The 72089-nt window shown below is 38.9% G+C and overlaps 1 protein-coding gene across 1 annotated transcript; it reads left to right on the plus strand.

Annotated features, from left to right (window-relative positions):
• The first annotated feature begins 6183 nt into the window (after positions 1 to 6183).
• LOC129766912 (uncharacterized) lies at positions 6184 to 29354 on the plus strand. The gene is made up of 6 exons (XM_055767512.1): positions 6184 to 6316; positions 24292 to 24547; positions 24617 to 24957; positions 25063 to 26289; positions 26608 to 27219; positions 28993 to 29354. Exons 1-6 carry the CDS (start codon positions 6184 to 6186, stop codon positions 29352 to 29354), a joined length of 2931 nt encoding a protein of 976 aa, XP_055623487.1.
• Positions 29355 to 72089: the final 42735 nt, after the last annotated feature.

Consider the following 72089-nt stretch of genomic DNA (forward strand, 5'->3'; position numbering starts at 1 on the left):
CGACCGATTGCTGTCAAATTTTGACACGTTAGTCGCTATGTGATGCAATTTCATATGAGTGGCTCAAAATGAAAGGGGCGTAAGTGCCATCATCGATTTCTCTACATCGACTCTCTCTTTTAGTCATATCTTAGCTGCAAACACATTCCCAGCTATATTTGACAATGTGGAAGATAGGTCAGAACCTCATCTATCAGATTCTATAGCAAACTCAAATTGAAACTATTTTACAGTTGAGTTAATAACTAAAGAAAAAGTTGATGAAGAGAAATCGATCAAGTCACTTACACCCTATTCCATCTGAGCCCCTCATATATTTCAACCATGAGCATTATTCGTTGAACACACAATTTAAATTCTCAGTTACCATAAACCGGTTCAGTATATGGTTATGCCAATTATGTCCAATCCAATCCGAACGGAAAATATTAGGCTGTCAAAAAAGTCCTGCGGTATTTCCGCGAGGTGTCGTTGTAAGCGCGTAGTTCTAGTTGTATTTATTGTATCGAGTCATACTATAGCTTGTTGGAAAGGTATTTTTGCTATAATATAGTCCTTGACAGTGTTTTGTTTGGTTAAGTCGTTCGTGAGTTATAGTGTTGCAAATATGGAGCAAAATAAAGAGAAAATCCGACATATTTTACAGTATTACTATGACAAAGGCAAAAATGCATCTCAAGCTGCCAATAAAATTTGTGCAGTTTATGGACCCGATACAGTTTCCATTTCCACCGCACAACGATGGTTTCAACGTTTTCGTTCTGGTGTGGAGGTCGTCGAAGATTCGCCACGCTCCGGAAGGCCTGTCGTCGAAAATTGCGACAAAATCGCTGAATTAGCCGAGAAAGACCGGCATAGTAGCAGGCGTAGCATCGGCCAAGAGCTGGGGATAAGTCATCAAACCGTTATTAACCATTTGAAGAAGCTTGGATTCACAAAGAAGCTCGATGTATGGGTGCCACACACGTTGACGCAAAAAAACATCTTTGACCGTATCGACGCATGTGAATCGCTGCTGAATCGCAACAAAATCGACCCGTTTCTGAAGCGGATGGTGACTGGCTATGAAAAGTGGGTCACTTACGACAACGTGAAGGGCAAACGGTCGTGGTCGAAGCCCGCTGAAGCGGCTCAGACGGTGGCCAAGCCCTCATTAACGGCCAGGAAGGTTCTGCTGTGTGTTTGGTGGGATTGTCGAGGAATAATCTATTATGAGCTGCTTCCCTATGGCCAAACGCTCAATTCGGACCTGTACTGCCAACAACTGGACCGCTTGAAGGTAGCACTCATGAAGAAGAGGCCATCTTTGATAAACAGAGGCCGCATTGTTTTCCATCAGGACAACGCCAGGCCACACACTTCTTTGGTGACGCGCCAGAAGCTCCGGGAGCTCGGATGGGAGGTTCTTTTGCATCCGCCGTATAGTCCGGACCTTGCACCAAGTGACTCCCACCTGTTTTTGTCCATGGCGAACGAGCTAGGTAGTCAGAAGTTAGCCACAAAAGAGGCCTGTGAAAATTGGCTATCCGAGTTTTTTGCCAATAAGGAAGCGAGCTTCTATAACAGGGGTATTATGAAGTTCGCATCTCGTTGGGAACAAGTCATCGAACAAAACGGCGCATATTTGACTTAAAACAGATGATTGTAACTAATTTTATGAACAAATGAAAATTCAAAAAAAATACCGCAGGACTTTTTTGACAGCCTAATATGTATACCTTTATCTGTAATAAGGGAACAAATAGCGGCTCCATAGAACAGCACGAGAGATTTATCTCTACCCTCGAATGAAACTCCATATTTCCCAATCGGATATCGTTGCCTAGAGGTGACAACATCGATGACATATCCTTTTTCTGGATTTGAGCTACCGCAGCAAAGACTGTGACTCACCAAACAACCGGTAGCACTATCATCGTGATGAATGTTTGTCATTTTTCTCCCGTTCTGGGAACCCGGAAGTATCCAGCTATGGGCTACGAAGTCCTGACTTACTGATGGGGTGACAAAGAAAGCCATTGGCAATAAAACGCGGGGTGCCGGCAGCAGCGGCACATACTTTCGCCATATCTGTATTCAAATTTCCAGCAGAGGGTGAGTTGTACTTTCGCAAATATTTTCTTCGTGACACATTTGTTCATAAATTCATAATGAATTACGCGGCTGTTGCTCCGTGCGCGACGGCTGCTGGCGTGTGTGTGTGCGTGTTCGTGTGTGCGTCGACCCTTGGTTATGTCCCCAGATAGGAACGATTCACGTCGCTGTTAGCGCTGATGAATTGTTTGCCACATACATAAGCGAGCAGACCTTATTTGCTCCGACCGAATGCTCTCGCAGCCAACCCGTCTCGTTTCGCATGATTTGTCCCCATAAGGAAGCGAGTTTCGCCTTACTGCGGGACGGGGAATAGCCAATATGACACCAAGGTGAACGATAATGCATTTTCCCATGTGATGTCATGGGGGAGGAATTCCGCCTCCAACAAGCAAACGCATGCACGGAATCGGAAAGGAAACGAATATTGTTTTGCCTGTACAAGAGTTGGATGTGTATATTCATTCGTCTTCTCTAGGTGGTGGAAAGTGATTAGATGGGGAATTCATGGCTGATGAGTCGAGGGCCCCGTGACATGCGAACTCAATGTTAACATCAGCCAGTATGGAATGTTATCTGGGGGTGTTGAAATGAGATTTTGACATCGGAATTCGGACTGTGTTTGGCTTGGCTTTCGTTGAGCTTAAAAATGAAATATGAATTAAGGTTTACAATACCGACGGTATGAATAATTCATGAGAATCACCGACTCTCCATTCGGGGACACGATTGCAATTGTTTGATGAGTCTGATATTATGCTTGACACTAAGTGCTCATCAACCCGATTCTAAGCATCATTATCGTTGACTATTACAAATTTACAGAACCATCCCTCCGCCCTCACTTACACATAAAAGTTTGTTTTATCGGGTAAATGCGCCCTCCCACAGCTAGCTGCCAATCCAATTCCACCCCTGCATTGAAATGGCCAATTTCGCCGCAATCTAGTTCGAGTAAACAGTCCAAATGGCTGACGATGGAAAACTTTTAGTTCGATTGGTTTTGGTGAAATATTTATTGATTAGAGAGGCAAGCAAATGTGCGAAGGAAACCCCTTTTTTTCTTCTTCCCTACTCGGGTGTGTTTTCTTTTCTCACACCCCATACTGATGGACGCTGCTCCTTCGCTGGGGGACACCATTTTCCGGTGACACAACATTCGCGCCGGCTGGTCGGAATGTGGAGCATCCCCTTTCTGAATTGAGTTATCAGAGAAGGTAAACTGACAATTGTTTGGCCAATTTGTGCTGTAGTAAATTATATTGACAGCCGGTCCACTTGGGTCAGCATTATTTTCCACGGAAATCGGTTGAATTTGTTCACTGATTCGCCATTCGCCATGAAGTACAGGGTTTACGAGGTCTGCCGGGAGGGTACGGGTGGTTACATAACCGTTTCGGTGTTTGAACCCAATCGATATGTAGGCCTTTGACCGGAGTGTATATTATTGATTCGGTGGAAATCATTTCGGGCAATGGTTCAGTGGAATGTATAGGTGGGGAATTCATACAAATTCCCCTTTTCGTCAATATTCAACAGAATGTTGAATATCTCTAAGCTGTTATTGAACTTAATGAATGTGTAGAGTGCGTAGAGATAAAAACTTTAAGTTGGTACGCTTTTTGGTGCTCGAGATGATGCCATCGAAAACATGATTGCCTATGAGAGGGTTGTGTGACGCCCACGCCATGATTAGTATACAGTAAAATCTGTTTTTGTGCGAATTTTTCTTTATGCGATTTTTTTTCGATCGCACAAAAAAATGCATCAATGCAAAAGCAAATTTTTTTTTGTGCGGTATTTGAAAAAACTGAAGCAAACTGAAGTGGGCTGGTAAACGACTGGACTAAGCGTACCATCGGTACTCCGCGTACCTGCAGGCATAAAATAGACCCCATTTGTGGTCCTTAGCTTCTTGTCCAGTAACTCCTATTCCTACCTCCCCGCGGTGCCGGCTGGGGTACGAGTAACCATAGTGAAGATCGGGTAACCAACCCCGGTGGGATCTTGGTCGTATGCTGACAGGGAAGGGGGCCTATCCGAGCGTCTGTTTACCATGAAGGTGCGGCTCAAAACAGCGTCTGTTCTCATGTCAGGGGCGGCTGATCACTGCCAACGGGGACTCTAAAAAGAGCTGTGCACGTCGGTCCTCCGGCGAGACAGGGGATTGGGGGCAGGCCTAACAAGCCGCCCTATAAAAACAAAAAGTTACAAATAACACAGAAGTAAATACGGATCGGAACAATCGGCGACGAAATAAGGACTACGATTGGAAGCTTGGAACATGGAACTGTAAATCGCTATGCTTTGCAGGTTGTGATAGGATAATATACGACGAACTCCAACCCCGCAAATTCGGAGTCGTAATGCAAGCAGTTAGTTGAGGAGAAGAATGCAGCCAGAGCGAAAATGCTGCAGCACCGTACGAGAGCTAACGTGGAACGATACAGACAGGCGAGGAACAGGCAAAACTCGATCTTCCGCACGAAAAAGCGCCAGCAGGAAGACAGGGATCGCGAAGCGATGGAACACCTGTGCCACGCAAACGATGCACGGAAGTTTTACGAGAAGCTTAACCTCTCGCGCGAAGGCTATGTGCCACAAGCCGATATGTGTCGAGATTTGGAGGGTAATCTTCTCACTAACGAGTGTGAGGTGGTTGAAAGGTGGAAACAACATTATGACGAACATCTTAACGGCGATGCAGTAGTGGATGGAAGCGGTACGACGACAGATTTAGGAGCACGTGCAGTCGATGACCGTTTTCCGGGTCCTGATCTCCAAGAAGTAGAGAAAGAGATTAGACGGCAGAAAAACAATAAAGCCGCTGGTATCGACAATTTACCGAGCGAGCTACTAAAATCCGGTGGTGATGCACTAGTTAGAGCACTGCACTGGGTAATCGTCAAAATTTGGGAGGATGAGCGCTTACCGAAGGAGTGGATGGAAGGGATCGTGTGTCCAACCTACAAAAAGGGCGATAAGCTGGATTGCGGTAATTACCGTGCGATCACGCTGCTAAGCGCCGCCTACAAGATACTCTCTCAGATACTTTACCGCCGCCTACCACTGTTTGCAAAGGAGTTCGTGGGACAATGTCAAGCGGGATTTATGGGTGCCCGAGCCACCACGGACCATATTTTCGCGATACGACAGGTTCTGCAGAAAGGTCACGAGTTAAACGTAGCCACACATCACCTTTTCATCGACTTCAAATCAGCCTATGATACAATCTATCGGGACAAGCTATGGCAAATTATGCACGAACACGGTTTTCCGGATAAACTGACACGAATGATCAAGGTGACGATGGACCGAGTAATGTGTGTGGTTCGAGTATCGGGGATCCTCTCGAGTCCCTTCGAATCTCGGAGAGGGCTACGGCATGGTGATGGGCTTTCCTGCTTGCTATTTAATATCGCTTTAGAAGGTGTGATCAGAAGAGCGGGGAAAGACACGAGTGGCACGATTTTCCGAAAGTGACATTGTGACACGAAACTTTGAGACGATGAAGGAGACCTACATCAGACTGAAGACTGAGGCCAGTAGAATTGGACTTGTCATCAATACGTCGAAGACAAAATACATGCGAGGAAGAGGCTCCAAGGAGACAAATGTTAGCCTCCCACCAAGAATTCAGATTGGCGGTGACGAAATCGAAGTGGAAGATGAATTCGTGTACTTGGGCTCACTGGTGACCGCCGATAATGACACCAGCAGAGAAATACAAAGACGCATTATGGCAGGAAATCATGCTTACTTTGGACTCCGGAAGACGCTACGGTCGAGTAAAATTCGCCGCATCACGAAGTTAACCGTCTATAAAACACTGATTAGACCGGTAGTCCTCTACGGCCACGAGACGTGGGTTATGCTCGCGGAGGACCAGCGCGCCTTAGTGGATTCGAAAGGAAGGTGTTGTGCACCATCTACGGTGGAGTGCAGATGGATGACGGAATGTGGAGAAGGCGAACAAACCATGAGCTGCACCAATTGCTGGGAGAACCATCCATCATTCATACCGCGAAAATCGGCCGGCTGCGTTGGGCTGGGCACGTCGTTAGAATGTCGGACGATAGCCCAGTGAAAATGGTCCTCGACAACGACCCGATAGGAACGAGTAGAAGAGGTGCGCAGCTGGCAAGATGGCTCGACCAAGTAGAAGCCGACTTGCGGATCCTACACAGACTGCATGGCTGGCGACAAACAGCTATGGGCCGAGGTGAATGGAGACGACTTTTGTGTACTGCACAGGCCACTGGGGCCTTTTGCTGATTAAGTAAGTAAGAAGTAATCGGTCATTTTTTTTTCTATCTTTGATATTTCATCGCTCTACATAGGGACTGTGTCAGCTAATTTCCATTCTCTTGTTTTGTTTTGTTTGTTTTAAGGTGTCAGTAGGAGCTTATTGAAAGGAGCAAAGAGTTGATTTTATTGTCTGCGCAAGTGGGTAGGCCGCTTATTAAATTGAAAAAAGGGAATCGAATGTTGATCACGAATGGAATCATTAGAATTCTAGTTATTTAGCCATGCGGTCCTTATCCACCGCATAAAAATAGTTGTTTTTTTTTTCAAATTGTGTTGCGAACACTATTTTTTAAAGCTACTGATGATTTTTAGTACGATTGTTTTTGTGAAAATGTTGAATGTCTTTAGCGTCAGCGATTGGTGGTTTTGTTCGGTGACAAACTTCACTATGAAAAATCTCATGAGAAATAATCTTTCTTTCCTTTTTTCGTTTTGAATGGGAATTTCAAACGCTCCAAACAAGACCAAGACAAACGGAGAAGTTCAGATTTTGTAGAGAAAAGAAAAAAGCCTTATTCATATGTAGACCACTCTTTTAATTTATGAAGACAACATGCATTTTGTTTTTTTTGTTTGAAGATCCACAGTAAGGGACATTTTTTAGAACTGTTGAATCCGTTTTCTTGTTTTTCGCTGTTTCGAGTCATCGCTGAGATATGCTTCTGAGACACGCAGATATGACCAGGAAAAGTTGTCCTAAACCCGATGATGTGCTCATTATAATGTGATATACTGACTGTTTTCGTATTGAAACTAATATGAACTGTTTCATAACTCAATTTCGTTTGTTCAAATATGATTATACAAAAGTCATTTGCCATGGTGGCATTCGTTTGTTATTACATGCTACGAATCATCCCATAAACTAGAACGAGAGAAATCTTCTTCGGTCAGCACTCCATTATACACAAACATTCGAGCTAGAGAGTAACTGTCGCTTTCGGTGCGGAATCAATTATACCTCGATGATGCCGAAAAGATGTTTAAATTAAATAATAAACAAATAAAATAAAATTGACAACAGCTAGACTGAAACTCGTGCGAACCTAGGTTACGCCAAAATACTTGAACATGAATTTGAATGGAAAGGGTGACACTCAAGACCCCCAAATGTCAAGACCCGGTCACGCTGCGCCACCACATCCAAACAACACCTGCAAATTATGAAGATTTTAAAGTAAACCTTGGTTCAGTGCGAGAAAATCAACGCGCTCTTCAGCCGTCTTAAGGTCAGTGTTGCCACAACTATAAAGATATCTGAAAAGGTGATTTTTTTAAATTTTTTTCGATACGTATTCTGTACGGTACAGATTAGCAATTATTGTCCAAAAGTACAGGTAGGTTCGTTATCTACTTAAGGGATTTAAGATTTCTAGGCATCTACTAAGAATCTCGCGCGAGTATTCATCGAAAGAAGACGCGCTCTTCGTTTGATCCGTGATTAAATGTAGTTATTCCTCGTTTCTTTGTAGGTGGTGACAAAACTCCAGTTGTGATTGAAAAGCGCTGTTCCCGAAGTTCTCCCTGAAGCTATTTGGCGAACCTTTATATTGACGCCGGTTACAAATTTGGTTTCATTTGCTAAATGAGTATAAATTGTGTAGAAAATGCTAACGCCAACGGTGAATTTTTTTCCGCTTTGTTTGCGCAGCGTCAATGTGTTAGTTTTCCCTCGTTTTTTTGCATTCTTTTTTACCCTATATGTTATAAGTGTATGAGCTAGGAAGATCTGTGACAAAACCGATTAAAATAAAAATCGATTCTTCGAACAGTTACGGAAATGTCTATAATATGATATTTGCATATAGGTTTGGGGAAAAAGAAATGTCGTATTTCTGATCGAAATTTGACGCTTTATTTAACATACTTAAAATTATCCAATTTAAGTCAAATATGCGCCGTTTTGTTCGCAAACTTGTTGCCATTTAGAAGGCAACTTCATTATTCCCCTCTCCCCTTCTTATTTGCAAAAAACTCAGACAGCCAGTTTTCGCAGGCCTCGTTTGAGGCCAACTTAGTATCAAGAGCGTTTTGCACGGACCGGAAGAGATGATAATCACTTCCGGAGTCAGGTCCGGACTATACGGTGGGTGCAATAGGACATCCCATCCGAGCTCCCGTAGCTTCTGGCGGGTCATAAAAGATGTGTGAGGCCGAGCGTTGTCCTGGTGGAAAACAACACCATTCCTATTGATCATTTCTGGCCGCTTCTGGTCAATCGCCTGCTTCAAACGGTCAAGCTGCTCACAGTAGAGAACCGAGTTGAGGGTCTGGCCATAATTGAGCAGCTCAGAGTGGATGATTCCCTTCCAATCCCACCAAACACACAGCAAAATCTTCCTGGCCGTCAATCCGGACTTGGCGATGGTTTGGGCCGGCTCACCGCGCTTCGACCACGACTTTTTTCGCTTTAGGTTGTCGTACGTGATCCACTTTTCATCACCAGTCACCATCTTCTTCAAAAATGGGTCGAGTTCGTTCCGTTTCAGTAGTGCATCGCATGCGTTGATTCGGTCTAAAATATTTTTTGCGTCAACTCGTGTGGCACCCATACATCCAGCTTTTTCTGGAACCCAATCTTCTGCAAATGGTTTCAAACGGTTTTATGGTCTGTATCCAGTTCCTGGTCAATCGAGCGAGTGCTCACATGCCGGTCTACTTGGATGATTTCAACGATTTTATCGGTTTCCACGACCATTGGCCTACCAGTACAGGGTGTATCTTCGACAGCCACTACACCAGAACGAAATCGATCGAACCAACGCTGTGCTGTTTAAGTGTTGCCATATATTGACAATATACGACATTTCTTTTTCCCCAACCCAATATTTGCAATAGAGTGAAGTGATATTTTTATTTATCGATCCGTGCATTTTCATGTTCGAGTTTGTTTATATGTCTCTCTTCGATGGGGCAAGTTATGTGTAATAGTATGCGAACTGAACAGGCTTGTTGGTTGCCAGAATTTCTGTCGGATTGACATTTGATTCCTGCAGTAATATTATCACCGTGATTGAATTCAGCTATGCTATGCAGAGCGCCCAATTTTCCAAAGCTTAGTTTGATATTTTTTATCGTTTATTGTCTATCTGGTATTCTAATCATTTATCATAACATAGCATATCAGTAGGAATTTGAATAAAGAGCGTTTGGATGGAAGCTTTCTTTTGTTTAGCGAATTGTTTGCTATTTCAATGTTATTTTACTTATAACTATAATCTAGAGTGGATGAAATGTGTAATGTGTTTATTGAGATTAGGTAGAGGTTTTTCACGGTTATCTTCTCAGGTTTCTTATGGATCCTTTGTCTTTAGAATAAGAATATTTCAAAACATAGAAAGCATAGGAATATTTGAAGTTTGATTAATGGTAGAAGTGTACCTCGGTGACCTTCCTAGGTTTCTCAAGGACAACCTCCGTCGTCGGGAAGAATTGGAAAATTCGACACACAATGAACTCAAAAATATTGTCAGTCCGGTCGTTTCATCGAGAGGTTGAAAGTTGCGTTTACCGAATCTCATCACTTACCGCGGTGAATCCTGATTCTTAACCCTAGCCACTAACAAATATACCTTCCATGATAAACACTAGGGAACCACGCTATAGAGGCGACCCTTCTAGCCTTCGGGCGGCGAATATCATACTAACATTCCTTCCCTTCCCCTGGTGACTGTAAGGACGTGGCCGGCGTCGTTATTGACCATTTGCTCGAATCACCGAAAATTGCGCAACGAGAATGATTTGCTAGTCCCAAGCGTCATTCTGTGTGTTCTTTGTGCAATTTGGTTGGTTCAGGTCAATCACGGAGAGCAACCACGAATTGTACAGTCTACCCAAGCTAAAGCTCAAACTTAAGGTTTCTAGGCATCTACTAAAAGGATTTGCAAGAGCTAGAAAACAAATACCGAGAAATTTCTCCATTCGGAAATCACTGCTACATGTGCAAGACTGGTGGATGAGAATCGGAATCGCTTGCATTTTCTGCGTTCGATGACTAATTTTGAAAATTCTCACTCCTCGGCCGCTATCGATCGATTTTTTTTCTGATGATAACAACAACAAAGCTAAATCAGATCACAGGGGTTAAGGTCTTGAGGGGTTAATTTTTATTAAACAGCGTGGGGCAGATCGAATCATTTAACATATGATAATATGGAATCTAAGGCCCTGATTCTCGAATACACTTCACGGTGGAAACGAAATGAACGGCACGCCATTGAACTACGTTTTACGAGTTAGTGAAGTGTCGAAGATAATGATGAGTTTTCAGGCAGAATGAGCACTTTTCAAATAAAAAATCATTCATGAAAATTATCTTCTTCGTATCAAACTGGTATTCAATATGAGTGGAAAACTTTGTTTTCTTCATGTGGTATAATAATCCCATACAAAAATCTCATCTGAAGATAATTTGATATTATAATGATAAATTTAGTGGGAAACTAATCTCGCATCCAGATGTCGACACCGTACCGTTGTCATCGCGAATGTGTTTCTACCGTTTCCACCGTGAAGTGTATTCGTAGTGTATTCGAGAATCAGGCCCTAAGTTTAACGAGAGTATGTATAATCATCATCAAATAATAGTGTAATTTGAGAATTGAATAATATTTTTATACTGATAAAACGAATTTTTCAAGGCAATGAACATTTTAATGGTACAAGTTTCGATACAGAAGTTTGAAAGAAAATAATAATTAAAGATAATTTTTTAACTCTTCCAGTACAGATGAATATGTGGCAACACTGTCAAGGATCCAAGGTACCAAGTCTTCGTATGGTGGATGGAATCGGTGGAATCATCGGTCCGCCAGAACGTAACAAATAATGGTGATCACCGACGTTTAACGTAAAACTAACGTATGAATTAAAAAAATGAACTTATTTCGGATGGTGATGAAAAAAAACTGCAGAATGTTATCAACTTTTTATGACTTTATGACTTCTACAAAAATACTAATGGCTCATTTTTTAATGCATATGATAAGTCTCACTTATGCCATATGAATTTTTAGAACGTTAACATTTTTTAACATTTTTAAAAAACAATATCCTCAACTTTTTTTTGCACCAGACATATACAATGAATTGAACAATGTGACGAATGAAATAGGTTGATTTTTCCGATTTTAAGCGCCATTTGCAATCTCCCACAATCTCCAACGAGTAACATTCTTGCATGCAATTCGGGCGTAAGCTTACATGGCATAGGTATAAAACGATTTGCCCTATGATTTCGATTTCAGTTTTCCACTAGATAGTGCTCAGCCAAGACCATGTTTTATAATAATTTGGAATTAAATATTTTGTGTTTTGAAAACATTATCATTATGTATATTCAATATTATACCAAAACCATACCACCGTTATCATGTTGAATTAGTGTAACTGATTTTTTTCTAGTATGTAGGGTAACACGGGGTGAGTTGGACATACAGGGTGATTTGGACTACCCCTTTATCTCAAACAGTACGGGTCAACTTGGATTTTTTATAATGTTATATCCTTTTATTGTTGAACCGTATGTACCTAACGTAAAAATTTTTTGGTAAAATTCGACAAGTGAAAGGAAACGGTAGCATGGAGACAGCAAGCACATTGATTGCCAAAAAATGTGAGTTTTCCGATCGTGGTTTTAAGGATTTTTCCGCTGATTAAACAAACTGTTCGTGTATTGTGCAGTAAAGCTCTGTTCGCCTACATAAGAGGAACAATTTGATGCAGCGAAACTGTAAGTTTGATAACAATAAATGAAATTTATTGCATTTCAATTTTTGCATGTTGTGTGGGGTGACATGGTGCTAAGGCACCCAAATTCTAAATATAATCCGTAGCACTTTTGTTATTCAGTATCTAAAATACAGAACGAGTACAGATGACTGAGGGTTAACTAATTTACGCACTGACGTAGTTGTTGCCTTAAATTTTGAGAGCACGGTGAAGATAAATCCATTCTCGCTTAGGGGTGCGTATTACACACCTCCTATATTTGGTAATTTGAAGCTTGATATAATGATTAAACATTATGGATTGAGAGAAAACAAGTGTAGCTCAGTATACAATGAATTTTGTTTTATTTAGACCGTTTTGGTTTGGAAATATCAGGTGATTTGCTTAGGGGGTCCAAATTCCCCCCATTTCCCCTACATTTAATTAGGCACTTTTGGTGTTAGCTTGACGGGGCTAAGATTTCAATGTTGCAACAATTACAACAATTAACTTATCGACTATGTTAATTGGTCGTAACTGTTAACTCGCGGTTGACTCGAGGTTAGTACAGGTCGGACTCGATTATCCGAGATTCGATTATCCGGAATTTTAGGCTCGATTATCCGGAGTATTTTATTTCTGGTTTTCGGAAATTTTGAATAATTTGTACAATAATTCCATATTAAATAGCCAATATGGGTATCAAATGAAAGGGATTGACTAGTAGAACACAGTCATTTATGAAAAATACAAATCCAAAATGACCGCCACCACAAGATGGTGCCATATATATTTATTCCACCACCCCATCAATATGGGTATCAAATGAAAGGGCTTGACTAGTAGAATACAGTAACTGATGAAACATATAAATCCAAGATAGCGGCCACTGCAAAATGGCGGATTACATATTTTCTCAAAACCCCATCAATATGGGTATTAAACGAAAGAGATTGACTAGTCGAACACGGTTATTTATGAAAAATGCAAATCCAATATTAAAAAAAAATTGTTGAATGGTTTTATTGTAGAGAAATATACTAATGATACAGATAATGTACTAAAAACTCCCGTGGCCAAATGGTTAGTGTCACTAACATGCCGGGGGTTCGGGTTCGATTTCAGTTGTGGTCGGGGGAATTTTTCGTCATAGAAATTTCCTCCATCTTGCACTGTGGTCACGAGTATTCTAGAGCTTGCCACTCAGAATGCACTCAAGGCGTGTTATTTGGCATAGAAATCTCAACTAAGTACTTACAAAATTGACAAAATTGATACTACGTTGAGACGGAGAAGTTCCTCTAGGAACGTTAGTGCCATTCAAGAAGAATGGACTAAAAACTAAAAAAATAAATATGTAAAAATCACTTTTAAGTTCAACGGTTTCATTATGATTAAACATAATAATAATACAGATGATGTACTAAAAGCTAGAAAATAATTAGGCAAGTAGCAGTAAGTAGTTATCACACCCATTTCTTCATTAATCTAGGACATTGATGAGACTAAAATAAAATCGTGGGGCATGTAATGAAACAACTAACTGTAGATACTGGATATCTGACGTGGGCCATTTTGGATTTACATTTTTCATAAATAACTGTGTTCTAATAGTCAATCCCTTTCATTTGATACACATATTGATGCAGTTTTGAAAAAAATATACGGAACCATTTTGTGGTGGCGGCCATTTTGGATTTACGTTTTTCATTAACAACTGTGTTCTACTAGTCAATCCCTTTCATTTAATATCTTTATTGATGAAGTTCGGAGAGAATATGTCATCCACCATTATGTAGCGGCCGCCATCTTGGATTCATTTTTTTTATCAATAATTGTATTCTACTAGTCAAGCCATTTCGTTTGATACCCTTATTGATGGTGTTTAGAGAAAATATGAATTCCGCCATTTTATAGCGGACGCCATTTTTGATTTTTAAGATCATGAAATACGCTGTTTTACAATGAATGCAGAGATAATAGTGTGTTCCAAATTTCAGATCAATCGATCAACAGCAAGGGGGTTAAATGTCTATTAATGTGGGACAGCGCTACAGACAAAGTTACAAAGTTACCCATGTACATACAAACGGGTCATATTAGGCTGTCAAAAAAATCCTGCGGTATTTTTTTTGAATTTTCATTTGTTCATAAAATTAGTTACAATCATCTGTTTTAAGTCAAATATGCGCCGTTTTGTTCGATGACTTGTTCCCAACGAGATGCCAACTTCATAATACCCCTGTTATAGAAGCTCGCTTCCTTATTGGCAAAAAACTCGGATAGCCAATTTTCACAGGCCTCTTTTGTGGCTAACTTCTGACTACCTAGCTCGTTCGCCATGGACAAAAACAGGTTGTAGTCACTTGGTGCAAGGTCCGGACTATACGGCGGATGCAAAAGAACCTCCCATCCGAGCTCCCGGAGCTTCTGGCGCGTCACCAAGAAGTGTGTGGCTTGGCGTTGTCCTGATGGAAGACAATGCGGCCTCTGTTTATCAAAGATGGCCTCTTCTTCATGAGTGCTACCTTCAAGCGGTCCAGTTGTTGGCAGTACAGGTCCGAATTGAGCGTTTGGCCATAGGGAAGCAGCTCATAATAGATTATTCCTCGACAATCCCACCAAACACACAGCAGAACCTTCCTGGCCGTTAATGAGGGCTTGGCCACCGTCTGAGCCGCTTCAGCGGGCTTCGACCACGACCGTTTGCGCTTCACGTTGTCGTAAGTGACCCACTTTTCATCGCCAGTCACCATCCGCTTCAGAAACGGGTCGATTTTGTTGCGATTCAGCAGCGATTCACATGCGTCGATACAGTCAAAGATGTTTTTTTGCGTCAACGTGTGTGGCACCCATACATCGAGCTTCTTTGCAAATCCAAGCTTCTTCAAATGGTTAATAACGGTTTGATGACTTATCCCCAGCTCTTGGCCGATGCTACGCCTGCTACTATGCCGGTCTTTCTCGGCTAATTCAGCGATTTTGTCGCAATTTTCGACGACAGGCCTTCCGGAGCGTGGCGAATCTTCGACGACCTCCACACCAGAACGAAAACGTTGAAACCATCGTTGTGCGGTGGAAATGGAAACTGTATCGGGTCCATAAACTGCACAAATTTTATTGGCAGCTTGAGATGCATTTTTGCCTTTGTCATAGTAGTACTGTAAAATATGTCGGATTTTCTCTTTATTTTGCTCCATATTTGCGACACTATAACTCACGAACAACTTAACCAAACAAAACACTGTCAAGGACTATATTATAGCGTGCAAAAATACCTTTCCAACAAGCTATAGTATGACTCGATACAATGAATACAACTAAAACTACGCGCTTACAACGACACCTCGCGGAAATACCGCAGGACTTTTTTGACAGCCCAATATAATCGACCCCGTCCTGTATACCGGAGAGTTTTGCGGTTTCCCGGATCGAAAATCTTTGCTCCATACTCCATACTCCATACTAAAGCTTCTAACATACCCTTATCAACTCCTTCAATGAGAAATTTAATCGTAAACTTTTGACCGTCCGTATTTAAAATCATTTTCTGAATGTGCTTTTTATTCCGGACATGGGTTTGCGGTTTTGATTTTTGACATTTTTTTGTTAACAGCTAGGTTAGGGTTGCAGCGGATATGGTCATGTCAATTTTCAAAAACCGACCATGTACATTTTGTTTATTGGCCCAACAAAATGACCTGTGCAAAGTTTCAGCTCGATCGGATATGATTTAGGGGTGCCTCAAAGTACTCAAAGTCTTGATTTTTTGATCCTCGATCCTCTTCTAAGGAAATTTGGAAAATCGAAATTTTATTTTCGATGCCAAATGACATGAAAATGCATGAAACGTCGAGATTTGGTGTCATCTCGAAAAAAATTTTTTAGCCGAAAATCGACCTTTTGGGACTTGGCCTGAGTGGTCAAAAAATCAAAACTTTGAGTGCTTTGAGGTACCTCTAAATCATGTCCGATTGAGCTGAAACTTCACACTGGTAATTTTTTTGGACCAATAAACAAAATGTATATGGCCGGTTCTTCAAATTCGATAATTATTTTGTTTTCATACTTTCATTAGCTAAGTCCCAAAAGATCGATTTTCGGCCAAAAATTTTTTCTCGAGATGACACTAAATCTCGACGCGACTACACGAAAGTTGAGGAGGGAGCTTGAACAGTATTTATTAAAATGATCCAATGCCAATACTTACTCTCGTTCTTTCAATTTTGTTGAAAAATATAAAAATCTATAACAGAGCACAAATTCAAACCAAGCAAAATGCTTGAAACATCCAACCTGTGACACTAACCCTGGCATTGCGGATAGAAGGCGCAAAGTGCACCAACCAAGAGTGCAGCAATTGCACTCTCTTACCGAGCTGTACTGTACCTTATCCGCTACATCTAAAGCTTCGTGACATGACCGTCAAATGATAGTCTTTGTCACTAATGAGCAGGTACGGGGAGGATTCGGTCAGATATCGCTCAATTTATCGTAATTTGTAAATGATTGCATCTTTGGTGTATCCCACTTAATATAAATGAATGGACTGCGAATGCTGGGACGGTAGTCAGAATGAAATACCGTATAATCAGATTCGACTTTGTTTCTGCGTCATTAAAGAGTGATTCGTTGCTATATAATCTATCAATTTGCGCTTAAGTGGCCATAGAATGTCCTGCGCACATTTGATAACACATAAATGAATAAAAAAGCTGAAGCCCTGTGTAAACGTTTATTCTACGAGGAATGAACATAATGAAACATCTGCACACCTCAGTGATTAACTGTTGTTGTTGAAAGGTCCTGAAATTACTCCAAATAACAAAACATTCGACGGGTTTGTAAAACAAGAACATCGCAACATGGAGCGTGGGATGTTCCGCACTATCACGGAACAAAGCAAATAGTCAAAACAGCGCCTTGTGCTCCCTGGGCAGTCTGGTGACCTGACGGCACAATCAATCCAAACTCTGAGGGGGACCAATAGGAGCAGTATAATTGTAGAACACGAACCGTCGTAATGACGGAACACGGATTCGTGATTGCAGCAGCCAAGTTGTTGTTTTACAGTTCTGCACGTTTGGAGCGTATCGAATTGTATCTGCCGGAGCTTGATTTTGTTTTGATTCCCCCAGCTACAATGTAATTATTTCTTTCCGTACATATCCGAACCACGGACACGTTGCTTACCTGAAGGGAGTGTACACAGTTGAAGTTTGTCAACATCCGACTGGGAGAACTCGTTGTGACGGATCGAATTGTTATCGGAAATGATACCGAGAATTTCTCCCTAATTTAAACCGTGATTATTAAAAATATTCTACAGTTCATTCTTTTTGTTAACCGCTGTGCGAACAAATTCGCTAGTAGCAGTATCAAATTGCTGCTCGCGATTCTAGTGAATTGCTCACTTCACTCATTCGAGCGCCCCAAACAAACGTCACTGCAATCGATTGACACAAAAGCGTAACACAAATTGTCAATTACTGGCTATCCTCGGGGTGTGTCCCTCCGGGGAGTGTCGAATGAACGAAACCGTACTTTCGGATTTCGGATATTGCATTGCTGCTGCTGTTGCTGTTGTTGCTCGAGTGCTTCAGGGGATGTCCGGTTATTGAGAAGCTTGAAAAAGGCATCCGGAGCGGCGCCCGTAATGAGGTCAAGGGGATCACGAGAAATCGTCGATAAATTGCGAATAAATTGGATCAATTATTGCCTCCCCACAGAACTCCGCTGAAGCTCCGAGGCCTCCGGGGGGAGTCCAGCGCATGGTCGTGATTCCGACAATGGAGAGTCGGGAGTTCCTTTCGTATAAATTATTGTTGATTGATGGACAGATTCGTGTCATGGTGCCATCAAATGAGTTAACTTCGACGATTCGTTTGAGCGAACACAACTCACATAACATAATTTTATGTGATCAGTGTTCACCATCATTTTTTCTGTTAGTATCACCTCATATCATTTGGTGAAATCGACGAACCTGATAGTTACTGTGACTGGCAAACGAGCGATGAAATCGGAATCCATAAGTCTTCGGCCGCTCATCTTCGCGGGAATACAGTGAACCCCATTGCGGATGATCATAAATTTTCCAACATACACCATTAAGCTTAATCGCTGAAGCTTTACTTTCATTACCTCGATTAGATTATGTGTGTAGCGATTTCGGGATGGAGCTCGTCGGAAAAACCACACTACCAGCCGCCGTCGATGTTTGCCTCCCCCCCACCGACGAATCACTTATTCGGGGCCAGGATTTATAGCCCACGCCACCAGTTTCGTGTGGGCATTTGTACACAGCAGCACAGTTTGATTTTTTTTCAGTCAGCTACCCATTCCCGTGGCTTCACGCGTACCTTCCGGAAACTAAGATTGATAAATTAACCGTTTCTGTAAAACCTTTCCTATTGAGAGCGTTTTGCTGTATGGTTCCCCGAAAGGGTGGCGAGCCAGTGCTCGGGAAGACGGGAAATGAGTGCAATATTTATTTTTTCCCTTTCGATTCTCAGGTCTCGATTTGGCTTTCCCCATGCTTTTAATTTATTCACGCAGATCTTTCAATTTGGGAAAATAAATTAGGGAAATGACGATCATTTGTTATCCGGTAGATTGTCCCTCCGCCCGTTAGGTCTCGGAATCGAATTGGCATCTTTGGCAAACAAATTTATCTACAGTTCAGTGTTTTCAATTTGTAGAATTGCTTCCATTCCGCTTGAGTAAGGGAACGCTTGATGTTTGGATTTTTTGGGATGTTTACGACTAAAAGGAAGAATGAATGTTAATTCCAAAAAGTATGTAAAATAAGAGATGTGTAAATAGTGCCTAATTTTATTCTACATACTAGCTGACTCGGCAAACTTCGTCCCGCCCAAAATTTGTTTTTTTTTGTTATCAATACTTTCAAACATTCACGTTTTCATACTATGAGCAAGTTCGTGGGTCCAATCGCAGAACTGTTCATTGATTGATCTTCTAATCGACTCCGTTTAATTTTGTATGGCAGCTCCCCCTTAGAGAGGGGGGTGGAGTGTCTAACCACCATAGAAACATTTATTGCACTATAAAACCTCTGTAGGCTAAGCTTGATTCCGTTTGCTTGATTAATTCTCGAGTAATGCAGAAATTGCAGTTTTCGTGTCGATCGGTTCAATAATTTCAGAGTCCAAAAGAATCAGACAGACAGACAGACAGAAATAAATTTTTATAGATATAGATTTTAGTTAGGAAAGTTTTTAACTTAAAATTATAAAATTTATTCTTCGTACCAAAATCACCTAAATTTGAAAGAAAAGTTCAAATACGATAATTTGAACGAAGCATTGGAATAGGACCCTATACAGAAGATTTAGACGTAGTCCTATGTCAAAATGACGAAACGTTTCTTCATCTAGAACAGCGGTACTCAACCTTTTTGACGTAGGACCTGGGTGTAAGTTCGAAGTTTCGAAACGGGAGAGTGACGCAGGAGTGCAAGGCTTTGAACGTTAATACCTTGCTGGGGGAACGGAGTTGTGTGATAATTATTTCATTCGAAAGACAAAATATCAAAAGTTGTATGCTTACTACTTACTGACAAAATGGTTTTAATAACATAGAAATTGCTTTAAAAACAGGCTATTGAAATAATATAAAAACTATAGACTATAGATTTTACAGTGAAGAATACATAATATATGATATGGTTTAATGAATATTTCATTGTATAATCATATTGACGAAAGCAGTGTTATAGAATATTTTGTATGCTAGTGCCGCAATCGATCGTCGTTTCCAATTGCTGGGAAAGGGCATTATTTTTGCTGAGTAATTCCGAGGAGAAATCTATTCCTTCCTTAAGCGTTCATAATTCTGCTCCGGATCAAGGAAATGGTATTATAATCATTTCACACAAAAGATAAAATGTCCGAGAGGAATATGATTGCTACTTATTGACTCGAAAACTTATTTTAATAGCTTAAAAATAGCTTTGACACAAATCCGTATGTAACCGCTGCTCGGAAATCCATTCAATAGTATTTTACGGTGTGAGATGCGGAAGCATAATCATTTTATTCGAAAGATGAAATGTCTAAGAGTTATATGCTTGTTACTTATTGATTGCTAAGCCAACGTTAGTCCTACGTCCACCTTGCGGTTGTATTACAGATATAATCCACTTCTAGTTTTTACAGATGGGCCACAAACACGTTTCAGTCATGGTATCGCAGGCCGCAAAAAAAAAAGATAAAAATAAAGAAGAGTGCTATCCAAGACATGACCGCATTGTTAACGTAGCTCTACAAATTATAACCGGCGAGAAATAAACATTATAGAAACGAATGAGAATGAGACTCTTTAGTACAAACGTTTGGTTGCACAGGCAAGGGAGTTGAATGAATGCTCTCACACGTTCGGGGACACGAACGTTTCACGAAGCAATAAAATGTCAATTTGAGCAGATTTTCAAATGACCCTTCAAAATTAACATGTACTGTTTATTGCTCGCCGTCTGAGCGACACTAAGATACGAGTAGTTTCTCAGTATCTCTTAGCAGTCTTCGAAGAACACTCGGAACACTGATGTGGTGTGGAGTGGCGGCATCGATAGCGTCAGCTTTTACCGCTGAAAAATATCTTATTTACATCCGGCTTGAAATGCACTGCAATTTGACACCACTTTGTCCCGGATCGATCGGAAAAAGTCATCAACAAGTCATTCACAATTTATCAGGCATCCTGCTAGTGATCAGATCGCAGTAAAGCTTTCCAAATGGCATTTCTCAAGGCCGAGTGTTTAGATTCGTTTTCTAAATTGGTCTTTTTCAAGGCTAGAGGCGAATGAACTGTGAAAGTCTGAATGTAAGCCTCCGTTCAGTCGCAAGCGCACTGAAGAGAGGATTGATCGCAAGTTAAAGCAACGTCCCGAAGTGCAATTCACCGTCCTCCTGTTCGAACAGGAACGAACAGCAATGAGAATATGAAGATAGTTTGCTGTACAAGAACAGCCCACACAGTTCGACTTGAGACAGCGAAGCGAAAGCAACAGCAGTATATTGAAGCTGAAATCCTCAACCTCAGAAAACAATTCAAGTGTGTAAGTTGTATTATTTAATGTATATTTTGTATTATCAAATTAAGTCAAATACAATGTACATAGTTATAGATTAAGTGTGTGTAATGTTTTGTCTCCGAAGCAATGAGTCCCTCAATCCGCCACAGAGAAATAGAGTGAAGTTTCCACTAGCGAATGGAAAATCCCCGCTGCATACTGCAATGAAAGCATCAGCATCGCGCCCAAGGGAGGAATTGGTTTCTGTCGCTAGGCAAGCTGCATTAAGGCATTTTTGGAATCACGCAGCAGTTTTACAGTCCACTGTAGTTAAGCCGCTACAGCCTTTATAATTCAAAACATTATCATCATTACTCTTTCATTAAAATATTATAAATTCCCGTTTGATTCTTTCGAATATTAATATATTTTAAACTGCATCGAAATTTTTAAAATATCTCTTTAGTCGATAATTTTGGTGGTCCTGGATAGGACCGATGAGTTTGCGTGGTATTGGGAGCAGTTGAAGTTGGGTGATTTATGATTAATTCTTGTTACCAATACATTCTTTGTTCCCTGTTGTCTATTTGATAATCAACTATTCGTACGTGTGATTGAGCATACACACTAATCTCCAATCACCAATCACATAACGACATGAAACCGCCGCGACATGTCCTATTTAATATTTCTCTTCTGCTTTACACTATGCTTAATGCGCGCATATTCTGAGGATGCATTCTTAGGCGGAACGTGTTCCACGTCCGTTCAACACGTTAGTAAAATAGTAACTAAGGTTGGCGACAGCAAGCACAATAATTCTAGTGCTTTGACGACCATCCGACGAAATACATAAACCGCTGACCAATCTGGATTTTGATTGGCTTTCAAGCATATTTGTAGATTTTTGTAATTTCAAAAGAAAGTTTATAGGTCAATAAATAACTAAAATCACCCATACACCTTTTGACTTCCAAAGTGATTGTCATACCACATCGTTCAGCCGATAAAGAGGGATTAACGCTCAAATACTTGCAAATAACGCAACACACTGGTTTTCGAAATTTTAAACTTACACCCCAGTACAGATGCAGAAATGATGTGGTGCAAAAACACAAAAACCCTCTCCACCAGACGGCATGAAAATCCGCCGAACAAAATTGCACCACTGTGTGCGATATCTTTGTTCCATTCTTCCTTTGTACCATACTAACAGCTGTGTCTGACATCAGCATTCAGAAACACTATTGCTAGATGGAACGAGAATGTGACTCGAATAATGATAAACATGGCTTGAGTTTTAGAGATTTTCAAATTTCTTGGTTCATTCTCCTATAGCCTTGAAAAGACCACTTTGGGAAACCGAGCTCAACTCTCGGCTTTAACCTCGTGGTTGTCTGGATGACTGTTGCGAGATTTACCGCAGATGACTGATGCATCGTGAATGTTGTGAAATCGCGAATAGCTTGTTTATACTCAATAAATTGAAAACAGACGGAACTTAAATTGCAATATTTTCATATTACGAACGCTGCATTTTCTATTTCTATTTCATAAATAATGGTAATAGGTAATGCAGCGATTTCTGAGGTTTTCGTTATTATTACACATACAAAATTGTTTAAAATAAACTATAGTTGAATATAGCTGATCTGGAACAGCGACTTTTTCGGAATTCTTCTATGAAAGATTCGCCTTACACGTCTATATATATAAATGGATTTCTGTCTGTCTGTCTGTCTGTCTGATTCTTATGGACACGGAAACTACTGATCATCATGAAAATTGATATGTGGGTTTTTTTTGGGCCGGGGAAGGTTTTCGTGATAGTTTGAGACCCCTCCCCCCTCTCTGAGGGGGGCTTCCATACAAATTAAACAAAAATTTCTACATTACTCGGAAATTAATCAAGCAAATGAAACGAAAACTGGCATTTGGAGGTTTTAGGGTGCAATAAATGTTTCTATAGTAGTTATACTCTCCACCCCCTCTCCAAGGGGGGTTGCCATATAAATGAAACACAAATTTCTGCATTACTCGAGAATTATTCAAGCAAATGAAAGTTTTAGGGTGCAGTAAATGTTTTACGGTGATTAGACACTCCACCCCCCTCTCTAAGGGGAGGCTGCCATTCAAATGAAACACAAATTTCTGCATTACTCGAGAATTAATCAAGCAAATGGAACCAAATTTGGCATATGAAAGTTTTAGGGTGTTGTTTGATATTGCATTTTTTATACGATAATGTATTCAGAAATACTTTTCCGTGCATGCTATAAGTATGGAACACCTTCAATCCAATGTACTGCAATTACACAAGCTTGAATATTATGAATTATTTTGAATTCTACTGTTTCCTCTGTCTATTGGTATCGCATTATATAAAAGCCCGAAGTGGATAAATAAATCTCTCTCTTATCATACAACTCTACATCTGTGTACATCATTTATTGGAAGAAGTCAGTGATTTCGACAAGTTCGCCTCGCTCGCTCTCGGAGGATAGAGAAAATAAGTATATCTAAGTCTTCAACAGTGGTGCCGAAACCCGGGAATCGTCTCGCCGGATAACTATCGGGTCAAAAGTGTGTCGCAGCAGTACAATTCGAATGTATCTGAGCCCCCTTTGGCTGACTCGAAGCAATTGATCGACGAATTCTACATCAAGAACACGTGACCAGCCGTCGTCACCTCCGAAAGCGTGAAGTTGCCTCAACTTCTCTTATTCATCTCGTTCATCGAAAAACCGACTCAGTTACCAGGTACGTCACATTTATCTCGTTGATTGTCCGAGATCATGCCAACACCTGCAATGAGAAAAACTCGCACTAGTGTAGTGAATCGGTTAAAAATTTTACACAGACGTAGGTCGAACATTCTCGGCTCCGCGCAGCTTATAAAAACTTTTAATGATGAATACCATGAAGGCATGGTTCATCAAATACAGGTTAGAATAGATCTACTCGATGATCTATGGAAAAGATTTTGTGAAATACAGGATGAAATCGAAATATATGAGGAATCCGAAGATTCTGAGGACCTTTCAGAACAACGTGTGTCATTCCAGAACATTTATGTTGATCTCAAATCCTCTCTAATCACAAAATTGCCTCGTGATAATCTCGTATAACTTCTCGAGTACCGACAGGTCAGGTACAGCCACAAATCACACAAGCAATTCGTCTTCCGGAGATTAGAGTCCCAGAATTCGATGGGAATCCGGAAAAGTGGATTGAGTTCCGAGATCTTTTCAAGTCGCTTGTTCACGCCAATGGGCATCTAACTTCCGTTCAAAAAATGCATTATTTGAAGGCTGCATTGAAAGGTGAAGCACATCAAATAATTTCGTCAATTCTCGTATCCACCGAAAATTATCAAATTGCGTTGAAAGCTATCGAAGAAAGGTATGATAATCCTAACCTATTGATTAAGCGTCATATCTCTGCATTGTTCTCTATTCCTACATTGAATAGCGAATCTGCTTCAGGGCTATCCGAATTGCTCGATCAATTTGATCGCCATGTTAGTGTGCTGAACCAATTGGACGGTCCAGATCGTCACTGGAATTCGGTCCTCGTGGAGAGTCTAAGTCGTCGTTTAGACTCAGTGACATTAAGGGAATGGGAAAAACAGTGCAAAGATAATGAGCGACCAACGTATGAACAATTAGTGAACTTCGTCAGAAAACAAGCTCGTATGTTACTATCGGTGAAACTATCCCAAAATGCAAGTGTATTTAGCAATGATGAGAAGCGACCAACCAAAACGGGTTCGACATTGGTCGCCACCGAACCTTCGATTAGATGCCCTCAGTGTAAGCAGAGTCATTTTTTGTATAACTGTGTACAATATAAGAGTTTACCGCCAAAGCAGCGTTTTAATCTTGCCAAACGATATAAATTGTGTATAAATTGTCTAGGTGGTTATCACATGGCTAAAAATTGTAACTCGGCTAATTGTGGAGTGTGTGGAAATCGGCATCACACACTATTACATCTGCCGACAGCAGATAGTTTGGATCGTTCTCAAACTAACTCGAGAGTATCGCACTCATTTATCGCTAATGAACAATCGGTAGAAAGTGAAGAACAATTATATCCTAATCAGTACAATACGCAATCGTATAATACATCACCGTCGGGTTCGAAATCTACGCATATGCCAGTGGTTCATACCCTCGCGACTCTCTCGTCGACTACATCTACCACAGTGAGTTCATTATCTGCACACTCTGAAGGAAATAAGCCAGAGTCAACCTTAACACAGATGTATCCGTCGCGTAATATCGGGTGTGAAGTGTTTCTAGCAACAGCCTTGATCAAGGTGAAAGATTTGTTCGATCGTAATCACTTCGTGCGTATCGTGTTGGACAGTTGTTCACAGTGTAATTTCGTTTCGGAGTCCCTAGTTATGAAACTTGGACTCAAGCGTAGTAAAACAAACGTGGATGTGATCGGTGTCGGCACGGGAAAAGTACATATCACGGAAACAGTTATGCTTAATATAAAGTCTCGAGTAAGCAAATTTGAAGCTGCAGTGTCATGTCTGGTTATCCCGAAAATACCGGCGATTTTGCCCAGTAAAAACATCAACATTTCGAAATGGAATATACCGTCGAATGTAGTGCTCGCTGATCCTCGTTTTAACATTAGTGCGGGAGTTGATGTTCTCGTCGGCGCGGAATTATTCTTTTCGTTGCTAGAATCTAGCCGAATTTCGTTTGCTCAAGGTTATCCTCTATTACAGAGTACCGTATTCGGATTCGTGGTGTCGGGAATGTATTCATCTGCTGCAAATCAATCGCCGATTTGCATTATTAGTACCGCCAATAGTCTAGAAACAATGCTCCAAAGGTTTTGGGAAATTGAAAATTTCGACGTCGGTAGAGCGTTAACTTTAGACGAGCAACGGTGTGAAGATCATTTTAGAAGAACTGTGTCGCGGGAACCTGATGGAAGATACGTGGTTCGACTACCGCTACGCGAAGACCGGTTACCCTATCTTGGAGACGCGTATCAGCTGGCTCAGCGCCGGTTCCTATCAACTGAACGGCGTTTCAGGACGGACTCGAACCTCCGTGACAGCTATCATCGATTCATGGATGAGTACGCAAGATTGGGGCACATGCAGCGCACTACGCATACAGGTAAACCATTTACTTTTCTACCTCACCATCCTGTAATCCGCCCTGATAGTACCACTACAAAAATACGTGTAGTTTTTGATGATTCGTGTAATGAAGGTAATCAATTATCGTTAAATGACGTTTTATATGCCGGACCAACGGTTCAACCAACTTTAGTATCGATTGTTTTAAATTTTCGAATCCCAAGGTATGTGTTCATCGCTGACATTGAAAAAATGTTCAGACAAATTTGGGTTCATCCGGAGGATCGACGTTGGCTTCAAATTTTTTGGAGAATAAATTCGACTGATCCACTTTCAATATTTCAATTGACAACAGTTACATATGGCACAACGTGTGCTCCTTTCCAAGCTACGCGAGTTTTGATGCAATTGGCAGATGATGAAGAGTCGCGGTTTCCGTTAGGTGCAAAAATAATTAGGAAAAACACTTATGTTGACGATACATTGGCTGGTGGTGACAATTTGAACGACGTTGTCAATGCTGCAGCGCAGTTAAGGCTGCTATTAGCCGCCGGCGGTTTCAGTCTTCGGAAATGGTGTGCTAATGACGCGAAGGTTTTACGGGAAATACCCCCTGACCTAATTGAGATGCCGAGTGAGATTAAAATAGATAGGTCGTCGTCAGTGAAAACTCTAGGGTTGCTCTGGAATCCTCACATCGATCAATTTGCTTTCAAAATTCCAGATTTATCCAGCACAGATACGATCTCTAAACGCGTTGTTGTATCGGAAATGGCCCAATTATTCGACCCCATGGGCCTAGTCGGATCGGTAGTTGCAGCAGCTAAAATCTTCGTACAGCGTTTATGGATAGGTCAGCATACGTGGGATGAACCACTCCCGGATGAGTTGAAAGACTGGTGGCAAGATTATCGCGAACAACTGCCGCTACTGCACCAGTTGAGAGTGCCTCGACGTGTAATCACTAGTACGTCATATGCGATCCATTGTTTTTGTGACGCATCCGAACGAGGCTATGGATGCTGCGTATATATAGTTTCTACTAACACGAGTGGTGGAAGAATAAGCAACCTACTAATCACTAAATCGAGAGTTGCTCCTCTAAGAACACAATCAATCCCTCGCTTGGAATTGTGTGCTGCTTTGCTAGGCAGTCAACTGATTAATCAAATTCTAACTTCTACAGAATTTTCTGGATCTGTGGTATTTTGGACAGATTCGTCAGTGGTATTGCACTGGATTAATTCACCGTCATTTGCTTGGAAAACGTTCGTATCGAATAGAATTTCAGAAATTCAAAAACTTTCTGACGGACATACATGGAGGCATGTTCCATCAGAAATGAACCCAGCTGATCAAATATCTCGAGGAGCTCAGCCGAAACAAATTTTAAATGATAAATTGTGGTGGCATGGTCCAGAATTTTTATTGAAACCTGAACATCTTTGGCCAATTATTGAATCTGCAACAGGTGAAAATGATATACATTCAACTGAACGTAGACTTGTCGTTTCGTTGCTCACTAAAAATAGTGCTCATGAGCATTGGGACATTTTTGAAAGATTTTCGGAGCTGTCGAAATTGTTGAAAGTCGTTTCATGGTGTACGAGATTTTTCTACAATACTTCGAAGAAGCATTTAAAAATTACTGGTCCGTTAACACCAAACGAGTTAAACACTACACTGAAACTATTAATTCGAGTTGCACAAGAATGTTCTTTCCCGAATGAATTTAAATCAATTAATAAAATGAAAGGTGAAGACTGCACTCAGCCTGAAATGAATTTCAAATCGCTATTGAAAGGTTTAAATTTGTATTTGGATGATTTTGGGTTACTTCGAATCAAAGGGCGCCTCGAAAGATTGTCCGCACCTTTGGATACCAGATGTCCGATCCTGTTACCTTCAAACCACAAAATTACATTTTTAATTGCTCGGTCAATTCATCTTCAAACGTTGCATTCTGGTCCTACATTATTATTATCAACCATTCGTCAACGTTTTTGGCCATTGCATGGAAGGAAGATTACACGAAAAATAGTTCGTGAATGCATCCAATGTTTTCGTTGTAATCCTCGGATGAGTATTCAAATCATGGCTCCACTTCCTGAAGTGAGGATTACGCCAGCGCGAATATTTTCGAACTGTGGATTAGATTATTGTGGACCTTTCCTCGTTCGTCCACTCGTAGGTCGGGGTGCATCGGTTAAAATTTACGTTGCGAATTTTATTTGTATGGTCTTGAAAGCCATCCACCTGGAAATCGTGTATGATTTATCGTCACAGGCTTGTATAAATGCAATGAAACGCTTTATTGCCAGACGTGGACGTTTAGTAAACATGTACTGTGACAATGCAACCGCCTTTGTTGGAGCAAATCGAGAGCTCAAAGAACTTCGCTTACAATTTCTCGACCAATTTAAACATGAGTCTTGGAACAGTTTTTGTTTACAACAAGGAATTAATTTTAATTTTATTCCAGCTCGTTCCCCTCACTTCGAAGGCTTGTGGGAAGCAGGTAAAAAATCTTTTAAATTTCATTTTCGTCGAATTTTGGGAAGTAAAGCACTTCGGCTTGACGAAATGGTAACAGCTGTGACTCAAATTGAGAGTATACTAAACTCCAGACCACTAACGCAGTTGTCTGACAATGCAGAAGATTTAAATGCATTGACACCAGGTCATTTCATAATAGGAGAGCCAATGTTCTCTATTCCTGAACCAGATATATCAAATTTAGAACTTAATCGACTGAATCGATTCCAGGAGCTAAGACGATCCGTCCAAGATTTTTGGCGCCGGTGGTCCCGCGATTACGTGAGTCAACTCCATCAACGACCGAAATGGCAAACCGAAACGCAGCTCCATCCCATCGAAGGCGTTTTGGTATTGGTCAAACAAGAGAACCTCCCACCTCTACAGTGGAACTTAGGACGCATTGTACAAACGTTTCCAGGGAGCGACGGTCACGTCAGAGTAGTCCTAGTTCGCACCGCAAATGGACTGTTCAAACGCGCCGTCACCGAGGTATGCATCCTCCCAATAGACGTCCCACAGAAGCCAGGAACAATCGAGGACCAAGTGTTGACCGAACCAAAATAGGATAGGGTTCGCATGCGGATGCACTGAAGTGGAGGACCTGGATGTCGAAGTGTTGAAACTAGGGAGTTTCAACGGGGGCCTGTGTGTTTGTTATTGCATTTTTTATACGATAATGTATTCAGAAATACTTTTCCGTGCATGCTATAAGTATGGAACACCTTCAATCCAATGTACTGAAATTACACAAGCTTGAATATAATGAATTATTTTGAATTCTACTGTTTCCTCTGTCTATTGGTATCGCATTATATAAAAGCCCGAAGTGGATAAATAAATCTCTCTCTTATCATACAACTCTACATCTGTGTACATCATTTATTGGAAGAAGTCAGTGATTTCGACAAGTTCGCCTCGCTCGCTCTCGGAGGATAGAGAAAATAAGTATATCTAAGTCTTCAACAGGTGTAAAAAATGTTTTTACGGTGATTAGACACTCCACCCCCCTCTCTAAGGGTGAGCTGCCATACAAATGAAAAACCAATTTCTACATTACTCGAGAAATAATCAAGTAAATGGGACCAAATTAGGCATATGGAGATTTTAGGGTGCAATAAATGTTTCTATAGTGGTTCGACACTCCACACCCCCTCTCTTAGGGGGTACCTTCCACTACTTGGATAGCTCGGTAAGCTTGAAATCCGAATATTCGAAGAAAGAATGATTGCACCAGAAGCTAATTAAATTTTAGCCTTGAAGGTGTCTAATTTTGCCTGCAAACACTCGTGACTCGTGATTGTAAACTCTATTTTTTATTTATTTTACTTCATAGGACTAGGTCTTTGAGCAAGGATGCCAAATCGAAAAATGTTCTATTTTTGCTGTAAACGGATTTTGATAACCAATGTATACCAATTGAAACGGTATTTCTCTAAGGGTGCTCATATATTGTTTGACCGATGCCAAATATTTGACACCTTTTTACAGACGAATTTGGATCAACGTGTACTAAGCAAATATATTTAATAAATATATACATACTGGTAAAACACGACAACCAAATATTCAGTTATTGAATGCCTGATTTCTTTTCATCTTTTCGTCAATCCAGTCAGTGCATGGTTATATTCCGATGTATATTTTAGTCGAATTTTTTCCATGTTCGATGTTTGACATTGTTTGCCACTGTTAATAATTGAAGAGGGGCAGTGAGTGAAACAAAATAGTGTTTGTACCCTGAATTAACCAAACTAGAAAATATTGCAACGTAAGCTCCACTAGAAAAGAAACAAAGTTAGAAAATAATTCATAGTTTATTTCATAATTCATTGAATGTTTGTTATGATTACATGTTACTATGACGATTTATTATGATACTTTTAATTGTGAAAATAAAATATAATAATTTGTATTAGTTCATACAATAGAGAGATGTATAAAGATTTATTCTCATCAGATTTAAAATAAATGGGTTCAGTAGAACTTGAGATATGTTTGTATGTCCAATATCTAGTGAGAGGAAAACTGCTAGAGAATCTTCATTCTCAACAGGTTGATGGGGTACACAGATAACACGGAGTCTCGAGAATTCAGTTCGGGGTTCGGAAAGATAGATCAACAGTGGACAGAAACCATTCAATATTTCAGCGGGTTGTCCACTTGAATCCATCCTGATCCTACGTTTTGGAATAGAATGAAATGCTGACGTTAGAGTTTCCTACTGGGATTTCTTGAAGATACGAAAAAACTGTACATTCGCTCGCTCCGGGGTCTCAAGAGTTTGCTAAGAAATTGTAACCACTCCATTCAAGATCGACAGATCTAAAGCGTATCATGATTAGTTTCTCCCTCGACAAAAAAAAATACATAGGTGATATCCAAGATACGAACACATTGTTGACGTAGGACTACAACATTATTTCAATTATTTCATTTCAATTCGCTTGTTTATCTCTTCGGATATTATTTTAGAATGAATCGAAATAACTTTCCTGATAAACATAGTCCTATGTAGAATTGTCGCTTAAAAGAGTATGACCAATAAAAAATGGTTATTTTATAGAACGGACAGAACGCTGAAGATAAAGTGATAATCTGCCAAAAAATGAAAAAACAATTCTAAATCTAGCGGGATCGGAATATCATAACAAAGAAACAACTGCCACAACTTATTCCATCAATGATCAATCTGCAATATATCATCTGGTTTATCGATAGATCGTGGAATACTGAATATACAAGAATTTCAATTCCATCCACTAAATATTTTTTTTCCGAATCGAATATTATTTTGCAAAATGCATTTTTTCGGTATTTTATGAAAATTAAAACAATTTCCTAAATTTCACTAATAGCACACTGTTTGCCGGAGTTGTTGGTTTTGAGCTTTATTGATTTATGAAAAACTATAGAAGGTTGTGTTCAAGACACAACCGCATTGTTGACGTAGAACTACGCTGTAGTTTAATCCAAGTCGCTTTTTTGTATCTGCGGATATTAGTTTATAGTACTACGAAAATTTTGAAATAACGATTCTACCAGTTTGGTCGACCTGAAATGTTTTTTTATTGTAGAATCATTTGACGATAGTTGTTTGATGATTCATTCTTATGCTCGCAGAACAATATATGTTCGAGATAAGCGCAGCTGTCATCCTTATTGGAGAAAGTTTTGCTACTGGCAAGCGAAACCATTTCAGAACGACATTTACTATCTTGGTGACCAAATAAACGAAATAAACTGTGTCTTTTAATCTAAACAACCTCGAAAAGAGTAGCACTGTTTTGTTTATGATCAAGATTAGCGCAAATGGAATCATAGTTGAAAGCAGTTTTGCGACTGGCACGCGAGCCAAAATAAATTAATAACCTAATATAACTTATTGAATAACTTGGTATTCCCCAAATAATTTTTTGGTGCGTAACCTCAACACCTGCTTCACCATAGAGTCAGTTCAATGCATTGATGACAGAAAACAAACAATGTTAACTGCTTGGAAGATGGCTGAATATTTGCCTCAGCAGAGATTCATTACCAATACCCTAGCGTAAATATTTTCCTCCCACTATCTCCCCTTCTCTTTTATATTTATCATAACGACTACATAATTTGCAACGCCAAACAATCATCAATCATAGCATAAAATAATTAGGCATTGTTGCATACTTATAGGGACAATGCACACGGAAGCAGATACAAATGGGGTCTCAGCGTAGCGAAGATGCACTATTTTTACGTACGGGTTATGAAGAACGCACGTACGCATAAAAATATCCATATAATATGGCTTGGAGCAACTAAATATACACACACTTATATCCGTTTTGCGCTCTTCTCAACAGAAGCCCTTTCTGTTAATATTGCCAGTCTAGATTAGCTTAGCTGTCATCCTTTGTGGAGAGAGTTTTCTCACCGTCATGCGAAACCAAATCACTGACAAAGTTCCAGAACATTTATTTTCTTGGTGAGCCGGTGAGACTTGATGATTACCCACACAATTGTGTAGCTCAGAACTTAAATGCAATGGCGTCAGTTTGATGCAATGACTGCAATGCCAGAGACATCAGCGAGTGAGTAACTTGGTCCCATCCACAGTTCAATCCGAAACAAAGACATGTGATAACGCAAAACAAGGAAGAACAAGCGATATTAATTGCTTTGATACTGAAAGTTTGCCTTCCTTCTTTGCTTGATACTTTAAACTTCTTCAGTCCATTCGTCTCTAACCTTCAAAAAGGCGCTTGGAAAACTATACTTTATCCATAATATTACTCCTCCAACCCCTTGAGAAAGGTATTCGATCCCTCGCCGTCCAGCTCGCCTAGCAAAGATGTTGTTCAGTCGATTTCCTCACGAAGAATGAAAGTTTGCCTCAGCGAGATCCACTGTTTATACTCTAGGAAAATATTCCCCTTCGTTATTCTTCTTTTCCTTTGTTCACGGAGACATTACATCTTATGATTTCCCCTTCGTTGCTCGTCGATAAGTTGCTCGTTATTGACAGCTCTGTTCGGGAAAGCACACAAATGGACAGAAAAAGTGTATGAGGAAATGGGAATGCTCCCAATTTTCATTAATTTAAACCATATTCAGAATATGGGATTATAATGTATAGCATATCAAACAAATCTTAGGAAATTTCCGATTCGTTTGGTATGTAAATTGCCAAAATCCGTTCGCGGCAAAATTAGTTATTAACGTTAATTTTCTTTCATAAAAACGTGATCTGTTTTCTGATCTGGCACCCTTAATGAAAGACGTAGTTCTACGTCAAAAAAGCACATAAAATGTTCACCAGAAGTCAGTCTAGGATAATGGTAAAAAATTTAGTATGCAAAAATAATCCACATCCCTAAATCCATGAAGTTTGAACGGTTACTGCCGACACCATAAACGAGAAAACGCGAAATCCATCTATAGTGACGCATCTTCTGCAACGATAATCTAACGTTCGACGAGGAGTGATAATATATTAATAATAATTTATGATTGCACGATCACACGACATCATATGTGAGGCGAATTAACGAAACATATTGTTACAAGCAAAATGCGCGGCTCGCTACAAATTGGTTTACAATACTGCTAAAGAAACAATTAAAGATTATAGCGAGACAAGGAATTATAATGTTATGCCGATCATTGTTTCAGGAGATACGTTCGCCCGGCACAAAACGGTTGAGCCACCGCCGCCGGAGCAGGTAAGCTCTGGCACTAAGCTCTACAATGGGTCGAGTTGACAAGTCGACCACAAAATCTTCTTTGTTATTGGTAATATGGAAATCGGGAATTCATAGATTTTTGGAACCTAAAAAAATGGGGAACATAAGAAACATATGAACATATGTTGAAATTCAGTTATGTCAATTCAGCCCATAGCAGCAGAGACATGGCACATGGCACTTCATCTTCGTTCGCCCGTGAGACACGGAGACTACTTCAGATGACAAGGCGCAGCACGCGGCGAGCAACTGGTAAAACAATAGCTGACGCTGACGAACTCGCCTTCGATATGAGTGCTGTTCATTGTATGATAATTTATCATAAAACGACAATTTTATCATCGATTTAGTGCTTTTCTCGCGCTCACCCACTGTCCGCCCTCCCGGTGTCCACAACAACCAACCATCGATTGGAAGTGATGTGTATCATAGGAATGTATACTTCATTCGCTTCATGATTTATGAATGTCATTCATCGACGATGTCCTTCCTTCCTTCCACCCATCATTACCATCATCATCATTATGGGCAGTGAGAGATGAGACAGAGCTCCTCGCTGACGCTACCCCGCGTGCTTCTATCGATGAGACTGATATATCCGAGGAAGGTATCAGGGATGGTGTACCACCCTAATGGTCTCGTCTGCCGATGGAAAACATTGACCATGAGTCTCCATCCAAATGCGCTTCGTCATCGTTGCTTCCCGCGTTCATCCTAGGACCACCAGTACTGAAAGACTGTACGTCTGACGAGATGATATGCTATTGAAGTGATGAAATTAGAGATTCCCGCTCGGGGGGACGATGTGCATCTTTCCGTGTGGCCTTGGTGCACATTGAGTGGACGTTTTTTTGACGTAGGACTACGTCTAACCGGAAGATATAGGGGGTGAAATGGAAATCTAGGCACTGAACAAGTAGGAAAAAATGCAAGATTTGGAACGCTTATAACTCGAGCATTTCTCAATAGATCGCAAAGGTTTTTGCATCAATTGATAGGAAATATATCTACGCGTCTATCATAACGAATAACAATTCATTTTTCTTGAGATAAATAATTGAATAATTGTGAAATATCAACCATTGTCCAAATGCACTATGAACCCATTTTTGATTGGTCCATTTTGTGCTCCTCAAATCGTACCGACCAAAACGGGCAACCAGAGCAGCAGCGAAATACAATGAAGCACGATTGGAAAGGAAAAAGAAAAAAAAAGAACGAAACATTGGTCGCTGTCTCACTCATGCGTAATTCTCGAGCCAGCCAGTCAGCTTAAAAATCCCCGCTCCGCTGCCGTAACGATCATTCTCATTCAAACCGTACACCACATCGGTTCGCATCACAACTCATCAACAAACCAATCCAAGCAGCCATGTCTGGACATGGCAAAGGAGGAAAAGTGAAGGGAAAAGCAAAATCCCGCTCGAACCGTGTTGATCTGGAGTTCCTCGCAAGCGTAGCTAGGCCGAGCGCGTTAGTACCAGTGCACCAGTCCACCTAGTCGGCGTTATATAGTTTCGGCCGCCGAAGTGATCGAGTTAGCTGGCAAAGCTGCTCGCGACGATAAGAAAACCCGCATTCGGAACAGAACACATTCGGTTCGGTGGACATCAAGACAACAGGCAGTTGCAGCGAGTGGCAAACGCAATCGCAAAACGGCATCAGGTAGCAGAAGAAAAAAGTTTGTTCTTTCTACAAACTGCTTTGGTGGCAAATCCAGAACAAGGCGGCATCGAGGGCGTTCGAAATGGTTTCTTTTCAAAACCACGAGTACTAAGTTTTCTAAATTGGAACCATTCCATAAAACAAGGCGCTTTTCAGGGCCATTAAACCTTCCAAAAAAGAGTTTAGGAAATACAGTTCAATGCTTTCTAAAATAATATCCAAAATAATAATAAAACACATTGATTTTTTCATAATTTGTTTGCCAGGATCTGATGAGTATGTGAATTTGGCAGTTGTTCTGAGCTTATTGATAGTTGGGGACTTTCCTGATTATTCAATTTTCACCAATTCTTAAATTGTTTCCAGATTGAAAGTACAGTAATTTACAATTAGTTCGAAATTTAGCCAATTGGACGGACATGTAATGCGACTTATTTAGTTGGACATTTTTGTAAACATAGACATCCAAATTATGACCCCACATTGAAAGTCGACACTGTACCACTGTCATCGCAAATGTTCAATTACAGGTTAAAATCGCCTCCAATGCGACACTGAGTGGTGCTTCGGCACGTCGCATTAAATATAATTTACTGTACAACATGTCACAAGCTGGAAGGGAAGAAATTTTCCAAATGTGAAAGCTGTGACGAGTGGTAAACGCAATCGTTAAACAGGAAGGTTTAGTCGAACAAGATGGGGATATCGAGTGATAACAAAACAATAAACTCTTTAAATTAAAGATAATTTTGTGATCCTTAAAAGGACCCTTAGCCTGCATGTGAATTTAACGAGCGAACAAATCGTAATGAATGTATTTTTCTTCTTCTTTCTTTGTTTTTAAGAGGCTTTAAACTTTGAAGTTCATTCGCCTCTATGTATTTTTCTGTCATCGCTGCCTTTTAACGCTCTTTCGTTCGTCTCGTTGGACTCGCCCCTTTGGCTGAGTCTGCCGATTTGTCTCTATTCTGTGACCGTGTACCGCTAAAGTACAAAAAACGCGAATCCGCTGAAAAATATCTCATTCTCTTTCAAACCGTAAATCAGTGTGGTTGTATGGCATCGTTTCACATCACATCGCATCAACAGATTGGTGCCGGAGCACCAGTATACCTAATAGCGGTTATAGAATTTCAGCCGCCGGAGTGCTCGAGTTGGCTTGCAAAGCTGCTCACGACAATAAGAAAATCCGCCTACAGAACAGAGTACATTCGGTTCGATGGCAACAACTAGTTTCAGTGGAGCCGATCTGGCGTAGTGGTAACATCCATGCCTCTCACGCTAAAGGTCACGAGTTCAATTCTCACTCCCAACATTCTTTCAAAAATGGAAGTAAAAGTGACGAACCAGCCAAATGAGTTGAAAGTCAAAACAACTAGTTTCAGCGATCGGCAAACGCAACCGCAAAACGGCAGCAAGTAGAAAAAGGAAAAAGTTTGTTTATACAGACTGTGCTTTTCAGGGCCATTAAACCTTTCAAAGAAGAAAAAAAAGTTTTTCACAAAACCAATGCATTCTTCTTCTTCTTCTTCAATGGCACTAACGTTACTAGAGGAACTTCGGCTTCTCAACGTAGTATTACTTGCGTCATTTTTATTAGTACTTAGTTGAGATTTCTATGCCAAATAACACGCCTTGAATGCATTTTGAGTGGCAAGCTCTAGAATACGCGTGATCACAGTGCAAGTCGGAGGAAATTTCTTTGACGAAAAATTCCCCCGACCAGAACGGGAATCGAACCCGAACACCCGGCATGTTAGTTATGACGCTAACCACTCGGCCAAGGGAGCACGCCAATGCATTCTAAAGTGACATAATATGACATATAATATAAACTGATTTATTTTGTTTATGCTTGTTCTTGAACTTATTGATGGTTGGGGTCTTTTAAATTGATCATTCAGTTTTCACAAACCCATGCATGGTTTCCGAATTAAAAGTGGCTTCAAATTACAACACATTGTATGCAGGATGGCATTAACGAATTTTCTCGGTAGCAAGAACTGCTTTCTTTGGTTGATAACTGATGTTGAAAATTGACTGACGTTACATCTGCATTGTATAGAAACATAACTAAGGAGCAACATGATGAGCTATGTATTTCCTGCTGCTCTGTTCTTATTTTAAAGGACTTCAATCCTGTGTTAATTTACTGTTGGTTAATTTACTGCAGAACGCTTATAGCTCGTTTAATTCTCGACAGATCGTAGAGTTCGTCTCCAAAGCCTCAGTTCTTTTTCATTTCTATTTACTTTGTTTGCGGAGATACAAATCTTACAATTCATTCGTCTCCGAAACCACAGTTTAAGGTACGGTAATGTGCTCAATAGTGAAATATATGATAGTGAATGAGCTGATGACCACCTATGCATTCCCTATCACAGCAATCATTTTGATTGTACGATATGTGCATACGCCAAAAGATGCCCGGCGTTGAACATTTAATAAGTACAAAGCCTTCAGAAAAAAATCAAGAATCAACTATGAGATAGTGAGAAAAAATTGAGAAAGTTTGTAAAAAAAAAGCAAAAACACAACACAAAAGGTTCTTTTCAGAACCCCCAACATGTTCATAAAGAGTAAACAGTAAACTAATCCATTTTTCAGGTAGAAAGGTGGGTATTCACGTAGGAGAAGAAAATAAAACAATATATTTAAAAAATATATTTAGCAAAAGTTGTCCCCTTTGTATAGTCCTACGTCACTCCGGTTATGTCCCCGACATTACCCACCCGTCTTTTTTGCTTCCGTGTCAGTCGGTATCAATCGAATGAGTTAGCTGACGGGTGATTGGTTAGGAATTAATTACTTCCGTCAAAAACACTCATCAATATCATTTGGATAGTGCACATCTAGTATCGATTATCAAATTTACAAAATTCTATCGAAAGTATCGCCATAGCTGACAGGTCTCGACTGCAATGCACCGCCACTACTCGGATTACCGTAGTGAATCACAATCGTAAAACCCGAGAGCTGATCCATTTTGAAATGCAAAGGATAATATGATTAAATTTGTTTTAGATTTAATTAAATAAAACGATCGTAAAATAGCGATATTATATGCCATAAATCTAACTCTAGGTCGAGCTATCGCGGAGCACTGGCGCACACATACACACCCCCAATCCCAACTGCATGAATATGTCCGAGTGTCTGTTGGGGTGCCACTGCCAGAGGCACGGCTGTGGGATTTGCTGGTCCGCGCGCTGGTGGATGCACATTGTGTGATTGGGGAGCGCTTCTCAGCTGCCCGCCTCTGAAGCTACTGGAACGAAATGTCAGAACTGGAGCTGGATAGAATTTAGATGTCAAACGATGGATGTTATTGTGAGTGCTACGGATGAATTGTTCCACACAGGCAGTTCCCGCAAACGTAGCGTCCTGTATAAATTAGGATGCTCTATTTATTGTCGGTCGATTAATTATTTGATAGTTATGGAAAGCTGTGTTAGCGATAATGAAACAAAAAGGCTGCAGGTTTACAGGTTTACTTACTTTATTCTTATTTATATTTCATTCATGAACGATGAAAAAAGTATTCTCATCATTGTTCAAAAGCTAGTGATTTACTATTATTAATTCCGCATCAAACTCGCGAATGATCTTCTGAATGGGTGCATCAACAATAATTGACCTCTTTTTTCAAGAATCAATCAACAGAATTACTGAATGCATCAACAATAATTGACCTCTTTTTTTCAGAAATCGTGACTGGAAGCCCAGTTGTCAGATTAAAATATGATGTTTAACATCGTTATTGGAAGATCAATGAACTTTTCTAGGAAAAATTACGTTTTGAATATACCAATGCAAAATTGCTCAAAATTGAATTGAATATTGGAAGCTTTAATATCACAAAACACCTAATAGATTTCAACTAGAATACCACTTTACTTTAACAAAGTTTGGCGAAAAATGGTGCCACGTCGGTCCCACCTATGTAGAAATTTGTGAAAATTATGAAAAAAAAAACTGAAATAGATGGAATGAAATTATGTAAAAAAATTTTTTTGAATTTAAAAATCTGTGTAATTTTTCGTATCAAGAATTGTAAACATTTTCGAAAAGAAAAGTAGTATAAAATAAGAATCTACATGCAGTTTTTCAAAGAAAATTATAGAAACTTTTTATTCGTCCCGATATCTAACAAATTTTCTAAAATTAAATTTGATAAAATTATCCATTCAAATTCAAACATTTTATGGAGGCAATCTGGCGTAGTGGATAACATCCATATCTCTCACGCAAAAGTCACGCAAACGTCCGTATCTCTCTCGTGAGTTCAATTCTCACTCCCGACATTTTTCCATCGGAAAGGAAGTATAGTAAGTGGTTCGAGAGACGAATCAGCCCAAAGTGTTGAAAGTCAGTATAATATAGTTAAAAAAAATCAGACAATTAATTTCATTTCAGTATGTTTGTGTGTGAAACTCACCTATAAAAAAGAAATATGTTTTGTAATCCTAACGAAGTTCTGCTTTTAAAATAAAAAAGTAAAAAAAAACTTTTTAAGTTAAACGGTTTAATATACTAAAAGCTAGAAAATAATTAAGAAAGCAGCAGTTAGTAGTTATCACATCCCCTCCCTCATTAATGAAGGACAATGATGAGACTAAAATAAAATCGTGGGCATATGATGAAACAACTGTGGATGAAGGAAATCCAATGTGCCCCACGATTTTATTTTAGTCTCATTATTGCCCTAGAATAATGAAAGAAGGGATGTGATAACTATTAACTGCTACTTGCCTAATTATTTTCTAGCTTTTAAGGACATTAAACCGTTTAACTTAAAAAGTTTTTTTTTACTTATTTTATTTTCTAGTTTTAGTACATTATCTGTATGATTAGTATACTTCTCTACAATAAAACCATTCACCCTTTTTCCTATTTTTAATTCTTACCTAATTTTCTTCGGAATAGTTTGATGATGTACTGTATTCTATTAGTCAAATCATTCGAAACAGATATTGAGGGGATTACAAAAAAAATACATACACCTTTTTGAGTTTATGTTATTCATAATGTAGTGTGTTCTCCAAGTCAAGCCATTTAGTTATTTTTTACCGGCGGTCAAATTGGGTTTTTCAAGATAATGTAATACACAGTATTATAATGACAGCAGAGACAAAGGTTTGTTCCAAATTTCAGATCAATAAATCAAAAGGAACGGGGTCAAACTTTTATTAATGTGGGACAACCCTACAGCCATACACACATACATACAAACAGGTCAAGTTGAATGAAACCGTTTAAAAAAGTAATTGGCTATTTTTTTACAGCGGCCATCTTGTATTTGAATTTTCCTAAATAGCTGTGATCTACTGGTCAAGCTCCTTCACTTGATACCCATTTTGATGGGGTTTGTTTTGAGAAAATATGTAATCTGCCATTTTGTAGTGGCAGCCATCTTGGATTTGCATTTTTTTTTATAAATAACTGTGTTCTACTAGTCAAGTCCTTTTATTTGATACCCATATTGATGGGATTTCAAGAAAATATGTAACCGCCATTTTGTAACGACCGCCATCTTGGATTTTGAAAATAATGAAATACGCAGTTTTATAATGACTGTAGAGATAAAGGTTTGTTCTAAATTTCAGATCAATCGGTCAATAGGAAGGGGTTCAAAATTCTATTAATGTGGTAAAGCGCTACAGCCAAACATGTTACAAACATGCAAACCTACAAACATACAAATTAAAGAGAAAGCTAAATAAAACCGTTTACAAATTATTGAAGGTTGTGTCCAAGATACGACCGCATTGTTGACGTAGAACTACGCTGTTATTTTATTTAAGTCGCTTGTTTGTAACTTTAGATATTATTCTATAATGCTGTAAAATTTTAGAAAGAACTGTTAAGTAGAATAATAATTGACGATAATTGATTGATAATTCATTCTTGCCCTCACAGAAAAATACACTAACTGATCGATGTCGCAATTTATTTCTTGTCAGTGCATTGGAAATTTACCTCGAACGCTATTCCGGTGACCTTTTTCGCAATTGGCACCGCATGGAAACAACAATGATAATACGAGAGTCGTTCAAAAAATAAGTTTCAGTGCCTCAGAAATCGCGGAAAAATAAAATTAGGACAAAAAACAAGGTGATTTTCGTAATCTACGTTTTATTTTCTATTTTTCTACATAATCGCCGTAACGTTCGAGGCATTTTTCATAGCGTGGCACGAGTTTTTCTATTCGGAGCGTGAAGTGTGTAGCGTCCAACTTTTTGAAGTACGATGTAACTGCGTCACGAATTTCTTCAGTGTTATTGAATCGTTGACCACCGAACGAATATCCCTCTCGGGATAGTCATGTTTCGTCCCATAAGAAAACTGGACCAACTCCGCGGATGTTATGGATGATTTATGATTTTTTACTCTTGCTTGATGTCAATCAAGACCTTTCGACGAGCCGTCCGTTTTGATTTCCCGAGGCATGAGAATCGTTGGATATGTTTTCATAATTCGAGTTGGACTCGAGCCAGGGTATCAATGGCTAAACACTCACGCATCCGGGTGCCACACATCGAGCCATAGAGTTATCTGAAAATAGAAATATTTTATATATATTCCTTCGCAGTAGGGCTGCTGTAAAAAGACCACTTTAAAAAGCAACACAGAAACAACACATCCTGGGTACTAGTTCCGTTATTTTAAATTTAATGGTTCACTAACTCCTCTATCTCACGTATTATTGACATATTTTCAAATAAAATGTAGCAAAACACGTAATATTCGCAACAAAAAAAAAACACTTGTTATGAATTGCATTGCGATCGCTGCTTTCCGTCAAAGCTAAGATTTCATAGTTGAGAGTGTATAAGTGAATCGTATCAGACACACTTCGAGTCCAGGATACCTTCTCATAAACGTACCCTGCCTAAAACCTCATTAATATGGGTATCAAATGAAAGGGCTTGAAAATGCAAATCCAAGATGGCTGCCACTACACAACCGCGGACTAAACCCCGTTAATATGTCAAAACCCCGTTAATATGGGTATCAAATGAAAGGGCTTGACTAGTAGAACACCGTTTGTCATGAAAAATGCAAATCCAAGATGGCTGCCACTACAAAATGACGGACTACATATTTTCTCACAACCCTGTTATTATGGGTATCAAATGAAAGGGTTTGACTAGTAGAACACGGTTATTTATGAAAAATGCAAATCCATCAACATCCTACCAAATGGCGGACTACATATTATGTTAAAACCCAATAAATATGAGTATCAAATGAAAGGGCTTGACTAGTAGAACACAGGTATTTATGAAAAATGCAAATCTATAATGGCTGCCACTATCAAATGGCGGGCTGCATATTTTCTCAAAACTTGATTAATATGGATATCAAATGAAAGGGCTTGAATAGTAGATCATAGTAGATCATGAAAAATCCAAATCCAAGATGGCCGCAATCACAAAATAGCAAATTACTTTATTAACTTTATTAACTTTATTTTATTTAGCTTGAACTGTTCGTATGTAGGTTTGTATGTATGTAGGGTTGTTCCACATTAATAGAAATTCGACCAATAGGAACTGACCGAATTTTTAAAATACCTTTATCTCTGCTGTCATTTTAAAACTGCTTATCTTGAAAAATCCAATTTGACCGCTGCTACAAAATAGCTGATTCCATATCATCTCAAAAAAAAGGTTGATTGAGATATGTGTATCAAATGAACGAACTTGACTTGGAGAACACACTATGTATTTTCTGCAATCCACTCAACATCGGTATCAAATGAAATTTTTTGACTGATAGAATACAGTACAATGTTATTTTAGAGAAATATTCTAATTAAACAGATAATGTACTATAAACTAGAAAATAAAATAAATAAAAAAAACTTTTTAAGTTAAACGGTTCAATTGTGATTAAGCATTATAATGTACTAAAAGCTAGAAAATAATTAGGCAAGTGGAAGTTAGCAGTTATTACATCTCTCCTTCATTAGTCTAGGGCATTGATAAGACTAAAATAAACTCGTGGGGCACGTTGGATTTCCATTATCCACAATTAGCGACTTCATCATATGTCCCACGATTTTATTTTAGTCTTATCAATGCCCTAGACTAATGAAGGAGAGGTGTAATAACTGCTAACTGCCACTTGCCTAATTATTTTCTAGCTTTTAGTACATTATAATGTTTAATCACAATTGAACCGTTTAACTTAAAAAGTTTTTTCTACTTATTTTATTGCTACATGTGGCGTAATTTTTCCTGAATTTTTAAAAGCATTGCGAGACACAAACATAATTTTCTTCATCGTCTGCATTATTAATTTTATTTTCTTGAAATCGATTATTTTATTGCATTCGTGGTTTTCAATTGTAAGATGAAAATAAAAAGATAAAAACAATTCGGATTTTTTTAAGTGTTCTTCTCATTAATCCGAATGATCTTTCCACAAGGACTTTATTTTTTTCTCACAGAGCTCTATCGTACCGCTGACTCCTATGAATTTGATAAACCATCTGAATCCAATGTAAAGATAATCTCATATATTTTATGATACGAGAAAAACAATTGTACAGTGCAATGCTCTAAATATACCGACAAAATTTAGACATATGAAAAACAAAATTAAAAAAATATTAGAGCAGTAATGGGTCTCTATATTCAAAATGAATTAAAAATGCCCAAAGGCCAAAAAACAATTTTTTTTCGCGCAATCCTCTTAAAAATTCAAAAAAAAATTACGCTACATATGGAAAAAAATAACACATACGACGCATTCAAATAAAAATTGGAGTAACATTGGGTCTCAGAATAATTTTGTATTCAAAATTTCGAAATGCCCGAAAATAAAAATTTTTTGTGTACCGCGAAAAACATTCTAATAATTTTGAAAAAATAACATATACCTAAAATAGACGTAGATAGCAATTTGAATACAAACTAGAGTAGTACTGAATCTCAAAATCGTAAAAAAAATAATTTGGAATAAAAATAGAAATTAATTTAAAATTTTTTTAGTGTTGGATTTCTGATGAAAAAACTGTTCGAAAATATTGATCGATACACCTAAATAAGATGTACTTTCAGTATTTTTTTTAAAGGGAATTCGATAGAATAGGCACCTAAGTGTAACTATAGGATATGTAGAAAAATAATAAAATTATAACCATATAAATATAATGCTTATACTATACTTTTTATTATTTTACCAGCTGTACCCTGCCACGCTTTGCTGTGGCACATTGTTTTTTTTATCTGTATTATAGTGATTTTCAACTCATTTGGCTGGTTCGTCACTTGTACTTCCATTTTTGGAAGAATGTCGGGAGTGAGAATTGAACTCGTGACCTTCAGCGTGAGAGGCATGGATGTTACCACTACGCCAGATCGCCTCCACAGTGGCACATTGTGGTTGCATGGTTGAGTTGAATTTTCATTTTTTTTTTATTATTTTTCGAGTTTTTGACGCGTACACAAACCAACAGAACATTTTTGTATACATAGAGATAGATGAGGGAAATCGATAAATTTTAAATCATTCTGAAACACAATTTCAGTTCACGACTCTGTCAAATACTTGGAAAAAGATGTTTCCATCACATAGAATTCATATTTAATACGAAATGGTCGATTTTCATAAGAAGCTTTATTTCAGAAACGTACTGTGGCCATATAAAAGATCATTTTTCTCCATTTAATTTCAATTTTTTATGCCATAACAACATTCCTCGGAGTGAAATGTATATTGTGCCCAACTTTGAGCTCAATCGGCTTCGTATTTTTCGAGTTTTTGACGCATACACAAACGAACACAACATTTATATATATAGGTAAACTTCGATATAACATACATTTCACTTTCAAAATTTTACGTTGTATCGAATTGTATGTTATATCGAGCATAATAAAGTACTCACAAACGTAGTCTACAATACATTATTGTGTTGCTGTTTTAGTAAAGTTAATAAATAACTTCAATCAGAAGACGAAGCCAGCCTTTCTCATGTTGTTTTCCTTCGTACTGTTGAATTAAAGCTTGATTTATTAGAATTCGTAATCACAAAACCAGCTGTATTTCGTGATTGATTGAAGGTACAATACTTGTTTTAGCATCACAATACAGATAATTCATTGTTCTATCAGAGGAAAAATATTGAAAAAAAATTTCCTTTACACTTTGGAAATATGTACGTTATATCGAAGTTTCCCTGTATAGAGATAGTGCGGATGGTATGTGTTGTTTCACCAAGCAGTGGACTGTATAAGCTGCGTGATCCTGTCTGTGCGTGTTCGATACAAATGTTTCCACAGCCGCCCACGCGGCTGACACGCAAAGCCAACGAACCAGCAAATCTCAACCAAAAGTAGCAGTTATGCTACTTAGGAGAGAGTGCGTTTCCACGGAATGATTCCGAGCAGCCCAGTGCCGCGTGCGATGTGAAGCAAATGGAAATTCCATTTGCTTCTTCGGTCCTGTTAAGGTTCAATCCAAAACCAAAAACTATACCACTGACCGAATGAGGGATTAATCGGTTGATAGCGAAAATAGACACTTAGTTCTTTGTACACATTTTATATTTACAGCAAATTTACAAAATCAAACATTACCACTTTCTTTTTAGCTTCTTGCTTTCCAATGTTTTAGCACGCGAAATAAACCTCTTCCTTTGGCGGTTGAAATAGAAGTCCTCCTCCCTGCTTCTTTCTTCTTCAATGGCACTAACGTTCCTAGAGGAACTTCGCCGTCTCAACGTAGTATTACTTGCGTCATTTTTATTAGTACTTAGTTGAGATTTCTATGCCAAATAACACGCCTTGAATACATTCTGAGTGGCAAGTTCTAGAATACGCGTGATCACAGTGCAAGTCGGAGGAAACTTCTTTGACGAAAAATTCCCCCGACCAGAACGGGAATCGAACCCGAACACCCGGCATGTTAGTTATGACGCTAACCACTCGGCCAAGGGAGCACACCTCCTCCCTGCACGCAGTGCAATTTGCTTGCACTCGCAATGCACACTCCCCACGGGTGGGGCGTATGTTGGTGTTTGTGTCCTCGCGATCGTCCTTTCATTGCGTTCCTTCCTCCACAATCCTGTTGGTCGTACTTTCAGTGCGCTGCGCTGAGCGGTGGACTGAACAGTATGTACTGCAGCTTTTTGCGAAACCCATATAATATGGCTTTGGCACGTGTTATTGTTGTCTATTCACCTTCAAATTGAATAAAATATTGCTAGATCATGTAAAAGTTGTCTACAAACTATGGTTGGTCTTCATTTAATAATTTATCCGCAAATTGGACTCCGCAAGAAACTCAGATAAGTCGCTCTGGGCGACGAACGTGTTAATATCCTATACAATATTTTCCATACAGCTAGTGATTTGGTTTGGGGGCACTTTTTACTCCCTTACCCGGCCAGACGCTTTACACCTTAACACCAGCTTCTGCCATCACCGTACGATTGGCAAAAAAGCGCTAACCGCTTACAGGTCGCTCTGAAAGACATGATGCCGTATTTCCTTGCAAAGCGCAGCTAAGTTCCTCCGTTCAATTGCATTAGCGGTATCGGATTTAATGCATCGTTAGCAGTAGTGCGAGCAATTCCCCCATTTGCGGAACATTAATGTTGTATTTTCCATAAAAAAAAGCTCTCTCACGCTGGACCGCCGGACTTCCTTGCATCTAATACATCGCTCGAGGCTAGTGATATATTTATATGCACCGCGTTTCAACAAAATGTGATAAATCAAATTTCATAAATCATAATGTACAATTGAGCTTGATTAATTCGCGAATGGGAGACTGTAATTACGAGACGAGGTGTAGGTTTCTGTTACTGCGCGCTGGAAAATTCCCTAACTGCTGGATGGAATAGTGACTTATAGTGAGAACTATAAAATGGAAATCCCCAAAAAAGTTGATGGGTCTGAGCCTAGGGGCACGGACGGGATCTTGACATAGGACTGTGATTGTGTGTAGTAATTGCGTTTGAATTGAGTTCATTGTTCCAAATCTGTATTTTTTTCTCTTTTGATACATCAAATGGATGCCCTGGAAAAACCATTTCCTGTATGTACTTGTATCCTTTAAATGGGTTAGATTCGGTGCCACATTCTGTTCAAAAATGTACACAAAAATACCATTAAAGCCATTACTATCCTTTTCTTCTGTTTATTCAATCATGCAGAAGGAGGCGAAGAGTCATCATGTATCATTTTTAAACACAAGTCTAAATAGTTAAGACCTACATAAATATAAGCCTGAGTAAAATCAATATATGACTACAAAAATATATTATAGATAAAAATAGGATAAAGTCTTTCGTTACCACGTTGTCCGGAACATTGTTTTTAATAACTTTATAGCCCGGTTAGATCGCGACTACTCAAGCTATCATAATCTGATTTACGTGGGTATAACCTTTCGATCTTCTAAATCAGCAGCCATTTAAATTAATTTATTGCATTTTCACATAACCAAACAACATACAACATTATGACATCTTGGACCACAATTACACAAATTGTTAGTAGTGAGACCTACACGATAAAAACATGAATTGAGCACAAATTGATTGGACAACATACAATATAATATAAAATTAATGCCTATTATCGGTAATTGGAGAATAATTCATTTCACGCATCAACTCACATTATGAGCTAACGCCCGAATTTAGGCAAAAAGATTGCTCTTTGCGTCGGGGAGGAAGGGGAGGATTAAATTGTCAAATTGTTAACTTTTTTTTACTATATTCACTGTTCATGTTTCAAGCAAATAAAACTGGATAAATTTTTCTGTCTAATGATATATAACACAACATATGTCGCAATAACCATTTTGAGTAACATGCGTTTGAAAACTCATAATAAATCGTTACATTTTTCGTAGAGTGATCCCCCTATATAGAAATCAAAGACATAGTCCTATGTCAAAAACTCATTTATTAGCCAGTATTTAGCATTATGAATTTGATATCAACGGGTGTCACAGAAAATATATAAGAAATCTATCATATATTTCATAGCTGGATCCACTTGTTGCCAGTTAAATACTTCTGTGACGTGATTCTTGGCTTCTAGCGGCTTTCGACTGTGTCGGGATGAGCGATGAAATAAAAGGCATTGTTTGTCTCAAAAATGTTAACTGATAATTCGTCGAAAGATATTTTCAATTCGTTTGCTTCTATCGACTAGAAACATTATCCTGTAGCTGTTTTCATTGATAGATGCTATCAAACTCTTTGCGCAGCATTAAAAATTCTCAACTTTTATAGATTTCAATAAATCTCCTCACGTTATTTCACTAGAGAAGTGCCCTTCCTCAAAATCAAATCGGCCCATTTGCATGCGATGGAAATTTTCATCGAATCCTATGCATAAATATTCGCCCAAACTACAATTTATTTAGTTTACTCCTCACACGCAAATGAGTTTCGCCTTCGGTATCCTTTACCGAGAAAGCGGTTGGGAAAAACTTTTTTCATCAGCTATTATAATTTAGTGCATGTATTTCCCCTTCGGCAGCCTGCGCCGCAATTGAGAGGCCTAATCCCGGTCTGAACGGAATGGCACCATCATGCATAAAAACGAGCGACGATTCATTTCGCCCAAATTTCGAGACGAACTCATTTCGCATTTCTCCGTTTCACCGCCATCCCTCCTCGAGGATACATACTCGAGGTGGGTGGTGTCTTGCGAGAAGAAGCTGTGCGGGGGAAGGATGAAGTGTTGAACTATTATGCGGTTGGCCTGGGACAACCCTGGCACCTTGCTTCGTCCTTCGTAATTTTCACTTTGCCACTCCGTCACCAGGGCGATTTATTTTAGGCAGTTTCCCGCCCCAGAATGATACCATTTGACACGCTTCGGGATTCTTAGCTCCGAACCGAATCGACGGCTCGGAAGCGGAACGGGGGCCCGTTTCAGTTTCGGTTTCGGTTTAGTTTGCTGTGTTTCGCCCGGGACCACTATTATGGGCTAACTTTTGACTCCGGACGATGACTTTCAACTTCGGCCCACTTGCTACATGCAGGGACTCTGGACCGACGACGGGGCGGCGGACACAAATTTGCAACGCTATTTTCGTTGGAGCCATGCGGGGCGAAGTTAAACAATTGATGATAAAAGTGAGAGATTTGGGTCGGTGGGACTAGGATTGGATGTTTTCATGTCATTTTTATCGAACCGAGCCGAAAGAGATATAACAGTAAATTTGTACTGGATTATGATTTCGGGGAACGAGCTCGAGTTTGGGCATAACTTTGACCGAGAGGTAGAAATTGCCCCAGCAATGGGATGACTCATTCTCAAGGACGGTGAAGTGTTGTCGTTATCCAAGTTGATTATATATTTTCTTGTATCGGTAGAACCATCGTTACTACGCTAATTCAATTTTTTTTAAATATATGCTATAATGTAACCGAAGAACGGAAATATTATTTTACCTGGAAACTTGTTCGGATAAGAAATAAAAGAAATAAATGCATATACCATCGTGTTTCTTTGAAATATAAGAGTCCCCCAAAAACAATACACACTATTTTATTATTCATAGTTTGTATCCTTTTTGACATAGGACTATGTCTTTGATTTCTATAAAGGGGGTCACTCTACGAAAAATGTAACGATTTATTAAGAGTCTTCAAACGCATATAACTCAAAATGGTTATTGCGACATATGTTGTGTTATATATCATTAGACAGGAAATTTATCCAGTATTTTTTTTGCTTAAAACATGAACAGTGAATATAGTAAAAAAAAGTTAACAACTTGACGGTTTAAATGGGTATGTTTTCTTGCGATTCCACTAACCACTCGCTTTCCTTCCTGACGCAACGAGCAATATATTTGTCTACATTCGGGCGTTAGCTCACAATGTGAGTTGATGCGTATAATGAGTTATTTTCATTTAACCGATAATAGGCATTTATCAGTTATTGTATTGTATGTTGCCCAATCAATTCGCGCTCAATTCACATTTTTATCGTGTAGGTCTTGCTACTGACAATTTATGCAATTGTGGGCCAGGATGCCATAATAGCGAGCATGTTGTTTGGTTATGTAAAAATGCAATTAATGAATTTAGCCAGTTAATTTAGAAGATTGCCAGTTAATTTAGAAGATCGAAAGGGTATACTCACGTATGTCAGATTATGATAGCTTGAGTAGTCGCGATCTTACCGGGCTATAAAGTTATTACAAACAATGTTCCGGGCAATTACGACATTGGACGAGGAGATAATGCTATTTTTATCTATAATATATTTTTGTAGTTATAGATTGATTTGACTAAGGCTTATATTTATGTAGGTCTCAACTATTTAGACTTGTGTTTGAAAATGATACATGATGACTCTTTGTCTTCATCTGCATGATTGAATAAACAGAGGAAAAGAGTAGTAATGGCTGTAATGGTATTTTTGTGTACATTTTTGAACAGAATGGGGTACCGAATTCTACCACGTTATGTCATCTAACCCGTTTAAAGGATATAAGTATATACAGGAAACGGTTTTTCCAGGGCATCCATTTGATGTATCAAAAAAAAAAGCAGATTCTGAATAATAAAACACTCAATTTAATTGCAATTACTACACACAACCCTATGTCGTCCAGTCCTAGGTCAAGATTCCGTCCGTGCACCTAGGCTCAGACCCACCAACTTTTATTTCTTTACTTTCTTTCTATATTGATAGCTTTCAATCACAAATCTCCAACGTTTCGGGAGGTGTAAGTTCGATATACAAACATTGTGAATGTCAATAAAACATAAAATTATTTTGTTAAATTAATCTTGCCGACATTCATATTTATGATGTTGATGGTGTATGTGTATTACGTTGAGGTTCATATTATGTGTATCGAACATTAAAGGGTGGCTAGAAAGAATAATCATGAACTTTTTTTTTGCGATAAAAAAAATTATTGCTGAAAAGTATATAAAAAACTGGCTAAAAAAACTCCGAACTCTATCCCGTTTACTAATACAGGGTGTATGGGAGCTGATGCGGTGTATTTCAGGAGAAGATGAAGGACTCCACTTCGGCATCTTTTATCGTGATATGCACCATCCAACGGCTGATCACCATCGTTCTGTCATCTCGTATCACCGGTGGGGTAAACAAACATCACAAACAATCAAACTGAACGTCCGTATCAAAGGGTTTAATATTAAATCTTTCAAACATATCCAAAATCAATATACAATAAATAGAACAACGTAATCCTACGTCAGCCATGCGTTCGTGTATCGGACACAACCATACCGTAACTTTTTTTTTGCATGTTCTTTATCCTCTATTCTGAAATATTCTCGTTCAGCTACCTAACACTCTGTATATTAGAGGATATTGAAATGTGCGAATATGAATCACCGTCTACAGAAATACTAGTAGGAGTACCGGTAAGTTTCTTCGTTTCTTCGTTTCTTTATTCAAAAACTAATGCTTTATCTGTAAAAATGGTTACAAATTTAATATTCAAAGTATTACCCATCGCTAGTCACAACTTTTTCCCATCTTTCTGGCAATTCACGGATCCCTTTGTGGAAATAATCGGCACGTGAAAAAACGGCGTTCGACATGTCGTGGCTTCAATTCATACGGCACCCAATGTCCTATCTTTCGGATCATTCCCATTGCTTTTCAACGATCGGATATGGTTTGCTGAGCTACTCCAAGTGTATCTGCAAGTTCTTCTTGCGTTTGTAACGGATCTTGATCGAGTAAAGCCTCCATTTCTTCATCTTCAAAATTTTTTGGCGGTCCGGACGGTCTGACACGTTCGCTCAGTTGGAGCATGGTCGCCATTAACTTCCACCAAAATGCGATGACTTTCCGCAGCATTTGTTTTCATATTGAAGTAATGAAGTAACATTCCCCGCAATAACTCTCTCGTTGGTACGAAATTCGACAAATTCGAAGTGGCAAAAACTGATGTTGTATACGCTTCAACTTTTTGACATATACTGAAAAAGACGCGCAATGACAGTAACTCTCCAGCTAATGTCTGGAAATTTGATTCATTGGAATAATAATCAAGTTATGCCATCTGTTGCAAAACCGAAGAAGGTTTGTGGTGGTTCATCACGCTTGGATCATGATCGTTTTCGATTGACATTATTTTAGACAACCCGTTTTCACCGTCAGTAATTATTTGCTTCCAAAAAGAATCGAATTCATTGCGTTTGAGCCACGTACCGCAAACGTCGATACGCTTTACTAAATGCATTTGATTCAGTTCATGTGGTACCCAAATATCTAGTTTTTTAACGAGTCCAAGACGTTTAATATGATCATGTATTGTTGATTTCGGATTTTTTAAACTTCTCTGCAGTCTCTCGCTCAGTTACATGACGATCCGATTCGATAAATCATCAGAATTCATCATCAGCTCTCATTGACCGACCTGAACGTTGCTCATCTTCGAGTGAAAAATCTCCACAACGAAATGCATCAAACCGATTTCGACACTGCCTTCCTTTTAATGTTTCCTCACTATACAAATCACGTAGGGGTAGTGGAGGTAATGTGGTCACGTAGGGTAAAGTGGTCACCTGATTGTTTGGAAGTATAACTATTGACTATTGACACCGTACTGATAGTCGTCTTATGTTTGAAGAATTTCATGACTTTTGAGTAACCCTGTACTACAGTGGAGCTGTCGCATGTCAAGATATAAATAAAATAAAATAAACGCTCGGTAGCCATTCGGCCATAGTTTTGTGCGTTTGGAATTTAAGGAATTTCTAGTGAAATTTAGTTTATTTTACCTGATATTTGCGACAGATCAACAGTTTGGACAACTGTTCACATATTCCATATTCCACTTTCCCCCTAGTTCCCCTAACTTTATAACAGTCTGCACTGAGTTTTTTCCTTTACGGAAATAAAAAAGCAAAATATGACGAAAATACCAATTTTTGGACTTCATACTAAAACTGACGCCAAATTAATAATTTTCAACAAAAACACGTGCAATTTGCTTCTATAGAAAACTAAAAATGTCACATATATGTGCAATCGGCAATTACTTCTCGGGCAACACAATAGAACTGGCGTACATGATTTCTCAAGTTCTACTGAGCCGATTTACTTCAAATTTGATGTGAATAAATCTTTATACATTTCTCTATCGCATGAATAAATATATATATACAGTAGGGTGGCAATGGATGTATGGAAAAAATTTCATCGTCGAATTTCAAAAACCGACCATGTAAAATTTGTTTATTGGCCCAAAAAATGATCTGTGCAAAGTTTCAGCTCAATCGGACATGATTTAGGGGTGCCTCAAAGCGCTCACAGTTTTGATTTTTTGATCCTCAAAAATAAAGAAAATTTGGAAAATCGAATTTTTTTTTCGAAGCTAAATGACTTAAAAATACATAAAACGTTGAGATCTGGTGTCATCACTAAAAAGAAATTTGGCCGAAAACAGACCTTTAGGGACTGAGAGGCAATTAAGGTATGGAAAAAAATAATTATCGAATTTAAAGAACCAACCATGTACATTTGGTTTATTGGCCCAAAAAAATTACCTGTGCAAAATTTCAGCATTATCGGACATGATTTAGGGGTGCCTCAAAGCACTCAAAGTTTTGATCTTTGGCTACTAAGGCTAAGTCCCAAAAATTCGATTTTTCGGCAAAATTTTTTTTCGAGCTAACACCAGATCTCGACGTTTTATGCATTTTTAAGTCATTTGGTATCTAAAAAAAATTTCAATTTTCCAAATTTCCTTTGCTCCCCCCAAAATTGTGAGCGCTTTGAGGCACTCCTAATGTTCGATTAAGCTGAAACTTTGCACAGATCATTTTATTGGGCCAATAAACAAAATGTACAAAATGGTCGGTTTTTGAAATTTAAAAAATTATCAACACCTCGAAAAACCACCCTATGCCGAATTTAAGCTCAAGGGAGGGGGGCGCAAAGCGGTCAAAGTTTGAAAAAAAATTGATGCCAAATGTCTTAAAATTGGATGAAACGTCGATATCTAGTGTCATCTCGAAAACATTTTTTTATCAAAAATCGGCACTCTGGGACTTTCGTTTTTTTCGGAGTACAAAACGAAAAGTATGGTTTTGGGTGCCAATAAAAATAGTTATATCGATTTTTCATTCGGAACTTGCTTATTCGGACTTCATTTACTGGTGTTACAAACGTTAAAAATTTGAGTGTTTTGAAAAACGAAAAATCGCCGAAAGTCGAGGTTTTCAAAAAAAATTGGCGCCTAATGTCTTAAAATTGCTTTAATCGTCGAGATTTACAATTATCTCGAAATTTATTTACCCATTTTTACTTTACTTTCTTACTCCAAGGAGGAGATTTTTAGATTTTCAAAAAACTCAAACTTTGACCGCTTTGCGCCACTCTCCCTTAAGTCCGATTGAACTGAAATTCGGCATAGGGTGTTTTTTTTTGAGGTGGTGAACATTTTGTATAGGGTAACTTTTGAAATTTTAGGGTCGATTTTTTCCCATACATTCATTGGCACCCTAATATACAGCCATTTCATGCAAAACCGATATAGTGGTTCTCAGATTTTCGTCAAAAGTGGTAATTTTGTTCTTAATTGTTAAACATTAGACCCGTATTCTTTTATCATGGTGCCCATTTTCATTTAAGGGTGGTACGAAAAATCAAATCAATTTTTCCTACTTTTTACCAAAAATGACTTTTTAAAAAAAAATCATAACTTTTGCACAATTGAGCCTATTTAGATGACTGATATATCAATATGAAGCCAATGAGCTAAAAAATATTGAACTCGCATGGATTTTACTTCTGTAATTATTGATTGTAGTGGTTTTTTTTTATTATTTTCATTGCATTGGACTAGAGGGCGCTATATATTTTTATATTTTTTCTTGAAAGCTGAGGATTTTTTACGTAACTTATCTCGATTTCGAGATTCTATTTTTTCGTTTTTAAGACATGATTTTTCAAAATGGTGGTTCGAAACATCATTTTTCCTCTATCCAAAAATGACTTTTTGCAAAAAATCATGACATTTGAACTACTGGACTGATTTAGATGATCGACAAATTAAATTGCTAACCAATTAGCAGACTTTCTTTAAAAAAACATCACTCTTGCGGGAAGGATGAATTTTTATCGCATAGGTCCAGTTCAGTCACATAGGAATTTTCTGAGACGAACCAGCCCACGTCTGGTTCGCTGAAAGTCTCAAAAATAAAGATTAAAAAAAAACATAGGTATTTTTAACGGAGACTTAAAACATTATAAATTTGCAAAATAATAACCAAAAAAACTAAAAAAAATGCACCTCGTTTCAACTTTCAGGTATTAGAATATTTTACGTACATATTTTTATCTTGGTGTGTGTAGGTGTAGTAGGCAATAATATCGGGAAGAAATGAAAAATCCATTTTTCTTTGTTTTTCAAGAATATTCTGGACTAACACAATTTTTTGCCAACCAACTCAACAGTAAATCCAATTAACCTAATCAATCAGTTTTTTTTTTGGTTCCAAGAACGTTCCTGTAGGACCTTCTCACACCGAGAAATTTCAGTTTGAATGAAAAATTACCGCTTCGTCTTTGATGATGAATAATTCACTAAACAACCATCGCACCGCAAAGGCAGGCAGTTTTGAAAACTCCAATAAATTATGCACAAGGATATTTTGTTACTTTGACGAAAAAAAATTATTTAAATTATTTGCATTGATTTAAAAAAAGTCAAAAACAGAATTTTCATAGTGCTTTACAAAATCGACGGTAGTTCTGCAAATATCACAGTAAGTTCTAATGTTTCCAGAGAAATTTTTAGCCTAGTGTATTCCCTAAACATCTGTGAACGTTCCATATTGATACGTTCAGCCTTTTTTTCTAGCCGGTTTTTCAAAGTAAATTATAGGAGCATTTAATCACAATCGTATCAGTAGTACAAACCTGCGCAACTCTCAGAACAAACAATTCGTAACTTTCGTCTTTATGAGTTTGTGAGTAAAGAGTGCGTGCATGTGTGGAAATGCGTATGAATATGTGTGAGTATCATCACACAAAAAAACAAAACGTTATGTATATATGTTATGTGAACATAAACCATAGTTTAGCGAGTCTAAACTGATCTGTGTTATTTCTTTCTAAGTATCATCACTCGATTGTGATTTTTCGGTGGTTTAGATTTTGCTAACGCCTGAAAATCACTCGCTTAATCAGAGTATTTACGCCTGGCAAGCACGATTCAAATTCTACAATTTTCTTCAAATTACCGAATGGAATGCTCGAAAATTCCAATTCGTTTTTCATCAATTTTAGTGTTAACGTATGCATTCAAAAACAGGACTAATTTCGGATGGCGATGAAAGACAATTTAATGGAACAAATCCTTAAACCTTACGTTTATTAAGCCTACAACAAAAATGATTCAAGGCTGTTGATTCGCAGCAGCAGCACTGTCAAGCAACTTAATGATTTTTTTCATACTGCAAGCTCCACCCCAAAGCGAAGGATTTGGACACCCTGAGACACTTTGTGTCCGCCAGATATAGCCGATCCGGTGTTTACAACATCATCTCCCTGCCGCTCCTTAAGCCGGGAGATCGAAGCAACCGGCCAAACGGTGAAGGAGAATCTGGACAAATGGACATTTTTATGCAGAAGCGTCAGACGAGACCGGCCTTATCTGAGCAGCAGGCAATCAATCTGAAGGAGTAGCTTGAGATGCTGGTGAAGAACTTCTTTCCGGCGAAAGAAGTGGAAAACATCTTTTCGTGCTCATAATGAAAAACGAGGCGTACTTGATGCTAGAATTCAACGGGTACTTTACGTTCCCCAGGTAAGCGATGACGTCGAATATATCATCAACATCAAGTTCTCGAAGAAGGTCCTTCTCTGATAGACGTGAAGGGAATGTTCAAGTCGCTCTTCTTTCGAGACATATGGTGAACGGGGAGATATATAGTACGAAGTGCTTACTGGAAGTTGCGAAGGTGATGTGTTCTTTATGCCGAACCTGGGATCAGTCCATTATGTCAAAAGATCACTGGAGTATAGATCGGCTGGAGATAAACATTGTCGCGAAGACCGCCAACCTTCCGAACATTCTCCAGCTGCGACCGATAGAAAACTTTTGGGCGAATGGCCAAAATGAGGAGAAACAGTTGACCACCAAAGCCACGAAAAGGTAAAAGAACACGCCGACATACATCTTTTCATCTTTATCAAACAACCCTGCCTCTTCCTGTCGAGTATACACTAGTTCTTCGGACTTATTTGAAACGTTAAGCCCTGACCGAGCTAGGGGATCAAAGATGAACTTTCCGTCTGACTCACGTTGGTCCCTGCGGATCAATAGGGCACTTTTATTAAAATCATTTTCCAATTTTGTTGCTGTCGCTTCCATTTGATACTCTCTAAACAAAAAGCCCAATGTCGATGCGATGAAACCAGCTCAACGTAATAATTTTTGGATGAATTAGAAGCGCTCTTGAACAGTCTGCCAAATAAATGTTTTTTTTTAGGTTCATACATTTATGAAAATCAACATTATGAAGTTGTAATATTGAAATATATTGATATCGCGGGACATTTTCGTTTCTTTTCCCAAATGCGGGACGTTTCGCGGGACGTAATCTTACGCGGGACATTTTGTTGAAATGCGGGACGTCTGGTCTGTTTATATTTAGATAAAGTCATAGTGTCATATGAGAGTTAAAAGGTTTACTATCTGTTTTCAGAATAATGGTTTTTATTTCTCTAAAATGTGTGTGCTAATGTATGAAAATTGACTGAAACTCATAATCGTACGCTGGTTGAAATCTCTACTCGATTTCGAAGGTGTTGGTCAATTTTCGAATTCCTTCTTTAGTATGGTATTGTAATTGTAACTATCTTTAGTTGTCTTTAGCCTTATCTACGAGTTTTTGAATGTATTCGGAAGGAATATTTATCAATTTTTTCATCAAGTGGTTTTTAAAATCGTAATTTTTTTGAAATTTAATGGTTTCTAAATTTCCTACACAGATAACTTTCTCAGTTTTTTACTGAGATTGATGTCGGAAGATTATGGAAGAATATCAATAACTTTTGAGTAATTGTAATGTAACCATGTGCGAACTTTATATGTCTTGAGCTCTGGGTCATTGTCTTGGCAAAAATTGAATTCTCGATTCCATCACATTTTGTTGACACTTTGCTCCAAGTTTTCCTTCAGGATGTTCAAGTAAACATTCTGATCCATTATTCCATCGAAAAAAACCCGAATTGTATGATTGCATGTATGAGCAATTTGTTTCTCATTGATGGTGTATTGGATCAGAATGTTTACTTGAACATCCTGAAGGAAAATATGAATCAAAGTGTCGACAAAATGGGATGGAATCGAGAATTCAAATTTGCCAAGACAGTGCTCAAAGACAGCTCAAGATATATAAAGTTCGCACATGGTTACATTACAATTGCTCCAAAGTTATTGATATCCCTCCACAATCTGCCGACATCAATCCCAGTAAAAAACTGAGGAAGTTGTCTGTGTAGGAAATTTAGAAACCATTAAATTTCAAAAAAATTACGATTTTAAAAACCACTTGATGAAAAAATTGATAAACATTCCTTCCGAATACATTAAAAAACTCGTAGATAAGGCTAAAGACAACTAAAGATAGTTACAATTACAATACCATACTAAAGAAAGAATTCGAAAATTGACCAACACCTTCGAAATCGAGTAGAGATTTCAACCAGCGTACGATTATGAGTTTGAGTCAATTTTCATACATTAGCACATACATTCGCCATTTGTAGAGAAATTAAAACCATTATTCTGAAAACAGATAGCAAACCTTTTAACTCTCATATGACACTATGACTTTATCTAAACAGAATGTTCCGAAAACTCGTTTTCGACTTTCAAAAGATAGGAAAAACAATCGGAAATGTACAACTCAATGCCAAACACACCGTATTGGTCTGCGTGATGCGATATTGAATTAGCGAAATTGATTCTATCGCTTCTCTAGATGTCATTAACGAGCTCTAAATACGGCTAGCATATATTGACAAACACGCGGTTCGGAATTGAGCAGTTAGACAGCTTCTAAGCCACGCCACCCAAAGTGATGCAATCGAAACGGGATTGCAACTCGAATGCACACGAATACGCGCGCGCTCCAATGCGATATCGTGAACGGGAAGAGAATCGTGCTCTTGCACTTGATTGCCTTGAAATAGAGAAGTGAACAAAAAAAACTAAATCGTCGTGTGTAACTAATACGCAATTATAATTCGAGAGGCGAAAAGTAGCGAATGCAGTGGCAGGCGAGTGCTGCTGGAGCTTTCATCTGATTCGAACACGATCGGATAAAGTGCACTTTCGAACACGTTACTCACGAGCGCAGTGCCCCCTCCGCGCAGAGAGACAATTAACGATCCCGTTCCCGTTGCGATTAAACTCCAAAACAGCCCTTTACTGCAAATGTCATCCCTAAATGAAATGTCATAAATTGCATCACCTTTGGCTAGCTGCACTTCCGCGATTTTATAGCGATCTCGCCTTTTTTAAGATCTTGCCACAGCGAGCGGACCTTCCTTTCGTGCTTTCAGCTTCTCATTCTCCTTTCAATCAGCTACCGAAATTGGTTGCATGAGATCATCTAATTTGTTCGTTCTCTCTCGCTTTCCACCATTTTCTGTCATGAAAACAACATTAACTCCATGTGCTTTATGGGCTGAGCGCAGCTTGTGGTGATTTTTCCTGCTTTCCGTTCCGGGGGTCCATGTATACTATGCCATTTAATTGCTCAACTACGCCATGTTTCGGAGTTTGTAGCTCGGAAAAAAGGCTTCTAAATTGAATACCTCGCTCACCCACTCACTGACCCTGACACCGCAAACCTAGGGCTGCCTAGGACCGGTCCCGGGGAAACGAACGTAGGCCTCCACGATATCGCCAAGAACTTCAACAACTTTTCAAATTGCAGTGCGCCAGGCCAAGAGTCCGGGCACGAGTGCACGAACCAGAATCGAAACTTCAATCACATTTATGCGCGTTTCGGATCGCATTGGCTGTCGGCCTACCTACCTCCGTATGAACTCCGTGGACTGCTGTTTACGTGCTACTGCACTCCGAGGTGTGGAGGAGTCCTGCGGACTGTTATAAGCAGTAGCGGCAGCCGAAATGAAGGAGAGAAACAATCAATCTCTTAATAGTTTGATCACGACTCTTTTTCATCTATCTGACGCGTACGTATGGCGGGGACTCGAAGCGGTGGAAAGAAATCAGATTCATTTCTGTTTCATTATTATTCATTGTAGCTCGTACGGAGTTTGATTTGAAGCTGTTGCTTCCACCATCCCACCAGGGTGGAAACAGACTTGTGACGGAAGGGATCACACAGCAGCCAGCATACATGAACTTTGCTTCCTCCTCGAATTTTGCAGTAGTGGGTAGTCTGCTCACGAAATATCCCGATAGTTAGCCGCCGAAGCGTATGTAATGGAAATTTATTATGGACGGTCAGTGGATGGGAATTTCAATAGCGAGACTTATTCTGCTCGATCGGTATCCTTGCAGTTTGGCAATGATTGAACACTCGTCGGATAACGTACATTCGATTTCAATTGATGGTGGATTTGTACATGCTGTTGAACTTTATTCTAAGGAGTGTATCGAAGAGTAGTCTTAAACATTTAATACGTTATTACACATAAATGGTGAACTTTTTTTTGTCGTGTAATCAGAGCACGCTTTGTTTACATGTCAAAAATCGAAATACAAACCATTTAGTCGCTGTCATAAAGTTGTTCTCAAAATATCACGGATCAATTTGGAAACTAAAAAGAAAATTCTGCACAATTTGTGCACCGAAAAGGGTGTTACATACCACAAAATAGCAAAAAAAAAAGTTTGTCCAGAAAGTTTTAAATAAATCGTCGCAATGTTCGGCAATGAGTGTTCTTTAGAGGATCTCAGCAGAAGTGAGCGAAACCCCGGACGATTACGAATTGGACCGAAAAGTTGTAAATTATATTCAGCAGAACAGGTCCGCATCTATTCGTGATTTGGCCAAGAAGTTCAAGATGGATGTTGTTGTTGTTGGGATGATTCAGCGGTTTGAACAGAGACATGGTCTAAACACCTATAAAAATCAATAAGTAGCCAAACAAACAGCGGAGCGGCAAGATTGCGCTAAAACAAGAGCTCGAAAGCTATATGAGAGTATTTTGAACAATCCCAGCCAGTGCATTCTCATGGATGACGAAACATACGTCAAAGAAGATTCCAGAACGCTGCCGGGACCTCAATTTTATACCAAATCGATTAGAGAGAAAGTGTACCATTAGCAGATACGACTGTTACGATGGAAAAATTCGGCCAAAAAGTGCTCGTTTGGCAAGCCATTTACACGTGTTGATTGTAATCGTCAACATTTTTCACAAAAAGGGACTATAAATGGTCAAATTCAGGTGGAAGAATGCTTTAGGAAGAGATTGCTTCCACTTTATAGAAAGCACGTGGTTCCTTCTCTATTTTGGCCGGATGTGGCATCGGCACATTATGCCAAATCTGGCCAGAATAGAGCTACAATGGTGTTCGGAAAACAACATCATGTTCGTCGAAAAAGACTTCAACCCACCTAACTGTCCCCAGCTGCGATCAATTGAACTTTACTGGACAATTGTCAAGGACAAGTTCAAGAAGGAAGGTACAGTGTCTAAAAATATGTGAGAGTTCAAGGAGACTGGACTGCAGCGTTCAGGAAGTACACAAAGACTACTGTGCTGAATGTGATGAGTGGAGTTAAATCTAAGGTTCGATCATTTTTTAGAAATCAGCAATAAACTTCATTTTTGACGTAGAGCTACGTCTTTCATTAACCCTCCTGTACTCGCGTGCAAAATCATAACACGTATACTCGCGCACGGTGTCACAGACCGAAAATTGAACTTCTCTGTGATGTTTCCATTGTGTATTTTTCAGGCTTTATTGGCATTTATTTGAAGAAGAGGGTTTGATTGAATGAAAAAATGGGTGGGTTATATCTATGATATAATCGCAAGGTTGACGTGGGACTATCTTAGCTTAATAATCATTTCTTTGTATTGATAAAATTTTAGATTAAATTAAACAATTTCCGAATTCACGATATTAGGCTGTCAAAAAAGTCCTGCGGTATTTCCGCGAGGTGTCGTTGTAAGCGCGTAGTTCTAGTTGTATTCATTATATCGAGTCATACTATAGCTTGTTGGAAAGGTATTTTTGCACGCTATAATATAGTCCTTGACAGTGTTTTGTTTGGTTAAGTCGTTCGTGAGTTATAGTGTCGCAAATATGGAGCAAAATAAGGAGAAAATACGACATATTTTACAGTACTACTATGACAAAGGCAAAAATGCATCTCAAGCTGCCAATAAAATTTGTGCAGTTTATGGACCCGATACAGTTTCCATTTCCACCGCACAACGATGGTTTCAACGTTTTCGTTCTGGTGTAGAGGTCGTCGAAGATGCGCCACGCTCCGGAAGGCCTGTCGTCGAAAATTGCGACAAAATCGCTGAATTAGCCGAGAAAGACCGGCATAGTAGCAGCCGTAGCATCGGCCAAGAGCTGGGGATAAGTCATCAAACCGTTATTAACCATTTGAAGAAGCTTGGATTCACAAAGAAGCTCGATGTATGGGTGCCACACACGTTGACGCAATAAAACATCTTTGACTGTATCGACGCATGTGAATCGCTGCTGAATCGCAACAAAATCGACCCGTTTCTGAAGCGGATGGTGTCTGGCGATGAAAAGTGGGTCACTTACGACAACGTGAAGCGCAAACGGTCGTGGTCGAAGCCCGCTGAAGCTCGAATAAATGAAAAATTTAGACATCACTAACCCCGACTTGCATGAATTTGCAATGCCAACTTCCCCACGCTCCTTGGATTAGAAGTCTGTGTTAGGGAAACACATTTCGGTGGAAACAAAAGCTTCCCCTACTTTCATGTATTTGCAACTCCGATTTCCCCAAGGCTGCTTGGTTCCGAAGTCTGTGTTGGGGAAACCTTAAAGCAGACCAATCAACACGAGGTAGTTAGGGCGTTTAGATAACCCTTAACATTTGATAGTTATTCAATTATTTATCTAATGAAAAATAACATTTCATTAATTGCGATAGATGCGTAGAAATATTCCCTATCAATTGATGCAAACATCTTTCCAATCCAGTAGAAAATATTCGAGTTATAAGCATTCGAAATCTTGCATTTTTTCCTGCATGTTCAGTGTTTATGTTTTCATTTTACCCCCCATACATTCCGGTTAGACGTAGTCCCACGTCAAAACTCCACAAAATATGTTTTCTTCGTCTTTATTATGTTTAAATAGTCATCTAATTCAGCCTCCTCTAAACAGAGTAATTTTTGATACTCCAACACAAATAACGAAAATCGAATTTTTCACTATTATTAATTAAAAGTAAGCAACTGAATATAATTCCTGGAAGTATAAAGAGCTATAAAATAACATAAAAACGTATTAATCGATTGTGGTTTCATTGGAGTAAGAATCAGAACATAGCATAACTGCATGCTCGAAACAAACATATTTTCTACATTTCATGCAGTTGTTGCGTGTTTTTCGGGTCTTTTATCGAAGACAAGAATGTATAACGACCTTTTAGATAATAACCAGATGATAAAGGTTCTGGAATATAAAGTTTGCATATTTCTAATTTTCTTTGTCTCTGTATTCTTGGTAAACTAAGAATTAATGCCTTTTTTAGATGGGGCATAAAAAGATGATATAAAAGGATTTCTAGGAACTTCCTTTTCTTTTACTTGTTTTCTTGTCGATATTGTTTATTATAAAAGGCGGGTGGGTAATGTCGGGGACATAACCGGAGTGACGTAGGACTATACAAAGGGGACAGCTTTTGTTAAATATATATTTTAAATATATTGTTTTATTTTCTTCTCCTACGTGAATACCTACCTATCTACCTGAAAAATGGATTAGTTTACTGTTTACTCTTTATGAATATGTTGATGGTTCTGAAAAGAACCTTTGGTGTTGTGTTTTTGTTATCACTCGATATTCCCATCTTGTTCGGTTAAACCTTCCTGTTTAGCTATTGCGTTTGCCACTCGCCACAGCTTTCACAGTTGGAAAGTTTCTTCCATCCAGCTTGTGACATGTTGTTCAGTAAATTACATTTAATGCGACGTGCCGGAGAAACACTTTGCCACTCACTGAAACTAATTGTTGCCTTGATGAGCGCCGAACCGAAGCACTCCGACGGCCGAAACTCTATAATCGCTGTTAGGTATACTGGTGCTCCGGCACCAATCCGTTCGGCTTAGTTACCCTTGCGGAGCAATCAGTGAATGCGACCAACAGGGAACTGGAGACCTGCACGGTTCGAGTGAGACTTTGCCTTTCCCTTAACTTGTTCTCCTTTGTTACGTCCACGATACCGATGCCGTACAACCACACGGGTTTACGGTTTGAAAGAAAATAAGATATTTTTTGGGGTCCACGTGTTTTATACTCTAGCGGTACACACTCACAGGATAGAGACAAATCGGCAGACTCAGCCAGAGGGGCGAGTCCAACGAGACGAACGACTGAGCGTTAAAAGGGAGCGATGGCAAAAAAAATACATTCATTACGATTTGTTCGCTCGTTGGATTCAAATGCAGGCTAAAAAGGGTCCTTTTCAGGATCACAAAATAATCTTCAATCTAAAGAGTTTATTGTTTTGTTATCACTCGATATCCCCATCTTGTTCGGCTAAAATTTTCTGTTTAGCGATTGCGTTTGCCACTCGCCACAGCTTTCACAGTTGGAAAATTTCTTCCCATCCAGCTTATGACATATTTTACAGTAAATTACATTCAATGGTACGTCGCATTACCACCACTCAGTGTCGGATTGGATGTAATTTTAACCTGTAATTGAGCATTTGCGATGACAGTGGTACAGTGTCGACTTTCAATGTGGGGTCATAATTTGGACCCCGAACTCTATGTTTACAAAAATGTCCAACAAAATATCTCGCATTACAGGTCCGTCCAATTAGCTAAATGTCGAGATAAGTGTAAATTACTGTACTTTTAATCTAGAAGCAATTTAAGAATTGGTGAAAATCAATAAGCTCAGAACAACTGCCGAATTCACATACTCATCAGATCCTGGCAAACAAATTATGAAAAAATCAATTTGTGTTTTATGATTATTTTGGATAATGTTTTAGAAAGCATTGAACTGTATTTCCTAAACTCTTTTTTGGAAGGTTTAATGGCCCTGAAAAGCGCCTTGTTTTATGGAATGGTTCCAATTTAGAAAACTTAGTACTCGTGGTTTTGAAAAAACCCATTTCGAACGCCCTCGATGCCGCCTTGTTCTGGATTTGCCACCAAAGTAGTTTGTATAAATAAAAAACTTTTTTCTTCTGCTACCTGATGCCGTTTGCGATTGCGTTTGCCACTCGCTGCAACCGCCTGTTGTCTTGATGTCCACCGAACCGAATGTGTTCTGTTCCGAATGCGGGTTTTCTTATCGTCGCGAGCAGCTTTGCCAGCTAACTCGATCACTTGGCCGGCGAAACTATATAACGCCAGCTAGGTGGACTGGTGCACTGGTACTAACAAGGAGCTGGAATTGACAGGTGGTTCGTTTTCGACAGTATGAGGATAAGGCATGGATGATGCGAGAGGGGATGGAAAATGACAGCGGCTTTTTTTGTTTATAAACAAAGTAGATCAAATCTTTATGCTACATATACCTACGCTGGGCTGGTTTCAATCGAACTAGCTGTTGTGTCTCACAACCCGAACGATCAGGCGAGTCGTCAGCTAAAGCAATACGGCACAAGCCCACCGGTTATTAAGAGCTACCTCTTTTATATACCCGCTAGCAAAGCTCCCACAATCGCTGAGTTTCCAATCCCAGCAGCAACGGCAACAACCCTCACGTCCCGTAGAACAGCAATGCAGACAATAACTTGCAGCAGTCACCGAAACACTACAATGATGCCAACAGCGTAAACAAAACCAACATTTATGCGCAGCAAACACATAGCGGCATGCACTCCTCATTGCATGCCATTTGTTATCCTCTTTCTCTGAAAACTCTAGCCGTTCGTTTGGCCGCTGTCAATTCGAACTCAAGTAATGGCTGAACAGCGGTTCTGACATAACGTTCCACCTTATTATACCGCCTTGGGTACTAACGCGCTCGGCCTAGCTACCCTTGCGGGGAACTCCAGATCAACACGGTTCGAGCGGGATTGTGCCTTTCCCTTAACTTTTCCTCCTTTACCATGTCCAGACATGGCTGCTTGGGTTGGTTTGTTGATGTGTTGTGATGCGAACCGATATGGTGTACGGTTTGAATGAGAATGATCGTTACGGCAGCGGAGCGGGGATTTTTAAGCTGACTGGCTGGCTCGAGAATTACGCATGTGTGAGACTGCGACCAATGTTTCGTTCATTTTTTTCTTTTTCCTTTCCAATCGTGCTTCATTCTATTTCGCTGCTGCTCTGGTTGCCCGTTTTGGTCGGTACGATTTGAGGAGCACAAAACGGACCAATCAAAAATGGGCACATAGTGCATTTTAACAATGCTTGATATTTCACAATTATTCAATTATTTATCTCAAGAAAAATTAAATGTTATTCGTTATTATAGATGCGTAGATATATTTCCTATCAATTGATGCAAAAACCTTTGCGATCTATTGAGAAATGCTCGAGTTATAAGCGTTCCAAATCTTGCATTTTTTCCTACTTGTTCAGTGCCTAGATTTCCATTTCACCCCTATATCTTCCGGTTAGACGTAGTCCTACGTCAAAAAATATCCCCGAAACTGTGACTGTTAAAAATTTCCATAAGCCACCGATTAGTTTATAGTTTACAATTCTTCCACAAGTGAAATTCTTTCACAAGTGTTTATATGTATGACCATTATATTTAGCGAATAACTATACGAAGATCAAACATTTATATTTTGCCTTTAAACGTATGAATCTTACGACGAATATATCGACGAATAGTTAATATACGGATCCATTCAATCCAGTTACAAAAGGGACTGAAATCAAATAAGAATAGTCCGGTAATGATCTTATGTATTATATTCAATAAATATTCCACGCCACTAACATTAGTTTATACATTTCATTCAACAATATTCTAGAATATAAAAAAGGCACTTGTCCAAAAAAGTTACTCCTATACTTGCGTCGGTGTGCCAGACCGGAAGTGTTAAAAAAGAGGCACACGTCCCCTTTGTACCAACAGATGCGATACGCTAAACGATGAGTGTTGATATTTTCTGAGAAATGAACGAATTATTGATTTCTCGGTCTGACAGACCAATGCGCGAGTATAGGAGTGTTAAGGGTGCCAAATCAGAAAACAGGTGACGTTATTATGAAATAAAGTTAACGTTAATAACTATTTTTGCTGCGAACAAATTTTGACGATTTGCATACCTATCGAATCGGAAATTCTCTGAGATTTGTTTGATATGCTATACATTACAATCCCATAGTCTGTAAATAGTTTAAATTAATGAAAACTGGAAGCATTCCCATTTTCCCATACATTTGTTCTGTCAATTTGTGTACTAACACGATGAGGTACATATGAGGTGGAGCAGTAGGCAGAGTATATTTTTATTGATTAACAAAATATGGTGTTGTAATTATTTGCATTCAATATGGAATGTACAGTGTCGGACAATAGAATAGGACCACAGCTCAATCCAAAACAGAAAGTGACAAAACTTTGAGAAAAAAAATTTCCATTTAAGTGCATCAAACCATTTACAAATTGTAAATTCCATTCTTCGAAGAAATTAAAATCATCCGTAGTTAAACCAATTGTCCTTTATTTAAAAATGCGTTTTAAGCATACTTACTGACTAAAATAACGCGACATAAAATAGGACCGCTTTAGAATTCATGGTAAAAAAAAATTAAAAAAAAAGAAAATTCATACCGTGATCGATTTGCAGGGTTAGTACTTGGTGGTATAACCCTTATTACGCATCACTTCTCGCACCCGGTTCGGCATCGACTCCACCAGCTTTTGGCACGTTCTCAGCGGGATAGCGTACCACACCGCCTGGATTCTCTCCCACAGCTGCTGCTTGTTTTTTGATTTTTCGGTGTACACCTTACGTTTAACTATTTCCCATAGCTTCTCTATGGGATTGAGATCAGGGGACTGTGCTGGCCACTCCATAAAGTCTACCTTATTATCCTGGAACCACTTTTTAACCGTTTTAGCGGTATGTTTGGGGTCGTTGTCCTGCTGGAACTGCCACTTTAGGGGCATCTCCCACTCGGCGTGTGGCAGCATTACTTCCCGAAGTATCTGGGCGTAGAGATGCTGGTCCATAATCCGGTCGATCCAGTACAAGGGACCCACCCCGTACCAAGAAAAGCACCCCCATACCATGATGTTACCTCCTTCATATTTGAATGTTTAATTTGTATACTGGGGCATATACGCACAGCCGAGTGGGCGATGGACCCGGAAAAGGAGAAACTATGGAGAAATGTGCTGTGGTCGGATGAGACCAAAGTGAACCTCATAGGCTCGGACGGAAAGAGTTGGGTCCATCGCCCATCGTCCAAAGAACAGTCGTATTCTTGGTCATCGGAAATAGCAGAATCTTCAATGAAATGTTGCTTAAATGTAAAGTATTTTTCTCAAATCACATACACCGGTACTGGGAGCCTTCCAAATATCATCATATCATCGCGAAAATAACGAAAATTTGTTCGTTTCTATGAAGGTGAGAGAGTTAAAATGACAAACAAATATATCACTTTTATTGAGCTTTCCCGACATCATTCCACAAATATCCACTGCACGCTGTCACATTATACGCATATATAGAGGAACTATCTGTTTTTAATTGATAAAAACACTTGCCGAAAAAAGCGTTTTCACATGGATGTGGAAGGCAATTGAATGTAAACACAAATCTTGACGTCACAATGTGAAAAGTAGCTACGGCACCGCATGCTATCACGCACACTACGCTCGCAAATTCTGCCATCTGCTCCACCTAATAATCCTTCTCATGGGTACTAACCCTACACCTACCATCAATAACGAGCAACTAATACATACGTATCTACCCGTTTTAAGGTGAAGGTGGAAGAAAGCCGTTGTAGTAGTGTAGGTAAAACCACGTGTAAAAATGGGGTAATAGGATTTGTGAGAGAAGAGCAAAGCACACGTAAATAGATCGATTCACTTATCAGATGTTCTTCCGCATAGTAACTCGATATTGATAATTCCTTAATATTTTCCTTCGTTGATCTTTTTTTTCACATATTCACGTTGGAGAGCTTAAACCCTTCTCTTCGTTGGCCGTGGCATTTCGATTGAATGTAATACTTTTCCGTTTACTATTTTTGATAGCATAGGCAGCCGTGATAGTACTAGGAAATTTATAGTAAAATAAATTTGTAAAGGGTCAAAACTAAATAATGAACAGTTCTGCTATTGCACCCATGGGTGTTCTCTTAGTAAGAAAAGGTGAATGTTTGAAAATATTTACAACAAAAATCCTTTTTGGACGAGACGAAGTTTGCAGGGTCAGCTAGTATGTTATATATTTAACACAATATCCACGTATGGTAGCGACTGTATGGTTATGGAATGGTTTTATTGTAGAGAAATATTTTAATTAAACAGATAATGTACTAAAAACTAGAAAAACTTTTTAAGTTAAACGCTAGAAAATAATTAGGTAAGTAGCAGTTAGCAGTTATCACACCTCTCCTTCATTAGTCTAGGGCAGGGGTTTTCAGATTTTTTTTATGGCAGAGCACTTTTTATAGCAAAAATATATGATGGAGCACCGGCATGTTTTCATCAATAAAACAAATTCTATCTGTATTGACATTACTCAACTTAGGACAACTCTATTTTGGTTACGCGTATCAGTCACACGACTTCTAACCCAGAGAAAACAAAATAAATCACTATATTCCTAGTGAAATTGAATTGAAGATTGTTTTTTTTCAAGGTGGGGTTTCAAGTGGGAGCATTTGCTATAACTTCTCGGAGCACAAATTTCCCGCGGAGCACCGTTTGAAAACCCCTGGTCTAGGGCATTGATAAGACTAAAATAAAACCGTGGGGCACGTTGGATTTCCATTATCCACAATTAGCGACTTCATCATATGTCCCACGATTTTATTATATCATTATTATATCATTTATATGCAATTGAACTATCAATAGTTACTCATACTAATGTGAAGTTAAAAAGAGATCTGTGATTGTTGTTTTGCCATGGTTAAATGGCTTCTGCATGAAGTGTTGCTGGAAACTTTCTGAAGTCTCCCTATATATGTTGATGTTAATAAGAAGTTCAATCATAAAATTTTCATACTGGAAGGTAGCAGATGAATCGAAAATGAACCGTTTGAAACCTTTGAAACAGCGACAATATTCCTCGTCGAAACTAATCAATTCATAAATCCACAATTTTTTGTTACATGATTATATGTTTTTACTCGCACCAAGGCACCAATATTGTTTTAATTTGGCCAAAAAGTTTTGTTGAAGGAAGAAGTCCGCGTTCATTTCATGATAATTCCCTATCTCATACTTCAAAATTTGGATTGTTTTTTTTTTCTTACCAAAAAACCGCATAATCAAAATCTATCGAAAACAATCGTTCGAAATGTCGTGAAAAACGTTCTTGCTGTGGACTAAGAAGGAGATGGAAATACGAAAATCATTCAACAAGATCTCAAAAATGCACACTGAATTTTTCTAGAATCGCTACCTCTGGATGAGCAACAACTGAGCATTTAATATTCATCGATCGTTTTCATAAACCATTTCCCAATTGATTGAGAAATAAACGGTGCGTTCAGAGATATCGAGATTTAAGATGATTGAATTTATCTTTTATCGTACATCTATCGTAAGTAAGTTCTCTTCAATAACTTTTTTCGTTTTAAGTTGAGTTGAGATGTTCAAGTGCTCTTTGGTAGCAACTGTTATGATATATTATCATCTTACCTCAATGCCAATGAATGTATGGGGAAAAATCGACCCTAAAATTTCAAAAATTTACCCTGTACAAAATGTTTACCACCTTGAGAAAAACACGTTATGCCAAATATCAGCTCAATCGGACTTAAGAGAGAGTGGCGCAAAGCGGTCAAAGTTTGAGTTTTTTAAAAATCGAAAAATCACCCAAGGGGAGAATAAAGGAAATTGGGGTTTTCGAAAAAAAAATTAGATGCCAAATGTCTTAAAATTGCATGAAACATCGAGATCTAGTGTCACCCGAAAAAAATTTTTTTTTGTCAAAAATCGACACTCTAGGACTTTTTTTTTGGAGAACGAGACGAAACGTATGGTTTTAAGTGCTAATACTAATAATTATCACGATTTTTCATTCGGAACTAGTTGCAAAATGTTGTATATAAAAATC

Source organism: Toxorhynchites rutilus, chromosome 2, assembly GCF_029784135.1.
Source record: "Toxorhynchites rutilus septentrionalis strain SRP chromosome 2, ASM2978413v1, whole genome shotgun sequence".
Taxonomy (NCBI): domain Eukaryota; kingdom Metazoa; phylum Arthropoda; class Insecta; order Diptera; family Culicidae; genus Toxorhynchites; species Toxorhynchites rutilus.

Excerpts from the sequence above, each read along its gene's own strand:
- LOC129766912 (XM_055767512.1), top strand. The coding sequence starts at position 6,184 with ATGGTCCTCGACAACGACCCGATAGGAACGAGTAGAAGAGGTGCGCAG. Across the intron at positions 6,317-24,291 it reads ACAAACAGCTATGGGCCGAG|GTCAGGTACAGCCACAAATC; the intron begins GTGAATGGAGAC and ends GAGTACCGACAG. Across the intron at positions 24,958-25,062 it reads TTCGATTAGATGCCCTCAGT|GTGGTTATCACATGGCTAAA; the intron begins GTAAGCAGAGTC and ends TAAATTGTCTAG.